Source organism: Schistocerca gregaria, chromosome 6 (assembly GCF_023897955.1).
Source record: "Schistocerca gregaria isolate iqSchGreg1 chromosome 6, iqSchGreg1.2, whole genome shotgun sequence".
Lineage (NCBI taxonomy): Eukaryota > Metazoa > Arthropoda > Insecta > Orthoptera > Acrididae > Schistocerca > Schistocerca gregaria.
In genome coordinates, this window is record NC_064925.1 from 550,743,255 (window position 1) to 550,815,343 (window position 72,089).

The following is a 72,089-nucleotide window of genomic DNA, read 5'->3' on the forward strand; positions in this document are numbered from 1 at the left end:
ACACCTGTTGGAGGGCGGGCATTCTCCGCACCATGCATACATGGGGCTTTCGCGGTCGCCTCCCTCTTTTTATTCGTTCCTTTTTAATGGATCGACAGTTCAGGGTATGTGTGGATTCTGTCCTGTCAGCCACCTTTCGCCAGGAAAATGGGGTGCCACAGGGCTCCGTTTTGAGCGTCGTTCTCTTCGCCACAGCGATCAATCCAATAATGGATTGCCTCCCAGATGATGTATCGGGCTCCCTTTTCGTGGACGATTTTACCATATATTGCAGCGCGCAGCGTACATGTTTCCTGGAGCGCTCTCTTCAGCGTTCTCTTGACCGTCTTTACTCCTGGAGTGTCGCCAGTGGCTTCCGTTTTTCTGCCGAGAAAACGGTCTGTATTAACTTCTGGCGCTACAAAGAGTTTCTCCCACCGTCCTTACGACTCGGCCCCGTTGCTCTCCCATTCGTGGAAACAACAAAATTTTTAGGTCTTACATTTGACAGGAAACTTAGTTGGTCTCCACATGTCATATTTGGCTGCCCGTTGTACCCGTTCTCTAAATGTCCTCCGTGTTCTCAGTGGCACGTCGTGGGGAGGGGATCGAACCGTCCTACTTCGCCTGTATCGGTCGATCGTCCGCTCCAAGCTGGATTATGGGTGCTTTGTATACTCCTCTGCACGGCCGTCCATCTTACGCCGCCTCAACTCCATACAACATCGGGGTTTACGGCTTGCGATCGGAGCGTTTTATACTAGTCCCGTCGAGAGTCTTCATGCTGAAGCCGGTGAATTGCCACTCACCTACCGGCGCGATATGCTGCTTTGTCGTTATGCCTGTCGGCTTCTGTCAATGCCAGACCACCCATCCTATCGTTCCTTTTTTGACGATTCTCTTGACCGTCAATATAGGTTGCATGTCTCTGCCCTGCTACCCCCTGGAGTTCGCTTTCGTCGTCTCCTTCAACACCTTGATTTTTCGCTCCCTGCAACCTTTAGAGTGGGCGAGAGCCACACGCCACCTTGGCTCCAGGCTCAGGTTCGCGTTCACCTTGACCTCCGCTCGCTCCCAAAGGAGGTTACCCCCGGTTCGGTATACCACTCCCGTTTTGTCGAAATTCGTTCGAAGTTCATTAATATGACCTTCATTTATACGGATGGCTCTAAGACCAATGACGGGGTCGGGTGTTCTTTTATTGTCGGTGCACAAAGTTTCAAATACCGGCTACATGGCCATTGTTCGGTCTTCACAGCTGAGCTCTTTGCCCTCTATCAGGCTCTTCTTTACGTCTGCCGCCACCGACATTCTGCTTATCTGCTCCGATTCTCTGAGCGCCATCCAGAGCCTCAGTGATCCGTATCCGGTTCACCCTTTCGTGCACCGGATCCAACGCTCTCTTCAGCAGCTGGTGGACGACGGGTCTCCAGTTAGCTTTATGTGGGTTCCTGGCCATGTCTGTATGCCTGGGAACGAAGCTGCAGATGCCGCGGCCAAAGCTGTGGTCCTCCAGCCTCGGACGGCTTCTTGTTGTGTCTCTTCATCAGATTGTAGCACGATCATTTGTCGGCGCATTTTATCGCTGTGGCATGCCGATTGGGCTGCACTTAGGGACAACAAGCTTCGGGCCTTGAAACCTCTTCCCGTAGCTTGGACGTCCTCCTCACGTCCTTCTCGGCGTGAGGAGTTCGTTTTGGCCCGGCTACGAATTGGACACTGCCAGTTCAGCCATCGCCATCTGCTGACGGCAGCGCCGGCGCCGTTCTGTCCATGTGGGCAATTGCTGACGGTCCGCCACATTTTAACGTCCTGTCCGGATTTTACTACGCTCCGGCTTGATCTTGGCCTGCCATGTACTCTGGATGCCATTTTAGCGGATGACCCAGGAGCTGCTGCTCGCGTTCTTCGTTTTATCAACTTGACACACCTGTCTAAGGACGTTTGATTATGCTGTAGTTTTTTAATCCTATGTCTGTTAATACGTCTTTTATAGTGTTGTCCCTTTTGAAACGTCCTCTTAGAAAAATTATACACGACTGGTCTATATGAAACGTCCCCTTTGAACAATTATACAAGACTGTGCTTAAACTGACACACAATATTTTTAGCGCAACGCAATCTGACTTTCAAAAATCCCTACGAAAGAATGGCCCTGACTAACATTAACCTATACGTTTCACAAATCACTTACCTCACAAAAATCTTCGTTACTCAAGCTACTGCAATACAGCGAGCGCCACTACTGCCAGCTCACTAGTCATATATAGCAGTTCATGAATCCAATTCTTACAAATTTCAAAACTCCGCCATCTCTCTACCCACGTCCACCACCACTGGCGGTTCATCTCCAACTGCGCAACGCTACGCGCTGTTAGCATCCAACTGCCGCTGCTCAACACTACAATGGCAGACAACAATGAAAACTAAACACAGACTGCGCACAGAACAGCCAGTGATTTTTCATACCGAGCGCTAAGAAAACCTAAACAGCCTACTTACATAGCCCCCATGCTCCCCACAAAAAAATTTACAAATTGTTTTGGGCAGTGGCCAATACAGATTTGAAAATTTTTTTCATAATTACAATAACAAAGAAATGAAATGCACACACTTATCGATACAATGTTGGTCAAAAGCTAAAATTTTCTCACAGTCCATAAAGACAGTCCTGATCGTTCATCACAGTAAAATTGCAGTGTTTTTTTTTTCAAAGTCTGAGCAATAAAAGAAATTGCACTTGGAAGTAGTGGATTTCTAAGCAGTCTTGAAGAAGTAGTGTTGTCCTTCCAATGAAAGACAGTGCTGACTCTTGACATGCAGACAGGTAATGGGCCACTGCAGAGTCAGTCGACATTGAAGACTATCGGTAGGTAGGTCATCACAGAGCAGACCCACTGTAGTCCTGGTAGAGATTACTATTGGTGGGCCACCAGAGGTGCAGACCCACTGCAGTCCTTGTAGAAATAATGGTATTGGTGGGTCATCAAAAGTGTAGACCCACTGTAGTCCTTGTAGAGATGGCCAGCAGCCATCTGTTTGACTGTGCAGGCGCACAATCACAATTGAAGAGTCTTGCGGATAATATAGCAGGTCCATAACCACCACTTGTGCACTCAGAAAAATTGTTTTTGAAATGTCCTTAGAACCAGCAATGCTGTTATCCAGTCCCTTACTGAGTTATTACCACACGTGCAAACACTATCAGTCCCTACTTCTCACATATTGTCCATATACTATGACCAAAGGAAAGGTGTGCAGTGAAATGTAACTTACAAGTTACTTAATTTGATGAACTGGTGTCAATTACAATTTTATAACATAAGAATACAATAACAAAGGTATAAAATACATTATTAAAGAACATAATAGTACAGATAACATTTGCAGTAATACAGGCTTTACAAAAGAATCGAAATAACATATACACCAGTGTTACAGGAATTATGACAGGAGCACATATACATAAAAAATCAGAATAAATTTCGAAACATCAACTTCACGAATGAGCATTAGAACAAAACAGAATAAATAATGTGTAAACATCTTTACAAAGTAAATAACATGTTATTAATGCAAATTATATTTGAGGATAACAGTATTCCTCATCATAGTGAATGTAGCTTAGTATTAGAAAAATTCTGCAACGTAAGTCTTATCAGATAAACATATAAAGACAGGAAGAACATAAATACACAAGGGTACACAAACACATAGTGGGATAACACAAGGAAAGGACAGGGTTTGTTTTACTGCAGTAACAAAACTTTCTTTACTTCTCGGAGATCTCCCTTCGTTCTTCATTATTTCCAAAAAGTCCTATCTATACCTGATTTCTGTACTTTTTTCGTATAACTTCTCAATGCATTTCTTCCAATCCATCGCAAATCATTCTCTTATATAGGCTACCCCCTCTTAAGCTAACTTAAATCTACTGAGCTCAGATGCTTAACTAAGAGACGACGCAATGCAGCAGCACAAAACAAATTAACACAAACAGCAATGACCCAAAAAAATGGAAATTGGTAAAGCAGTTGCAATATTACAACTAATATAAGGCGCTGTGCAGCAAACAAGAGAAACAAATCCGTAGTAAAACTGGCTTAACAGAGTAATACAAAGCGAAATTCAGCAGCACTATGCCTGGCACACAGTAGAAGCAAATGCAACAGCTTATAACTAAACATGACAAAGCTCAAGCAGAAAAAATATTACAGTAAAGACAACAATGCAGAAAAGGGAGATGTCGATTCACATCTTAATGTCTATATAATTAAAGTGGTGCCTACTTACACTTTCAGTTGCTGTTTTAACCTTGTGCCTCGCGGTACATTCCTAAATTAGTCAGGGCCCTAATGACCATTGTAGTTATGCGCCCTAAAACCACACAAAAAAACGGAGCACTGTTTTCGCAGAGGTACCTGGAACAGTGTGAAATGCATCCTGAATTTCCATCCTCTGTGCTGTTTACCGATGAAGAAACGTTCGGGCGTGATGGAGTCTTCAACATGCACAATTCGCATGTTTGGAGTGAGAGTAACTCACATGCCGCAGTTACTAGCGCTCATCAAGTGCGGTTCTTCGTTAATGTGTGGGTCGGTGTTGTTGGTCACTGTTTAATTGGGCCGTATCTGGTACCTAGTTGTTGTCTTTTGATCATAAAAAATGGAAAAGTGTTTGTTGGTTTAATTAATTTGCCGCCAGAGAAATCTTCCTCAACCGGTTTAAATACTCACAGGAAAAAATGACATTAGGGAAAAAGATTTGTTTTGATGCCCCCTACAACCTCCCAGAATTTGTCGGTTTTGAATACTTTCAACCCAGTATATTCATATTGCATACTGTAGACTCAGCAGTATTTGGCTTGTAATCTTGTAATGCGGCAACTACGTATCCCAGCCCTTAGACATCGAAACCAGCCAAAACTTTTAATGTTTCAACTCTGAGTCTGAAGGTACGTAGTTGAGGGCCACAGTTTTTTACTTGAAAACCCGTAGCTGGAAGGCGACGAATTCGCGCCTTAAGATCGGCGTGATGAAGAAGGTATCGGAATTCATCAGAGGAGCGGTCTAAGGCACTGCAGTCGTAGACTGTGCGACTGGCCCCGGTGGAGGTTCGAGTCCTCCCTCTGGCATGGGTGTGTGTGTTTGTGCTTAGGATAGTTTAGGTTAAGTAGTGAGTAAGCTTAGGGACTGATGACCTTAGCAGTTAAGTCCCATAAGATTTCACACACATTGTTTTTCTGAATTCATCAGACCATACAATGCTCTGCCATTGCGCCAACGTCCAGTGCCGACGGGCACATGCAAATTTCAGTCGTAGTTGCTGATGTCGTGGTGTTAACAGTGGCACGTGCATGGGTCGTCGGTTGCGGAGGTCCAAGGTTAGAAGTGTTCAGACAGTTGTTCTCTGCCCAGTGCTATAACCTGATGTTAGTTCCGCCACAGTTCGCCTCCTCTACTGTTTTACCAGTCTGCCCAACCTATGACGTCTGACTTCTGTAATGAGGGGTGGCCGCCCGACACCGCAACATCTGGAGGTAGTTTCACTTTGGTTTCGCCACCTGTTAGACTCTCCCCACAGCGCTCCTTGAACACCCGACAGTGGGGCAGTTTCCGAAATGCCGAACCTCTGGACTCTGGTCCATCACATCGCTTGGCCAAACTAAGCGCGCCTTCCCCATTCTACACAAGTACAGCATGCGCCCTGACATACATTCACCATGCGTGTGTTTGAATAGCAGTAACTGCTCTCCAGGTGACGCTGCTATCGCCTTTAGGGGTTTTATCGATAGTCGGTCGGTGGTCAAATGTTCTGACTGCTCAGTGTAAACTTAGGATGGACGACATGAGTCTCCTGAATGGATAAATAGTAGCAAGTTTAAGCATACTCTGTGAGAATAAAACCGATATATCAGCAGTTGAACAAAGCCTCAAGCAAATCGTGAATGATCTGCACTGCGAGGTGAGGTTCGTTATTTGAAAGCTTCACTTTTGCCAGAAATAGAGAAGTTGCCAGGAATGGAAGAGATACGTGTAGTGTTCTGTATGAACTCAGATCTAAGGGAAAGAACGATGAGTTTACACGTTTTATATTTTAAGTGTTATTGATTTATCCGAATGAGACGTAAATCGATTGACCTATTGTCCATGTGCAGACAAACACGTGACTACAATTTCAGAAATATTGGATGATTTATTCAAGACAAAGAGTTTCGCAAACTGGGCAAGTCAATAACGTGCTGGTCCACCGCTGTCCCTTATGCAAGCAGTTTTTTGGCTAGACATAGACGATAGCGTTGATAGATGTTCTCCTGAGGGATACCGTACCAAATTCTGTCCCGTTGGAGCGTTACATCGTCAACATCCAGAGCTGGTTGGAGGAGTCTTCCCACAATGCTGCAAACTTTCTCAGTTTGGGAGAGATCGGGCGACCTTTCTGGCCAAGGTACGGTTTGGCAAGCGCTAAGACAAGCAGTAGGAACTCCCGCCACGTGCGGGTGGGCAGTATCTTGCTGAAACGTAAGAGCAGCATGGCTTGCTACAAAGGTCATCTGAACGGGGGGCAGAATATCTTCGACGAACCGCTGTGCTGTAAGGATGGCACCGACGCCAGCCAAAGGGATTATGCTATGAAAAGAAATGACACCCAACATCATCACTCCTAGTTGTCGGGCCGCATGGCGCGTGACAGTCAGCTTGGTTTTCCATTGCTATCTGGGGCGTCTCGAGACACATCTTCGGTCTGGAATCCCATTCACTGCAGTAGAATTGTCTTAATCGATGAATTCCGCTTCGAATTGAGTCATGACGAGCAGCAGGGACGAAGCACTCCGATTGATAAACGAATGTTGCCTATCGGACAGTCCTGAATGTGGACGCAGTGAAATGTAATAAATGCACTAATTACTTCTGTGTGAATTGCATGTCTATGAGACTGGAATAAAGAACTTAGGCTGATCCTCTGCATGTCCATATAGTGGCTGAACAATATTTTAATGCAGTATAACATTCGATACATATTGTATAAAAGCTTTGTGAGACGTGGCAGATATGTTCTGAACTTAAAAATGATACTTCTGCCTTGGCCACAGTTCTTTACTTTCTATGATTTATCCTTACACTTTTTGGCGTTAAACCATTTTCAAAGGATCAAAATAAAAAAGATGTGGCACACATCAGAAAGAAGTACGTATTTAACAAGCAAAACATATGGAAACGCAAACATTGAGAATGTGTGAGTAACACCAAAGGACTGCAATAGGACCATAGCAGAACTTGCAACTACTCAAATCCTATTGATACAAAGTATTACGTCGAAGTCACTTACATGAAGGTTGGCTGGTTGGTTGATTTGGGGAAAGGAACCAAAAGAGAGGTCATCGAGCTCCCTGGATTGGCGCTGGAAGTCGGCCGTGCCCTTTCAAAGGAACCATTCCGGAATTTGCCTGAATCGATTTAGGGAAACCGCAGAAAACCTGAATATGGATGGCCGGACGCAGGTTTGAACCATTGTCCTTCCGAATGCTCGGTTTCATGAAGGATAAGTGCAAACTGGCTTACTTGCGGCCATGAAACTGTGAGGAAAACTACTTCGCTATATGGAATCCATGTACAAAAACTGCTTAGTCTTGCAATGAATACATGATTTTTACGTTTGCAAAAATAATAAGTGTATGTTTTACAACCACATAAGCTCTGTAATGTACAACGTACATTTGTCTTATGTATGTTTGTGTTTAGAGCGCTAAAGACATTAAATGAAGCAAAAATGCTGTTATAGGACTATTTTGTATGTAAATGACATCGCAGAGATGGCCTTGTGTTTTAATAAATACAGTGGTGTTCAAAATTAAAACAACAAACCGCTCTTTCCCTGTTCTGCATCTGATTCACGATATAATCATACAAATTGTCAATAGATGTCCGTAGGATTGTGTTCTGCACGTAAGTTGCCATTTTGGGCAACGTAAAACTACGCCGGCTGTGACTCAAGGGTCCACAGCTCGTGGTCGTGTGGTAGCGTTCTCGCTTCCCGCGCCCGGGTTCCCGGGTTCGATTCCCGGCGGGGTCAGGGGTTTTCTCTGCCTCGTGATGACTGGGTGTTGTGTGATGTCCTTAGGTCAGTTAGGTTTAAGTAGTTCTAAGTTCTAGGGGACTGATGACCATAGCTGTTAAGTCTCATAGTGCTCAGAGCCATTTTATGATTTCAGGGCATCTGTCAAACGAAGTAGTGTTTGCTGGATAGTTCCATATCCAAAGCTGCTGTGTATACATTCACAGACGGTGTAGTATGGCGCAGAGAAGACGTGTGCCAGACTCTCTAAGGTGGAGGGCCGTACGAATAATGGAAGCAGGACAGTCGAAAGCTCATGTGGCCCAACGGCTTAAGGGGGGAGGGGGTGGGGGGTAGGACGTTAAACGGGCCGACTTGGAGCAAGAGAGGCACCACAAGACATTTTAATTTTCACAGTTCATACTTTTACAAGTAAATTCAAAACTTTGTCAGCTTCACTAGGAAGGATTCATAATTCACACTCATAGCAGTGGAAGTTTGAAAACATGTGAAATTTCATCAATTTTTTCACTTACTAATGGCCACATTTGTTGCTATATGTACGCTTTTCTTCATAAGTAAGAGAGATTCTTCGATGAATTTTGCAAAGCATACACACCATACTTAAAGATGTATGAAACTCTAGAATTTTCCACGTCTATTAAAAACTGTGGTAAAAATTGAGGTAATTAACTATAAAATTTGTGTTTTTTCTAAACATGAAGTTTAAAATATAACAGCTCATTCGTTTTCTCATAAATTAAATCAGTTCTCGAGTTTCATGCACCTGTGAGTATGGTATGTATGCTGTGCAAAATTCATCGAAGAATCTCTTTAACTTATAAAGAAAAGTGTACCTATAGCAACATATGCAGCCATAAGTAAGTAAAAAAAATGATGAAATTTCACGTGTAAAAAAAATTATTTTGTTATGTTTTCGAACTTCCACTGAAACGACTTGAGTGTGAATCCTGAATTCTTCCTGGTCATGCTGTCAAAGTTTTATGACTTTATTTGTAAAAGTATAGACAATGGAAATTAAAATGTCCTGTGATGCCTCTCCTGCTCCAAGTCGGCCCGTTTGACGTCCTACCCCCCTTGACGTGAATCGTTCTGTTGTTTTTCGGGTGTGGTGACAGTTTACAGAGACTTAAACTGTATCACGAAGGAGAGGGCCGATCACGTGTGACTTCACAAAGAGAGGACCGTTATGTGGCTGTCAGAGCACGACGGTACCGCCTTGGTACTGCGCGGCAAATGGCATCTGTCCTCGCAGCACCCGCTGGACGTGTTGTCTGGAGGCAAACGGTGTACAGACGGCTTCAGCAGAGTGGCCTTTATTGTCAGAGACCTGCTGTATGTGTGAGTTGACACGTTTCCACAAAAGGTAACATCTAGAGTGGAGACGTCACCATGCCACCTTAACGATCGAACAATGGGCCAATGTTGTTTTCACAGGTGAGTATCAATTTGGTCTGGAGAGTGATTCTCGGTGGTTTCGCATCTGGAGGGAGCGTTGAACACGATTTCGAGACCAGAACATTGTGGAAAGAGACCAATACCGGGGACGATCAATAATAGTGTGGGCAGGCATTATGTTGGCCAATCGAACACCTCTTCCTGAAATTCTACAGGTGAATCGGAAAGGTTTAACTGCTGTCACGTACCGTGACTTTATCTTGGAATGCCATGTACGGTTGTTGCGAGGTGCTGTGCGTCCAGACTTCGTGTTGATGGATGATAATGCTCGACCTCACAGAGCACGACAGGTAGATGTTTTCTTGGAAACGGAAGATACTGCACGCATGGCGTGGCCTGCTCGATCTCCCAAGCTGAATCCTATAGAGCACGTGTAAGATGCACTAGAGAGACTTATTATATCAAGTCAGCATCCAGCAATCACTCTCCAAGACGTGCGAGCAGCTCCGCAGGAAGACTGGGAGTTAGAGCCTCAACGTGCTCCGTCGTTGTCAAAACTGTATTGCTCCCAGAGGTGGTCACACTCCGTAGTGAGCACATTAACCAGTTTCGGGAATGTATGTGCAAATCCGGTAAATTAGAAAAAAAGGAACAACATTTGCGTCTACTGTAACGCATGTTGCAGTTGTTTACTTTCTATGTTCATTGCATTGTTTCTAGTTTGCTATCAGGTGTTTATACAGTTTCGTGCCAAAATACACTACTGGCCATTAAAATTGCTATACACCAACCATGACGTGCTACAGACGCGAAATTTAACCAACAGGAAGAAGATGCTGTGATATGCAAATGATTAGCTTTTCAGAGAATTCACACAAGGTTGGCGCCGGTGGCGACACCTACAACGTGCTGACATGAGGAAAGTTTCCAAACGATTTCTCATAAACAAACAGCAGTTGACCGGCGTTGCCCGGTGAAATGTAGTTGTGATGCCTCGTGTAAGGAGGAGAAATGCGTACCACCTCGTTTCCGACTTTGATAAAGGTCGGACTGTAGCCTATCGCGATTGCGGTTTATCGTATCGCGACATTTCTGCTCCCGTTGGTCGAGATCCAATGACTGTTAGCAGAATATGGAATCGGTGGGTTCAGGAGGGTAATACGGAAACGCCGCGCTGGATCTTAACGGCATCGTATCACTAGCAGTCGATAAGACAGGCATCTTACCCGCATGGCTGTACCGGATCGTGCAGCCACGTCTCGATTCCTGAGTCAACAGATGGGGACGTATGCAACACAACAACCATCCTCACGAACAATTCGACGGCGTTTGCAGCAGCATGGACTATCCACTCGGAGACCATGGCTACGGTTACCCTTGACGCTGCATCAGACAGGAGCGCCTGCGATGGTGTACTCAACGGCGAACCTGGGTACACGAAAGGCATAATGTCATTTTTTCGGATGAATCCAGGTTCTGTTTACAGCATGATGATGATCGCCTCCGTGTTTGGCGACATAGTGGTGAAAGCACATTGCAAGCGTGTATTCGTCATCGCCATACTGGCGTATCACCCGGCTTGATGGTATGGGGTGCCATTGGTTACACGTCGCGGTCACCTCTTGTTCGCATTGACGGCACTTTGAACAGTGCGCATTACATTTCAGATGTTCAACGACCCGTGGCTCTACCCTTCATTCGATCCCTGCCAAACCCTACATTTCAGCAGGATAATGCACGACCGCATGTTGCAGGTCCTGTACTGGCCTTTCTGGATATAGATAATGTCGACTGCTGCCCTGGCCAGCACATTCTCCAGACCTCTCACCAACTGAAAACGTCTGGTCAATGGTGGGCGAGCAACTGGCTCGTCAAGTACACCAGTTACTATTCTTAATGAAATGTGGTATCGTGTTGAAGCTGCATGGGCAGCTGTACCTGTACACGCCATCCAAACTCTGTTTGACGCATTTCCCAGGCGTATCAAGGCCGTTATTACGGCCAGAGGTGGTTGTTCTGGGTACTGATTTCTCAGGATCTATGCAGCCAAATTGCGTGAAAATGTAATCACATGTCAGTTGTAGTACAAGATATTTGTCCAATGAAGAATAACCGTTTATCATCTGTATTTGTTCTTCGTTTAGGAATTTTAATGGCCAGGAGTGTAAACGCAACCTTGCAAAACTTCTATTTATTGCTTTAATGATGGACACTAGTGTACATGTTAAACTGTAAGTATGCGTTATACAATTAGTTAAGCACACTAGCATTCCTTCATATAAGGTGAAAATTATAAAAAAATTTAGTGTACAGTTGTTTTGTGTGCAAATTACATAAATAACAAAACTGTAAAACATAATGTTATAGAACTTTCTGTATCCAAACTACTTAAAAATATACAGAATATAAAGAAAGTGAAAATAGTTACACATAAAGCCGAAGGCAATCAATTTGAAATGTTTAAGGGGAGGCACTAATGGCCTTTTTAAATTGTCGCATTTTCTACCCGTATGTCTGCATATCGTTGTATGTTAGCGCCCTTTAGTACGCCGTCTGTGTACAAAAATATCCCTATAACAACATGTTTACTTCAGCTGTTATCTTCTTTATTTTAAATAAAAACATGAATAAGAAATTAAACGTGCGTTATATGTTAGGTGCTTAAATGGTTGCAAAGTGTACACTTGTTATTTTTGTAGATTCAAATATATGTATTCGTTGCAAGACTGTGCCACCTTTGTACGTCAGCACCACATAGCCATAGCTACAAGAAAGCCAGACTGTACTTGCGGTTTTATGAAAGTAGCTTCGAAGCAATACTTTGTAGCAAGAGGATTCTTTTAGGTGCAGATTTTACAGTGTTCATATTGTATTCCACTTATCTTACTCACATGTTTCAAAACGCCTTTTCTTCGTATTTTATTCTATTTTGAGGCCTACGTGTTTCTCATGTATGCCTCATCTTTTTCATTCAGATCCTTTAAAATGGCTTAATGCCGAAACGGTAAGGATAAATGAAAGTAAAAGAAGAATTGTGGTAGAGACAGAAATTTTATTATAATATTGAATTATAAGTACATTTGTAAAGAACGTGGTAACTCAGTTAAGTCAGTACGGATGTATAGGAACATTGTGTATAAAATATTGCGCTAAGCATTTAATACGATGATTTGCTTCGTAAATACTGAACGAGTAAGAAAATAAACAACAGGATGTTCGGTTGCGATACTTGCACAACACAATACATATACATAGAAACTTTTAAATACATTGAACACTCATCAGTGCTATGTAAAATATACTCATTTCCTGATCAGCGCGAGACATTTGAAGAACGTTTCGTCATACAGAGGAAATACTGCAAGAATAGAATGTAGTCCCATATCTAAACAATTTCTGAATCGACCTGAGTGCGATCGACCATAGAAATGCTTAATGAATAGGAAATTATGAGTCCAACGAACCATTGTTCAATTGTAAAACATTTCTTTGCACAGTAGTATGAAAAGGCGTTTGATGTATTTTTAATTGTTAACCAACCGAGAGACAAAGTCGGTGGCCGTATTTTCAGGCGCTCTCCGATTAGGAGGCAAAACACGGTCTCCCAAAGCCTGACGTACTGATATTGGTACTCCTCGTGCCTCACGTTCTACTGGGAGCTCTCCACAGGCATGTAATCATTGGGCCAAAGGGTCGTGTCCTGATCAGAGGCTTGCTAAGAGCACTTCATCTCCGCTGAGTGGTTGCAGCTTGGAGTCCCTGACTGGGGTCGCAGATTGTTGTCTCGAGCCTCCACCCTTGTGGTTATTGTGCTTTTCGATCCAAAGACTGGGTTACTGCAGCACTCCACGTTAGTCAAGCCTGTGAGGGTATTTTAGACTCTAATCTAATAGCAAACAATACATACTCTTGAAACTGCATAAGATTGTTAACACCTACTCTAAATTTCTAGGCCTCGTACTTCCCTCCATTACAACATTACGTTATATGAAGCGTGGCGTCTGTTCTAATGGATATGTTGGTTAACGCAGCTGTCCAGTAAGCACGAGATCCCGGGTTCCAATTCCAGTCCGGCACATATTTTCGTTCGTCGCCGCTGATTCCGAGTAAAGTCCCGATGCAGCTGACATCAAAGGTCCATTTCCTTTCTCCCCCCTCTTAATTCAGATTACATACAGAATTAAGTATTTCTCATTGCCTCAGAATGTGTCATACCACCCTATCACTTCTTTCAGTTATGCGCTTCTCTTTCGAATTCTATCTTTCCCTATCTACTCAACCTGTCCATTTAATTTCAGCATACATCTGTAACACCATATTTCAGAAACTTTTATTCTCGTCGTCTATGTACTGATTATCGTCCGTATTTCACTTCCATATAATGCTACGCTGCAGAAATGACATCCTAACATTTAAATTTGTATTAATTGTTAACAAATTTCTTTTTCCCAGAATCTATCTTCTTGTTTTTCTTATATTACTGCCTACGTAGCAAAACTCCTCTAATACCATTAAGATCCCATTACCTAATCTAATTCCTTCAGTACCTCAGGATTTAATTCGACTACACTCGGTTGTCAATATCTTAGTTTTGTTGATGTTTATCTTGTAACCTCTTTTCTAGACACTGTTCATTCTTTTCAACCGACCTTCACAGTACATTGACATTTCTGACGGAATTACGCCATCAGCAAACGTCAGAGTTCTTATTTCTTCTCCTTGTCTTTTAATTAATTTTCCAAAAATATCATTGGTTTTCATTTAAGGTATGCTTCACGTACACATTCAAAAACGAGGCGGATAGGTTACAACCCTATTTAGCTCCACTGTCAGTCACTGCCTCTCTTTCATATCCTTTGGCTCCTACTACGTAGGAAGGAACACGCCTAAAGGATTTAATGAAGTCCTTGCCACGCAGCAGTCTACACTGACGGAAAAAAAGCAACACCAAATATTAATTAATGTAGAGTAATGAAAATTCGGGAATACATTCATCTTGGCAACATCGCAAAATCACATGTTAATTTGAAGCACGAGATAAGCCATCGCAAATGTGAAACGCTGGTACATTAATAGCCGGTGTAATCGCCAGAATGCTGAATGCAAGCATACAAACGTTCATATGTTGTATTGTAAAAGTACCGTATGTCGGTTTGTAATTTGGAGCTGCATGCCTGTTGCACTTGTTCTATCAATACAGCGACGGTTAATGCTGGTTGTTGATGACGCTGAAGCTGTCTTCCGATGGTGCCCCACATGAGTTCGATTCGGGACAGATCTGGTGATACAGTAGACCAGGCGACGTATTGAACATTCTGTAGAGCACGTTGGTCTACAACACGGGATGTGTGGGAAAGTTTGAAAACAACCCTGGAATGCTGTTTATGAATGGCTGCGTAACAGGTCGAATCACCTGACTTACGTACAAATTTGCGGTCAGGGTACGCGGGATAACCATGAGTGCTCCAGTGTGTCTAGCACGCAGACAAGTTAGTTACATGCCGTCAACTGTGCTCCTAATCAACACACGGCCATCATTAGCACCGAGGCAGAGCAAGCTGAACCGTGAATTTACTTTGAAAACCTTTTCTTCAAAAATTTACTTTATTTACTGGCGATTCATGAAGAACATTGACACATTTAACGACACTAGGTGAGCGTGGAAGTAGTTGCCAGGAAGTAACTGATGGAAAATTACCTTTAGCAAATGTGAATTTATTCCTAAAAGCTTTTTCAAAACAAAGTTAAAATTATAAGCAGACAAACACACTCGAAATATCGAGTTATACTTTGATTTAGAGGCAAAGAACAATGTTAAAAGTAGGAGCCTTCGGGCTGAGAAGCTTGCTTGCTCCCTTTCAACACGGCCATAGTCATGACCCCTCACAACAACCTCTGAATGAGTACACTGGTGCAAATCTGCAACACACCAGATTACCTTAAACAAAAAAATTTCAACCACTCATACAAACATGTAAACTATGCACCCCATAATAGGAATGGAAATGGTACAACCCTCAAATTATTTGCCACCGAAAATGCAATTTGAGTTTCTTTTTACTTTTTTAAAGAACTCTTACGGTGGAAGGGTGGCAAGTTTATAATCGAAAATGACTATTTAAATAAAACCCATAAAATGCAGACTTACATAAAATGTACGACATGCTCTACATTACACATATACGACCTCGCAAGATGATAAGCAACATAGAACATATTTCAAGAATTCGGCCTTTAAGCAATAAATTCGTTAACACTGAATCCGACAAACATGACAGAGTCAGCTATTAACGTATGGCAGACCAACTGACAGACAGACACTAACTGCCTAACAAATGCGGACGAGAGAAAGACGAGCAAGCTGGCGACGAGAGACTGACCAAGAAAACAAGTAGAATTTAACGAGTAAATGAAACAGCCTATCACAAATCACTTAACTTCTAAAAACTGCGATGTCTGGCGAAGACTTGGCGCAGCACCCCCGAAAACGCTCTCCCGAACCGTCCGCTGCCAGCCGCTTCAACGGACGCAGACCTCCAGCCTCACGGCGTCGCAGCTCGCCCCGGGCAGACCGATGTCGTAGGTTTGCTCCTGTTGCTCTCGTCACGGCCGCGAAGCCACTATCCCTCGCTTTGCGGCGTGGCCCATTGAACTGGCGTGGCGACCTCACATGCGGCGACGCTCAAGTCGGACAAGTCATCTTGTGTCCCAGTGCGCGACCGACCAACCGATCGATCCAACCGCCAATGCCCATTGCCTAAGCAAACTCGAGCAGACTGGCGACCTGACACATACTAGCAGTCCGGACGACAAACAGACACTGACTGCCGCACAAATGCGAACGAGAGAGAGAGAGAGAGAGAGAGAGAGAGACAGACAGACAGACAGACAGACCAGCAACCGGAGACGAGTGACTGACCCAGACTCACTCCGCCTGACCAACTGACTAGACTCGCCGAGGCTGACAAACTGCCTCCGACTGACAGACTCACATAGCCGAGCCCATAGCGCCCGTTAAATGCATGTCAACCTTTGCGCTTTCCCACCAGAGGGAGACACCATGTAAGTAGGCTGTTTAGGTTCTTGTACTGGTAACGCCGCCGCTACGTAGCGCTCTGTATGAAAATCACTGGCTGTGCCGTGTGCAGTCTGTGGCTGGTTTGCATTGTCGTCTGCCATTGTAGTGTTGGGCAGCGGCAGCTGGATGCTAACAGCGCGTAGCGTTGCGCAGGTGGAGGTGAGCCGCCAGCAGTTGTGGACGTGGGGAGAGAGATGACGGAGTTTTGAAATTTGTTTTAAGAATGGATGTCATGAACTGATATATATATATATTATGACTATTAAGGTAAATACATTGTTTGTTCTCTATTAACATCTTTCATTTGCTAACTGTGCCTATCAGTAGTTAGTGCCTTCTGTAGTTTGAATCTTTTATTTAGCTGGCAGTAGTGGCGCTAGCTGTATTGCAGTAGTTCGAGTAACGAAGATTTTTGTGAGGTAAGTGATATGTGAAACGTATAGGTTAATGTTAGTCAGGTCCATTCTTTTGTAGGGATTATTGAAAGTCAGATTGCTTTGCGCTAAAAATATTGTGTCAGTTTAAGCACAGTCTTGTATAAGTTTTTCTAAGGGGACGTTTCATATGTCGACCCTTAGCCGAGGATACCTCACTGGAATCTTCTGATATTTTTTTTCTTGTAGTTTGTGTAATTAGTGTAGCTTTTGTTTATTGCTAGCGCGTAATTGTAGAGAGAATCTCCTTTGTAGCTGTAGTCTTTCATTGTCGTACAGTAAAACAGTTGTGGCATGCATGTAGAGTTGCACCAGGTATTTTGCAGCTGCGCTTGCAATTAACTAGATATTATTTGCTATGTTAATGTGTTCTCTTATTTTTGCTCTTCAAATTGTGTTTTTCTGTGTTGTCGTGTGAAATATTGTGACAATAATGGCGTGTGAAAAAAGTAATACTAGGCTCCAAAGTAAACTGAGAAATGACATTGAAGACGAAAGCAATGCGTTAGCGCCACCATGTAATGAATTAACTAATGTTCAAAGTAGTAATTTGGTAATAGTGCATAGGGAAATGGAGCGGGCTGCAAATAATGGTGTAGGCAGTGAAACAATTAGTGAACAGGGAAGCATTATCGATCGATCGATCGGTCGGCAACAGTTCGCGTCAAGAATCCGAAATGACAGGACACAATCTAGGAAATTCTGTACATTCAGGTTTTGCGTCCTCACCGTTTTCTCAAATAAGTCAAGACACATTTTTTGCTTGTCAGAATGTGAATGTTGCCGGTGCAAATGCACTGCCGAAAAAGCATAGAGGAACAGATTCCAGACACTAATACATTATTATTGGAATTAATGCAACAAATGAAACAAAATCAGAGACAAACACAGCAACAGTTAGACACAATGGAACGAAATCAGAGACAAACACAGCAAAATCTTCAAAAGTTAGACAACACTTGAACAAAATCAGAAACAAATGGGACAAAATCTTCAAAAGTTAGACACAATGGAACAATATCTTCGGAAATTAGACACCACACTTGAACAAACACGTGAAGATTTAACTAATGAGTTACATAACATTAAATCGAAATGTCAAAAAGTCTGTAACGACGTAAAAACACAAATTTGTGAGCATTTTCAACTATTTTTTTCTCTGCATGAAAATACATTACAGAATCACGAAGCAGCCATAAAAGAACTGCAAACTATTGTTCATGAAAATCATGAGACCTTGCAAGCTAAAACTGACTCAGTTGCATCTACCGATTCGGTTACGCAACTTGCAAGAACTCAGGAAAACTTAAAGGACACAGTAGATACGATTTCAACACAAATGGACACTCTGAAACTTGGTTCAGAAAAACACACAGAGGAAATAATTTCACTATCAGCTAAAGTAGCCGAACTTTCAGATCAGTTCACTAACTTATCTACAAAGGTAGATGATGATCTGAATGTCACAAAGCCTGTAGCCTTCACTGACACTGAAGAGTATGAACAAATTAGAAAATTCAAACAGAATCAAAATCAAATCAACACACAGTACAAAAGAGAAATGCGGGAAGTACAAGATCAGTTGGCTGAAGTAATACAAGAATTACATATTTCAGAGGACACTCGCGCCCCAGTATGGGAAGAGGGACATAGAAATACAGAACAACCACAAAATAAAAGCACAGGACATTTCGGAAATCATGAAAGAAATTGGCAAGGTGCACCGAATTTTGAGATGGAACCGCCGACACGACGTAACAATGACGGATATCCTACCCACCGCCACGATGATTTTGACTATAAGCTGTTCATTACTACACGTACATTCAAAAGATTTAAGAATTCTGGCAACGACATTCATCCACAAGCGTGGCTTCATCAATTCTCTCATTGTTTTCCTCCCAACTGGTCATTAGAGCACAGATTAGAATTTATGTGTGGCTACTTGGAGAATGAACGAGCTGTAAGTATGCGATCGGTCATTCACGATTGTCACAGTGAAGGAGAATTTTATCATGCCTTCATCTCAGCATATTGGTCTCATGCTACACAAGACCGAGTAAAACATAGCATCATTATGATGAAACATTTCGAACAATCTGAATTTTCCAGGCTTCTGAAATATTTTGAAGACATGTTACATAAGAATCAGTATCTTTCAAAACCCATACAGCCCCTCAGAACTCATCCGTATTTTCTTAATCGAATTGCCTGAACATTTACGACATATTATTTTGGCAGGACGTTGCAAAGAGGACATTGAAGCTTTTCAGGGACTGTTATAAGAATTGGAAATTGACACTGACAATCGCAGAACGCGAAAACAGGAGCACAACAATTACAGGTCACATCTGTCACAATTTCGCGATGACAGAAATAATACACGACATGGCTATTCGTACAACGTAAATCGTGACCAAAACGGACACCAACCGTATGACAACCGTTGGCAGAGTAGTAATAATTACAGGGAAAGATCACCTCTCCGCGGTAGTGACTATCACAGAGACAATCAGAGAAACAGACAATATGGGAACCAAAATAATCATTATCAAGGGAGACAGAATAACTTTAGACGCAACTGTCCAGCGCGCAGTTACGATTCAGGGAGAAATTCACCACCATGTGACCGACAAGAAAGAAACTATGGAATCTACCGACATGACGACAGACGATATGATCGTAACGACAACATGAATTGCATCATAACTGGCGGGATTCAAACAGGGCAGGGCCTTCTCGGCAAGGTGAATCTGTAGAAGTTAGATCTCCTAATCCCAATAACGACGCGCGCCAACAAAGAGACAGACAATGACTCACACCGCAGGCAGCCACGTGCGCCGGCTGGCTCAGAGAAAAATAACATAGGCGCTAACCTTGAGAAAAACTCCAGTATTCTTTACCGACGTTTACCGCATGAAAATTGCGTTCAAGTTGAAACTCTGAGTACTACGAAGAGTGAAGGATTGCACCATATTTCACATGTAAAACCGTTTATTGAAAGATAATCTGCTTTTTAACTTTGTCTTTGCCATAAAATTTTTCACTTCACGCTACTAGTACAATTTGTCAGACTTAGAATCTGTTAACATGCAACCATGTTTGAAGTTAAATATCCAGTCAAGAACCAAGAGAACTTATTTAAACAGAAATTACGAATGCATTGTTATATTGAACAGACGTCACAGTGTTTTTGTGTGTGTACATTCTTGCTTGTTAGTTGCACGATTACGTAACGACTATAAGGCTTACAAACTTAGAACATATATTGCTAACGAGATTTTAATGCAACATTTTGGTTTACTTGTAAAGACATTCCTTATTTCAAGTAGTTTTTGTGACATTAAAGATGACTTAGTATTTGGTTTATTTGACAGCTACACGATTTTATCACGACGCTACTAATGAGTGACAATTTACAATGTTGCTTTTGCGGTGTTTCTGTTTTATATCTGCACAGTTTTTCTGAATTCTTCTGAAAAGGAAAACATGTTCTAGTAGTGACTTTTGTGGTATAGGTACAATGAGACGGCCTTTTCCGTAGCACAACAATACGTTACAGCACAGTACTTTCTTCATCACGGCAATAAGCGTAATAACCAAGATATCTATACGCAAAGGATTTCACTTTTGTTTATCATGAGGTAAGTACATTGACCTCTGCAGAACTTAGCTTTCGGAGGACGATAACTACGACACTTCCACAGAATTATCTTACAGGAAGACGCACATTTAGCGCTACAGGACAAACATTTGAGTGATTAATTTTGTACTTGAACCATTTATTTTTCAAGATTTTTGAATTACAAAGAAAGTTTTTCGTGATACATTTCACTCCATTCCTGTAATCTGTAACACCTGATGGTATAATTACATTAATCCTCGGGGGGGTACACGCTTAATTTGTGTACCATGTGTTTGGCAAGCACAAGGAGCCCTAGCTAATATGGTATTTGCTTATACAACTTTACACATTGGTACCATATTTCTCTAACACAGAATTACACAGCTATCTGATCATTTAACTTGAGAGAGACAAATATTTATTTTACTACATCAGTGACAGATTTTTACACCGTTGGATAACTTGTCACTTACGAAATTGTATTTTGTCTGTACTTTGTGAACTGTTCATATTTTTTCGGAACCATTGTGATATTATGAGAGCTTTGAATGATGTATTTGGTATGGGATCATGATTTTTAAAGTACGTTTGAGGCAGATGACACTTTTGACATGAGCAGAGAAATTTTTTTTAGGTTTTGAAATTATTGCATAAAGCTATGACGTTTTTGAGATTTGACTGAGGTGTTATGATGTTATTATTACGACGACGATGTGAATTATGCTGCTGAGGTATGTTTAAGCTGATGCTACATGAGTTATTTGGTTATGCTACATGTCTGTTATGATGAAATATTGAAGAAGTGTCGACGAATATGTCTATGTGTAATAAGGTAAGGAATAATGAGTAGTGGTTAGGGACTCTGATTTGTGAAAAAGGATGTTGGGAACCGAGAATCGCACTTTAAGAGTTATGAAATGTGTGTATATGTGTGAATGTTTCACTATGTTGGCGAACATTTTTTGGACACTATTATATCAATAATATTTCGTTTCTACAGATTTGTAACGCAAATTCTTGACCTGTGAAATTTTTTTATATGAGACTGCCACTGTAGCGGAAACTGCTGTCGTAAATATTTCAGTAAGAAAGGTAAGTGACCTTGACATAATGCGTTTTGGGCGCCCAGCTGAGAGGTAGTCGTCTGACAAAAGAATAGCCATTAGGTGGAGAAAAAAAAGGCCATTATCCTCGCTATTGACATTCCTTTGTAGAAAGCATCGTAAATACGACACCCTCAAACTTGAAAACATGATTACACTGTGGAGCTCTTAATTGATGATATTTACTGAAATGAAATCATGAGCAACGTTTCATGTCTATTGTCTTGCTAGTTGGAAGATCTTTTACTGCATTATGAAATGCCTTATGGCTAGCGAATGACGTTTCACGCTTGTTTTGCCTATTTTTTTAATATCTAGTTTCTAGCTGCACTGCAGCATTGGTTAAAATAAAATTTAATAGATGTAGTAATATAGTTATTTTATGCCTACGGATCCAGTAAAAAAAATATGATCCACTTCCAAGAAAACGAGGGAACATAAATAGACATTTCCCTTCATAGGAACTGCATAAATATTTTTTTTTACAATTTGGTAACTTGTCTGCTAGCGTATGTTCTAGTGATGCATCACTCTACTGTTAAGATGTGACATAGGTATTAAACATTTTTACTGTAATATTTTTTCTGCTTCAGCTTTGTCATGTTTAGGTAAAAGTTATTGCATTTGCTGCTGCTGTTACCAGGCATAATGTTACTGAATTTGACTTTGTATTACTCTGTTAAGCCAGTTTTACTACAGATTTATTTCTTCTTGTTTGCTGCATATTGCCTTATATTAGTTGTAATATTGCTGCTTTTTTTGGCCAATTTGCATTTTTTGTCATTGCTGTTTGTGTTAATTGTTTTGTGCTGCAGCATTGCGTCGTCCCTTAGTTTAGCATCTGAGCTCAGTAGGTTTAAGTTAGCTTAAGAGGGGGGTAGACTATATAAGAAACTAACTATGATGAATTGGAAGGAAAGCATTGAAAGCTATAAGAAAATGGTTTGGCCAAAAAAGTAGTGTACAGTGGAGAAAAACTAATTTTGAATGAGGATGTGAACAGAATACAGAAAGCATGCTTGGATAGGATTTTTTTGGTGGAAACAAATGTTGAAATAAGACGAAATATCTATGGAATGAAGTTTTGGGTTGGGCTATAGTACCAAATGTTACCCTGAAAACAAACCCTGTCCTTTCCTTTTGTGTTATCCCACTATGTGTTTGTGTACCCTTGTGTATTTGTTTTCTTCCTGTCTCTGTGTACTGTTTCATAGAATTTTTTCTCTTCTAATACTAAGCTACATTCACTATGATGAGGAATACTGTTATCCTCAAATATAATTTGCATTAATAACATGTTATTTACTTCGTAAATATGTTTACACATTATTTATTCTGTTTTGTTCTAATGCTCATGTGCGAAGTTGAGGTTTCAAAAGTTATTCTGATCTTTTATGTATGTACTTATGTCATAATTTTTGTTACACTGATGTATTTATTATTTCGATTCTTTTGTAAAGCCTGTATTACTGCAAATGTTATTTGTACTATTATGTTCTTTAATGATATATTTTGTACCTTTGTTATTGTATTCTCATGTTATAAAATTGTAATTGACACCAGTTCATCAAATTAAGTAACCTGTAAATTACATTTCACTGCACACGTTTCTGTTGGTCATAGTATATGGACAATATGTGAGAAGTAGGGACTGATAGTGTTTGCACATGTGTTAATAATTCAGCAAGGGACTGGACAACAGCATTGCTGGTTCTAAGGACAATTCCAAAAACTTTGTGTGTGCACATGTGGTGGTTTATGGACTTGCTACATTCTCCGCAAGACTCTTCGATGGTGATTGTGCAACTGCACAGTCGCAACAGATGGCTGCTGGCTATCTCTACAAGGACTGAAGTGGGTCTACACCTTTGATGACTCACCAATACCATTATTTCAGCAAGGACTGCAGTGGGTCTGCACGTCAGGTGGTCCACCAATACCATAATCTCTACCAGGACTACAATGGCTCTACTCTGTGTTGACCTACCTACCAATAATCTTCAAAACTTCGACTGACTCTGCTGTGGGTTTGCTCTGTTGTGACCCATTACCTGTCTGCATGTCAAGAGTCAGCACTGTCTTTCCGTTGGAAGGACAACACTACTTCTTCAAGACTGCATGGAAATCCAGTACTCCCGTGAGCATTTTCTGTTACTACTCAGACTTTGAAAAAAACACTGCAATTTTACTTTCATGAATGATCAGGACTGTCTTTATGGACTGTGAGAAAATTTTAGCTATCGACCAAAATTGTATCGATAAGTGTGTGCATTTCATTTCTTTGTTATTGTAATTATAAAGAAATTTTGAAATCTGTATTGGCCACTGCCCAAAGCAATTTGTAAATTTTTTTGTGGGGAGCATGGGGGCTGTGTAAGTAGGCTGTTTAGGTTCTTGTATTGGTAACGCCGCCGCCACATAGCGCTCTGTATGAAAATCACTGGCTGTGCCGTGTGCAGTCTGTGGCTGGTTTGCATTGTTGTCTGCCGTTGTAGTGTTGGGCAGCGGCAGCTGGATGCTAACAGCGCGTAACGTTGCGCAGTTGGAGTTGAGCCGCCTGCAGTGGTGGACGTGGGGAGAGAGATGGGGGAGTTTTGAAATTTGTTTTAAGAATGGATGTCATGAACTGATATATATATTATGACTATTAAGGTAAATGCATTGTTCAACCAAAGCTGCGATTGCCACAGCGGCGCCACCGCCAGAAACGGAAGGCAACTGCTTCACACAACGGCGCGCTCTTCAAAACAGCAATTTTTTACCACGGCTCACAATCTTTCGTCAGAAAACACAACAGATCTTCAACTTGCCCTCCAATGAGCTCTCGCTTGAAACAACTGAAGTCGCAAATGGCTAGAGTGGGGACTAGCTCGAAGATGTCCTTGAAACCACCGATTTGTAACAGTTCGTTGTGTCACTGTGGTGCCAACTACCGCTCAGACTGGTGCTGCACATGCAGTGCGATGCGCCAGAGTCGTAAGTCGAGCACGTGGCCGTCCAGAGTCTGGTCTTCTTGCGACCGTACATTCTCGTAACCACCACTGCCCGTAATAATATAGAGTTGCTACATTCCTGCCAAGTCTTCCTGCAATATCGGTGCAGGAAGATCCATCCCCATTGCACGACATCGTTCATACTCACTGATGTGCTGATAACAGCGTCTAGGTCTCCTTAAAGGCATTTTTGAGTAACGTGAACTCTCCACGTCCAATCTCGAAGGTAATGCTCACAACCGTTACAGCGCATATTTAAAGCAAACCTGATTAGCATCCTCGTAGTGGTACTACTAGCGTCTGGCGCGAAATTTGAATAGACGTCTTTCAGATGGAGAAACGCTCCTACCAGCTTTTGTTTATTCCGCATTACTTCGCATTGGTGTTGTGATTTTTTTTTTCCTTCAGTGGATATGCCAAGCATTTCATAAAATATGTAACAGCTGTTAGCAATCGCCCTCACTAAATGTTCATATCCAAAGGAGTCAACAAGAAGATTTAGTGACAGAATTTGGAAGCACATGGCATGCAACGGTTTGCCAGCCATTTGGGAGAGAGAGTCGCTGTTTGTAGGCTGCCTGGCAGGGTGGAATGCACGATGCGGAGTCGCAGTCTTGCTGGCAACAAAAAGAACCGTTGCTCCCCCCCCCCCTTCCTCCCCTCCCCCATGAAATGGGGTAAGGCATGTACTGTTGTCCGACGAGTCACGATTTTGCCTGTTTCTCAAACTCTGGAGGCCATCGAGTAGCGGAGTGGACCCGTGGCCCAATATGGAATTTAACGTGAGATCGATGGTGGGTGAACTTGAGGTCAGATAAGTCTTTGTGATGTTTCCACGAGTTTTCTTATACCATAAATTGGGGCTATTTATTCACGTTACACTGAACGCGGGCCAGGGTGTTTATTTCAGCATTCTCGGTGACCAACTGTTGCCCTTTCTCCTACATTTTGATAAGTATGCCGTGGATAGTGTCATCTGCCGATATGACAACAACCACGTTCACAGTGCAGAACATCATGCACATCATCACACGTCGACTGGAATACTAAACCACCCGATCTTAATGTCACGAACATGTGTGGGGCTGTTTGTTACAGGGGTTCAAAAATGGTTCAAATGGCTCTGAGCACTATGGGACTTAATTTCTGAGGTTATCAGTCCCCTACAACTTAGAACTACTTAAACCTAACTAACCTAAGGACATCATACACATCCATGCCCGAGGCAGGATTCGAATCTACGACCCTAGCGATCGCGGGGTTCCAGACTGTAGCCCCTAGAACCGCTCGGCCACTCCGGCCGGCGTCACAGGGGTCATCAACGTATTCGCAATATGACAGTGAATTCAGGCTGATACAGCTTACCTGATACCGTAAAAGATCCCAAACAGAGGAAAAGTCGAGTACGAATTAGTAAACAGTCAATGAGATAAGCTAGCCGGAGTGGCCATGCGGTTCTGGAACAGCGCGACCGCTACGGTCGCAGATTCGAATCCAGCGTCGGGCATGGATGTGTGTGTGTGATGTCCTTAGATTAGTTAGGTCTAAGTAGTTCTGAGTTCTAGGGGACTGATGACCTAAGAAGTTAAGTCCCATAGTGCTCAGAGCCATTTGAACCCTTTTTTCAATGAGATAGCAGATCCAAGCCCCTCTAGTAATGAACAACACACCGGTTTATCTATAATTACACCATCATTTTTATTTAGAGTTCCTTCAAAATTCAGTGTCGATTTAAACCGTTAGCAAAATGTCCAACACAAAAGAAACTGCATGATAATGAGATAGAACTTTACAGATCCCAGCCGCATAGGGCCATTGCATTAGACGCAATGTGCGACAAGTTAAAATTTGTGCGCTGCTAGTACTCGAACCCAAGTGCTCCGCTTCTCTAGAATGCCTGCCTTAACAGCTACAGCCATCCGAGCACACCTTCCATCCATCTCAAATTCCCACGTACCGCACGCTAAAGACGCAGTGTCGTCCATCCATTATACCCAGTTTCCTCACAGCTGTTCAGCCGAGCTCCGCAAGGGTTCGGGCCAGTGAGTGCTTCCGCAAAGAAGCAAGGTGCTCATATGTGTATATTTATGTAGATGCGGTGCCTCTTCTTTCAGACGGGTCCGAAAGAAAGGACACCATTCGTATGATTCAGTAGCTGCACATATAGAATTTGTATATTTATGTAGATGCGGTGCCTCTTCTTTCAGACGGGTCCGAAAGAAAGGACACCATTCGTATGATTCAGTAGCTGCACATATAGAATTAAATATAAGTATAAAGATCTCAGCTACTTTGGGCATCTCATTAGATGCAACAGGGACATGTGAAAATTTGTGCTGGACTGGTCTGGAATGTGGACGGTCCGCTTCTCTAGAATCATTTCCTTAAATGCCTAGGCTTTTCAAGCGCACTTCACATGCAGCCCAGTTTTCCACATGCCACACACTACAGATGTAATGTCCTCCGTCCATTATCCTCTATTTTCTCGCAGCTGAGTTCCACAAATTTCTGTATCATTCTATGTTTACAGCTGCCAAGTCGTACAAATAGTGTCTCTTCCTTCCGACACATCCGAAAGAAGAGACATCACACACATATACAAGGTATGACATTAAAGTAATGAGACTGATGTGAAAAAAATATTTTTTACCGTTTTAGTCAAGTTTAGTGTTGTCTCCTTCAAAGTAGTTCCCTTCCGATTGCACAAAATTTTTCCAGCGCTCCTGCCATTGACGGTAACGTTTCTGGAACTCATCTTCTGTAATATCCTCCAAGACCCTCGCCACAGCTTTTTGGACATCTCGTGTTGTTTGAAAATGGTGTCCCTTGACGCCGTTTTGACGCTTGAAATAGAAAAAAGTTGCACAGAGCGATATCTGGTGAATAAGGTGGCTGTGGTAGTACCGAAATTTGTTTTGAGTTTAAAAATTGCTGTACTGACAGAGCAGTATGGGATGGCAAATTATTGTGATGCAGAATCCAATTATCAGCGATGTTGGCACAGACACGAAGAACTCTTATACGAAGTCTTTCTAAAATTTCTTTGTAGTAAGTTTGTTTGTCCAGGAGGCATCCACTCTTTACGAACAATTCCCTTGGAAACGAAGAAGCACACATGCGTGCATGGCCGTCCATTGCAGTCTTCATCTTCAACATTGGTTCTGCCTTCACTAAAGATTTTATGCCAACGAAAAACTTGAGCTCTTGACATAACCTCCTCTCCAAAAGCCTTCTGAAGCCTACTGTAATTTGACGTCGTGTTTTCACCCAATTTAACGCAAACAGAAATGGCATAAAGTTGCGCAATATTATGTGGTTCCATTTCCGTAACAAGAGAGACAAACACTTGTTAACTTATTACAGCACAATTCACGACTGAGCAGTTGCATCGATGTTCCGTTTGGACTAGAAGCAGCTTATAGACCAAACAAAGATGTTGTGCCTACGCAAGCCTGCAGGGCTGCCACATCTTGCAAAGAAAATCAATCTCATTACTTTATTGTCGCACCTCGTACTGATAATAATGAATACTAACGTATTGAGGAACTAACATCTAGAAAGAGATTTCCTCTGCCTTCTTTTCGAGAGGAGTTGATAATTTACTGAAAACGGAGGCAACCGTTGAAAACTACTCAAGTTCTTCTTCCTCACTGAGGCGTAAGGATATAGTGGGAACCTCCTTCCTGACGCTTGGAGCTGAGCCAGAACAGGAGACTTCTGTAGACAAAAAGACTCGGTCAGCTCCTGTGACTCAGCAGGGAGGCTTTAACCCCCGCCCTTTCACGAAGTTGTTAACGGCTCTCTATTTTGAAACCAGAAACTTACAGTAGCGTGGCCCACAACAAGCCACAAAAATTAGCACACCATGGAGTAACGGAAATTAGCCGCAGTGGGGTTCTTAACGCCCCATTGTGTGTAGGTGAGAAGATAAGATAATGCTACTGCGAGACACAGCGAGTAGTTTGGCCTGACAGCTAACCGATCTCACCGACACAGTTACGACAGCAGACCACTCCTCAGGAGCCAGAGTTGATTAACTATGTTACACAATGGAATTTAATGAAACGCAAAAATTGCTACACCAAGAAGAAATTCAGATGATAATCGGGTATTCATTGGACAAATATATTATACTAGAACTGCCATGTGATTACATTACAGACGCTCCTGTCTGTGATGCAACGTCAAGGGTAACCGCAGCCATGGTCTCCGAGCTGATAGTCCATGCTGCTGCAAACGTCGTCGAACTGTTCGTGCAGATGGTTGTCTTGTAAATGACCCACTCTCTTGACTCAGCGGTCGAGACGTGGCTGCACAATCTCTGACAGACATGACGATGATGCCTGTCATCTCGACTGCTAGTGATACGAGGCCGCTGGGATCCAGCACTGGGTTCCTTATAACCCTCCAGAACCCACTGATTCCATATTCCACTAACAGTCATTGGATCTCGACTAACGCGAGCAGTAATGTCGCGATACAGTAAACCGAAATCGCGATAGGCTACAATCCGACCTTTATCAACGTCGGAAACGTGATGGTACGCATTTCTCCTCCTTATACAAGGCATCACAACAACGTTTCACCATGCAACGCCAGTCAACTGCTGTTTGTGTATGAGAAATCGGTTGGAAACTTTCCTCATGTCAGCGCGTTGTAGTTGTTGCCACCGGTGCCAGCCTTGTGTGAATGCTCTGAAAAGCTAATCATTTGCATATCACAGCATCTTCTTCCTTTGGGTTTAAATTTCGCGTCTGTGCACGTCATCTTCGTGGTGTAGCAATTGTAATGGCCAGTAGTGTATGAGGGCCTGCGCAGCGAAGCCTGTCTGGGTCTCACTGAACTTGGGATTCACTGACCATGAATGTAAAATCACTGAGTAAAGTGTGTTTATAATTAGTCCACAACTGAAATATTAACTCTTGCACGGATTTAATCTCAAATAATACGTATTTGGTCACATCAATGACAGTAACTAGTTGTTGGTAATCTTCTGAGATGGTCGGGGGTGACAATTTGGTAACAGTGGGTTACTATCGTTATTAGTGGATCGCGAAGATATATGAGTGATAAACAGTGATTGCAAGCCTTGGGAATGACAGCAAAGCACGACTAGCATCGTCATATGGGACATCATTGGACGACAAGCATCAGGAAATCAACTGCCACTAAGTTAACAAGTCATTCTGTCTATCAATCGCCTTCATGCTGAAGGTGCCGTGTATTCTTACCCTAAGCAGCGGTGGTCGGTGGCGAAACATAGTGGCGTAACTAGGTGTCCTCCATCTCTGCCAGTCGAACGCGCACTGCTCTGAGTCCATCCATCTTCGAATCTCCTGAAACCATGTTACTCCAGTTTCAAACTCCTCGTGTCCAAATCCGAATGTGCTGAAACGGACTCTGCCATGCCTGGCGACAGTTTTTCGAGTGCCCACAAACCCCAGCCAGTCACTGCCCAACGGCAAAATTTTGTAACCTCTTTCATCTAACCTCCAGCGGCTGCGTAAGAAGTCCTCTCCCTATGCACTTCTTCACCACCCTCCTCACTCCGAAAAGCGAAACTCAGGACCTACGTCACAGGCCGTCTACCAGTGATTGATCGTGTTTTTTCCACTTCGTGAGAAAGCAAAAAATGGAGAAAAAGTAATAATTTCTCAGCGTCAGCTTACCGGGCCATTAGCCACTCAATGAATTCAAAGTTGATGGTGGTTTTTATATGCTTTCGAAAGATATTATCTGTGGCTGGAGCCTTTACTACACTCAGAATGACTTTTATGAATGCTTCGCTATCGGGCAAGTTTTTCTCATCAACCTGACGGCCCGTTATATGACCCGCAGGTTAGACTGGGGCGAACAGTAGGGATTGCGCTTTTAATTCCGCGCCTGCGTCCTGCTATATCGTCGTTGGCCATGGTGATCTACAACACGGCAGCGGCGGCGTTACTGTTCATGATCCTTCATGAAACCCCGTTCTTTTGCTTTCCTTTGGCTGCGGGCTCTCTGCCCAGCATGTGAAAACAAGCCGCCGCCCTAAGTCACGAGGGAAAAGCCCCCTTGCCAGCCGCTTGCTCTCCCTTTTGCTCTCTCGCCCTTTACGGCACTGCATCCGCCTCTAAGCGTCATTGTGTGTCATGCATGAAATCCCATCAGAACAGGAAAGCACAGAGTTATTATTGCCCCTCCAATCACTGTCTTATCCCTCCTGCAATTGTTCGTGTAATTGTCGTTAACATATCAATCCAGTTCATTTACACTTACATGGATGAGTTGTAGCTAGCCGGAATGGTTAGACACTTCTCAGTTGGATAACTATTAAGTTATTGGATTCCAGTGTTGTTTTAATATTTAAATATGTTGCTCAGATAATTTTATACATAAATGTCTGTATCTGTTTGTTTCATGATTTGAAGAAGGGTGCAGATATGTGCTGACAGCAGTAGCTTTTTGGCTGCTTCCTGAGATATTAATCTGCCCAATACCACACACTAACCAACGACCAGCGCAAAGAAGAAAGTGGTATCCACAACTGTTGCCGACCTCTGGCCTCAGTTGAGTTAGATAGGAAAAAAACTGTATTACACTGAAGCGCCAAAGAAATTGATATAGGCATGCTTATTCAAATACACAGATATGTAAACAGGCAGAATGCGGCGCTCTGGTCAACAACGCCTATGTACGACAAGAAGTGTCTGGCGCAGTTGTTAGATCGGCTACTGCCGCTACAATGGCAGGTTATCAAAATTTAAGTGAGTTTGAACGTAGTGTTATAGTCGGCGCAAGAGCGATGGGACTCAGCATCTCCGAGATAGCGATGAACTGGGGATTTACTCGTACGACCATTTCACGGGTGAACCAAGAATATCAGGAATCCGACAAAACATCAAGTCTCCTCCGACATCGCTGCTCCCGGAAAAAGATCCTGCAGGAACAGGAGAATCGTTCAGCGTGACAGAAGTGCAACCTTTCTGCAAATTTCAAAGCTGGGCCATCAACAAGTGTCAGCATACGAACCATTCAACGAAACATCATCGATATGGGCTTTCGTTGCCGAAAGTCCACTCGTGTTCCCTTGATGACTGCACGACACAAAGCTTTACGTCTCCCTTCGGCCTATCAACACCGCCATTCGACTGTTGATAACTGGATACATGATGCCTGGTCGGATGAATCTCATTTCAAATTGTGATTGACGTGTGCGGGTATGGAGACAACCTCACGAATCCATGGAACCTGCATGTCAGCAGGGGACTATTCAAGCTGGTGGAGGCTCTGTAATGGTGTGGGGTGTTTGCAGTTGGAGTGATATGGGACCCCTGATACGTCTAGATACGACTCTGACAAGTGACACATACGTAAGCATCCTGTCTGATTACCTGCATCCATCCATGTCCATTGTGCAGTCCGACATTCTTGTGCAATTATTTTATTACGGAATAAGGGGAGTAGCTCACAATTGGTTCACCTCTTACTTTGGCAACAGGCAGCAAAAGGTCATTATTCACAATCTTGATAACGGCTGTGATGTGGGGTCTGAGTGGGGTACTGTCAAGTGGGAGGTGTCCGAGGGATCAGTGTTGTGGCCGCTCCTGTTCCTTATTTATATAAATTATTTGCTCTCTAGTATTAAGGGTAACTCTAAAATATATCTGTTTGCTGATGACACTAGCTTGGTAGTAAAGGATGTTGTGTGCAACATTGACTCGGTTTCAAGTAGTGCAGAACATGACCTCATTTCATGGCTTGTAGATAATAAACTAACGTTAAATCACAGTAAGACTCAGTTTTTACAGTTTCTAACACACACTTCAACAAAACCTGACGTTTTAATCTCACAGAACGGGAATATGATTAGTGAAACTGAACACTTCAAATTTCTAGGTGTTCAGATAGATAGTAAGCTGTCGTGGAAAGCCCGCGTTCAGGATCTTGTTCAGAGACTTAATACTGCCATTTTCACTATTCGAACGGTATCAAAAGTGAGTGATACTTCGACACGTAAATTAGTCTACTTTGCTTATTTTCATTCACTTATGTCGTATGTTATTACGTTTTGGTGTAACTCTTCCCATTCCTGAAGGATATTTTTGGCTCAGAAACGGGCGGTTCCGGCAATAAGTGGTGTGAGTTCACGAATCTCTTGTCGACCTCTGTTCACGAGTCTGGGTATTTTGTCATTGGCCTCTCAATATGTATATTCCTCATTGTCGTTTCTTGTTACCAATATTAGTTTATTTCCAAGAATAAGCAGCTTTCACTCGGTTAATACTCGGCAGAAATCAAACCTCTATTTGAATCGGACTTCCTTAACTCTTGTGCAAAAAGGTGTGCAGTATACTGCTGCATCCATTTTCAATAAACTGCCACTCGAATTCAAAAATCTTACCAGTAATCAACACGCTTTTAAATCAAAACTGAATAGTTTCCTCATGGGTCACTTATTCTATTCTGTCGAGGAGTTCCTTGAAAAATTATGCTGATTCGTATTGTATTGCTGATAGCTTTTACTTAAACTTATGGTCTGACTTTTTTCAGGTTCATGAACATTTATTTTTATTTGTTATTACTTTAATGTTGTAAGTTCATGTACTGACTGTTCCATGGCCTTGGAGATTTGCTCCTCAATTTGGTCCTACGGAACTTGACGTGTAAATAAATAAATTATTGAGCATATCTGAGATGTCTTGCAACGTGCTGTTCAGAAGGGATCTCTACCCCATCGTATTGTTACGGATTTATGGACAGCCCTGCAGGATTTATGGTGTCAATCCCTCCAGTACTACTTTAGACATTTGTCGAGTCCACGCCACGCCGTGTTCCGTCACCTCTGACTGCTCTCGGGGGCCGTACACGATATTAGGCAGGTGTACCAGATTCTTTGGCTCTTCAGTGTAGAAAAATTAGAGTATATCGTTGTGTTAATTGACAAAATATAATGATATTGTGTCTCGGTATACTGATAGAGAGCGGTTCTAGGCGCTTCAGTACGGATCCGGGTTGTTGCTACGCTCGCAGGTTCGAATCCTGCCTCGGGCATGGATGCGTGTGATGTCCTTAGGTTAGTTAGGTTTAAGTAGTTCTAAGTCTATGGGACTGATGACCTCAGATGTTAAGTCACATAGTGCTTAGAGCCATTTGAACCATTTTTATACTGGCAAACGTCCCACTGTGAAGATCTGTTGTGTGATTATTATATCGCAATGAATAGCAAAAAAAAGTGTTAATTACTTTGTTCGACTTCTCATTTAAGAAGTATCGTTTTCCCGTTTTAACTAATGCCTGCTGTGGATATTTGATGATAGTTCGAGATTGTGATTTACGAAAATCTGACAGTTGCTCCACAGATGATTTACGGTGCTGAGATAGGATTTATCATTGAAAATTTTCAAATGGTTCAAATGGCTCTGAGCACTATGGGACTTAACTTCTGAGGTCATCAGTCCCCTAGAACTTAGAACTACTTAAAAGTAACTAACCTAAAGACAGCACACATGTCCATGCCCGAGGCTGGATTCGAACATGCGACCGTAGCGGTCGCGCGTTTCCAGACTGTAGCGCCTATAACCGCTCGGCCACTCTGGCCGGCTTGAAAATTTTCTCTAAAGCTAACACTGTCATATGGACAGCTGGAAGTGTTTTTGCTCACGATTGAAACTCTCGGCTTCGAATGTGCTAAATTCTTATCAGAAAACTACAAAAACTTAGTTGTGACTTACACCCTGGGTAACAAAAGTCCTAATATGACCAAGGAAGATTAAACCAAACGTTTAGTTGAGTCAAACGCTGATTAACTGGTAATGGAACATCTGCTATACATATACAACGGAACCAGGGTTTGTAACGCCACAATATCCTTCCCATTGAGTTCGAGCTTGTGCAGCTGCATCCTCTTCAGTGTCAGGGTCAAATCTTACTAGAGGCATTTATCGTCTTGCCATTAGTAGCAGTTAATCTGTTCATCGCCTTGAACAGAACACAGCAATGTCACCAGTGTATGCTAGCAGTTCCGTTCGCTCGGCGGCCGCAAATCTACAATGCAAGCCGTGTAGTAAGATCCACTTCTGTCACCTTGATCTGAACTCTTGGTTCAGTACACTTTTTCCAGCTAGAACATTGTTCTGTGTATCCTGCAGTGGATTCCATACACGTGTTCGGTGTCGTTTATCATAGCATAACGTCGATGACTATATGTTACTTAATTTCTATTTCACTGGTAGTTTTATTACTGCTTGCTTCTATCTTCTTACAGTCGTGAAATCCACGCACCTTTCCCAGTATCCAAATACATCGTGGACCCCTGCAAGTAGAAATGTTGTCGCCGCCTTAAACAGAAAATGGACAGAAACTCAAATGTAAATAAACACGAAAATGGAATAAAAGATTTTACCTGCCAGTTGTAACTGATTTATATTAATGGAGCAAATTGCAAATTTGTGCTGGACTGGGATTCGTTCTCCTTAGTAGGTAGCTGCACTAACCATTACGCCATCTGGACAGTGGTCACCACAACTGCATCGACTGTCCTAGCATTCTTCTCGTCAGACACACATTCTCATCTTACACACTACTGATGTATTGCCACTGCTCATTAGCGTCATTACTCACAGCTTCTCGTCGATTTCCGTAAAAGTAGATTTAGAGCAAGGTTTGCATCTGCACTGAAAGAATCATTGGCCTTCATTAGATACATGTGATGTCTGTTCTTTCGGGCATGTTCCAGAGAACAGACATCACACACACACACATACAAGGTGTTACAAAAAGGTACGGCCAAACTTTCAGAAAACATTCCTCACACACAAATAAAGAAAAGATGTTATGTGGACATGTGTGCGGAAACGCTTAATTTCCATGTTAGAGCTCATTTTACTTTCGTCAGTATGTACTGTACTTCCTCGATTCACCGCCAGTTGGCCCAATTGAAGGAAGGTAATGTTGACTTCGGTGCTTGTGTTGACATGCGACTCATTGCTCTACAGTACTAGCATCAAGCACATCAGTACGTAGCATCAACAGGTTAGTGTTCATCACGAACGTGGTTTTGCAGTCAGTCCAATGCGGAGTTGGCAGATGCCCATTTCATGTATGGATTAGCACGGGGCAATAGCCGTGGCGCTGTACGTTTGTATCGAGACAGATTTCCAGAACGAAGGTGTTCCGACAGGAAGACGTTCGAAGCAATTGATCGGCGTCTTAGGGAGCACGGAACATTCCAGCCTATGACTCGCGACTGGGGAAGACCTAGAACGACGAAGACACCTGCAATGGACGAGCCAATTCTTCGTGCAGTTGACGATAACCCTAATGTCAGCGTCAGAGAAGTTGCTGCTGTACAAGGTAACGTTGACCACGTCACTGTATGGAGAGTTCTACGGGAGAACCAGTTGTTTCCGTACCATGTACAGCGTGTGCAGGCACTATCAGCAGCTGATTGGCCTCCACGGGTACACTTCTGTGAATGGTTCATCCAACAATGTGTCAATCCTCATTTTAGTTCAAATGTTCTCTTTACGAATGAGGCTTCATTCCAACGTGATCAAATTATAAATTTTCACAGTCAACATGTGTGGGCTGACGAGAATCCGCACGCAATTGTGCAATCACGTCATCAATACAGATTTTCTGTGAACGTTTGGGCAGGCATTGTTGGTCATGTCTTGACTGGGCGCCTTGTTCTTCCACCTACGCTCAATGGAGCACGTTATCATGATTTCATACGGGATACTCTACCAGTGCTGCTACAACATGTGCCTTTACAAGTACGACACAACGTGTGGTTCATGCACGATGGAGCTCCTGCACATTTCAGTCGAAGTGTTCGTACGCCTCTCAACAACAGATTCGGTAACCGATGGACTGGTAGAGGAGGACCAATTCCATGGCCTCCACGCTCTCCTGACCTTAACCCTCTTGACTTTTATTTATGGGGGTCTTTGAAAGCTCTTGTTTACGCAACCCCAGTATCAAATGTAGAGGCTCTTCGTGCTCGTATCGTGGACGGCTGTGATACAATACGCCACTCTCCAGAGCTGCATCAGCGCATCAGGGATTCCATGCGACGGAGGGTGGATGCATGTATCCTCGCTAACGGAGGACATTTTGAACATTTCCTGTAACAAAGTGTTTGAAGTCACGCTGGTACGTTCTGTTGCTGTGTATTTCCATTCCATGATAAATGTGATTTGAAGAGAAGTAATAAAATGAGCTCTAACATGGAAAGTAAGCGTTCCCGGACACATGTCCACATAACCACATAACATATTTTCTTTCTTCGTGTGTGAGGAATGTTTCCTGAAAGTTTGGCCGTGTCTTTTTGTAACACCATATATATATATATATATATATATATATATATATATATATATATATATATATATATATCGTCAGGTATGCCTGCTAACGTTTATCGCGCCAACGAACTATCGCAAGCTCATTTTATTTTCACCGTCACCGCCTTGAAATTGCAAGAACTGTGGAAGACAGTGGGGTGGAATAATCACAGGACCACAGGATGACTAATTTCGTGAGCCATGTGCTTATTTTATGTTTGTTACTGTTTATGGTGACTAAACGAACATAAGTTTAGTTATGAGTCAATCAGAACTGGACTCAACTAAATATTTGATTTAATTTTTCGTGGCCATCTTAGGACTTCTGTTACCCAGATTGTAAGTCACAACTATTTTTCTTTTAATTTTATGATAATCAGGTAGCAGATCCGAACGTCGAGGGACTGTTTCCTGAGCAAAAGCACTTTCAGCCGTCCATATGGGTTTGTTAACTTTATCGAAAATTGTCAGTGATAAATCCTATCTCTGGAATGGTCAGTACCGTAAATTATCTTTGGCAGAACTGTTAGATATTCGTAAATGACAATCTCAAACTATCGTCAGATATCCACAGCAAGCGTGAATTAAAACAGAAAAACGATTTTTGAAAATTTTTTGCAAAATAAATAATTACTGTATGCTTCTTAAATGAGAAGTCGAACAAACTAATTCTTACTTCTTATGGTATTTATTCCGGCATAGTAGTCACAAAACAGATCATGACAGTAGAGCTTCCGTCAACATACTGATACACAGTTCCACCCATTTATTCGAAATAGATTTAGTCCGCAGCTCGTGGTCGTGCGGTAGCGTTCTCGCTTCCCACACCCGGGTTCCCGGGTTCGATTCCCGGCGGGGTCAGGGATTTTCTCTGCCTCGTGATGACTGGTTGTTGTATGATGCCCTTAGGTTAGTTAGGTTTAAGTAGTTCTAAGTTCTAGACGACTGATGACCATAGCTGTTGAGTCCCATAGTGCTCAGAGCCATTTGAACCAACTTAGATTTAGTTTCGTTGAGGGTCAACTAGCAGCCTATTCACTAATTGTCAATCCTCTACAGGTCTCATTGGATATTGCTACAGTTTTCTGGTGTGTTGCATATTTGAAGTTATAAATACGACACCAGCTTCTACAAACAGCCTCACAGTGCTTCCAACGTTATCCACATGAACGCCTATTTATATCGTGGACAGCAATATTCATATAAGACTTTCTTAGGTTACTCCTAAAATTACCTTTTCATCTGAATAATACAGCCTTGAATCCAGATCCTCATTAAGCTCACGTTTCACTAAGCCCTTCGGATTTTAATGGCATCCTTTTCTTATAAATTGCGGAGTAATTCCTCCAACCTGAGGTCTAACTTCAAATTTTTGTATATTCCGACTCGAGTGAGCCACCACTATTAGGGTGCAAAATAATAATTCCCTAGATACATTCATTTAACAGCATAAAAGTCGTGTATTGGCCTCTAGAATACGTATCTGGCTATAGCAATGTTCCATTGCTCTCAGTGTTGCTAAATTCCAAAGAATACTAAATAATAAAACTAAGAATAACTATACAGTTCCATGCAGAGCTTAATTACAAAACTAGACGTGCTACAATTACTCATATGTATAGAAATGAATGCCTGTATATGTGTATGTATGTTCCACATCTCATCCTAAACCACTGGACCAATTTCATCCAAATTTGGTAAAAGTGCTGCTTACTGTCTGGGGATAAGAAACAACTAGCTCCAATGGGTGGGGTGAGGGGAGGGGGGAGTGAAAAGGAGTGGTAAACCCTAACATCTATGCTGACCTGCATGATAAATGTGTTTTGGGGGTTGTATTGGTATGCATTCGAGGAGCTGTACATACGTATGAGCATGGCTGAGCAGAGAGTGGGAGAGGAGGAGTGGATAGTGAGAGTGAAGAGGATGAGATGGACAGACAAATAGGGGAGGTGGTTATGGGCAGAGAGAAGAGGAATGAACTGGACAGAGAAAGGGGGGAGAAGGAGATGGCTAGAGGAAAGGGGAGATGGGCAGAGAGGGCAGAGAAGATGAACAGAGAGAGGTATTGGTGGAGATGATTAGAAAGAGGAGGAGAAGAAGATATAAGTGGCAGGAGGAGATGGTTAGAGAGAGGAATAGGAGAAGAAGAGTTGGATAGAGGGGGGAGGAGGGGATACAGAGGTGGTAGCAGTATATGGACAGAGACGTGGGAGAAGGAGAAGATGGGTATAAGGAAGTACCAGGAGTAGAAGAGTAGATTTAGGAGGAGGAAGATAGCTGAGATATATGATGAGGAGGTTCTACGCAGAATTGGAGAGGAAAGGAATATGTGGAAAACACTGATAAGGAGAAGGGACAGGATGATAGGACATGTGCTAAGACATGAGGGAGTGACTTCCATGGTACTAGAGGGAGCTGTAGAGGGCAAAAACTGTAGAGTAAGACAGAGATTGGAATACGTCAAGCAAATAATTGAGGACGTAGGTTGCAAGTGCTACTCTGACATGAAGAGGTTAGCACAGGAAAGGAATTCGTGGCGGGCCGCATCAAACCAGCCAGTAGACCGACGACCAAAAAAAAAGATGAGGAAAAAATGGATAAAGATAGGTGGAGAGGAGAAAAACTGCGAAAGGGGGAGGAGGTAATACAGAAAGGGTTGGGGAGCAGACAGTCAGAGAGAAGTGGAGTTACAGAAGGCTGGTGAAAGATGGAAAGGAGAGTGGGCAGATGCATAAAGAAGAGGCGGAAGTAGGGGATCGACAGAGATAGGGAGCAGTAGGAAATAAATAGAGAGATGGGAGCAGAGGGAGTGGGGAGGAGGGAATGGATGGAGGGGAAGACGATACGGAAGAAAATTACAGGAACTATGCCTCATAATGTCGATTCTCTTACTGTTTCCTGAAAACTAGTGAAAGATAGCTCCAATAGATAGTGTACGCATATGGTGGTCACTCCAGAATGGATATAAAACAAAAAACACCGAATACATTTACAATTTTTTCTTCTTGACAAGGTAGCAGCGAAATGTGATCTCCATGATGTTTAGCTGTTCCTCCGCACCTTCACTGCACGGTCATCTGCCTTCCGCATACTGAATTCCCCAAAACTAGAAGCCTGATTGCAACCAGGAAATTCTTAATTGACGACAGGTAACAAATTTTTTCCAAAAACTACACTACTGGCCATTAAAATTGCTACACCATGAAGATGACGTGCTATAGACGCGAAATTTAACCAACAGGAAGAAGATGTTGTGATATGCAAATGATTAGCTTTTCAGAGCATTCACACAAGGCTGGCGCCGGTGGTAACACCTGCAACGTGCTGACATGAGGAAAGTTTCCAAAGGATTTCTCATACTCAGACGGCAGTTGACCGACGTTGCCTAATGTAACGTTGTTGTGATGCCTTGTGTAAGGAGGAGAAATGCGTACCATCACATTTCCGACTTTGATAAAGGTGGGATTGTAGCCTATCGCTGTTGCGGTTTATCGTATCACGACACTGCTGCTCGCGTTGGTCAAGATCCAATGACTGTTAGCAGAATATGGAATCTGTCGATTCAGGAGGGTAATACGGAACTCCGTGCTGGATCCCAACGGAATCATATCACTAGCAGTCGAGATGACAATCATCTTATCTGCATGGCTGTAACGGATCGTGCAGCCGCATCTGAGTCAACAGATGGGGACGTTTGCTCGTTAACAACCATCTGCACGAACAGTTCGACGACGTTTGCAGCAGCATGGACTATCAGCTCGGAGACCATGGCTGCGGTTACCTTTGACGCTGCATCACACACAGGAGCGCATGCGATGGTGTACGCAACGACGAACCAGGGTGCACGAATGGCAAAACGTCATTTTTCGGATGAATCCAGGTTCTGTTTACAGCATCATGATGGTCGCATCCGTGTTTGGCGACATCGCGGTGAACGCACATTGGAAGCGTGTATTAGTCATCGCCCTAATGGCGTATCACCCGGTGTGATGGTATGGGGTACCCTTGGTTACACGTCTCTGTCAGCTCTTGTTCGCATTGACGGCACTTTGAACACCTACATTTCAGCAGGATAATGCACGACCGCTTTTTGCAGGTCCTGTACGGGCCTTTCTGGATACAGAAAATGTTCGACTGCTGCCCTGACTAGCACATTCTCCAGATCTCACACCAACTGAAAACGTCAGGTCAATGGTGGCCGAGCGACTGGCTCGTCACAATACGCCAGTCACTACTCTTGATGATCTGTGGTATCGTGTCGAAGCTGCATGGGCAGTTGTACCCGTACACGCCATCCAATCTCTGTGTGACTCATTGGCAAGGCGTATCAAGGCCGTTATTACGGCCAGAGGTTGTTGTTCTCGGTACTGATTTCTCAGGATCTATGCAGCCAAACTGCGTGAAAATGTAATCACATGTCAGTTCTAGTATAATATATTTGTCCAATGAATACCCGTTTAGCCGAGCTGGATTAGCCGTGCGGTCAGGCGCTGCAGTCATGGACTGTGCGGGTGGTCCCGGCGGAGGTTCGAGTCCTCCCTCGGGCATACCTTTCACCACTTACGTTACTGCTTGAGTATTTTCATAGATTTGCTAGTCTCTAGTCTTGCTTTACAGTCACGTGCTCCGTTTTCTGCGGCGCTTCCGTGGTTTGTAACTTCGCACACCATGGTCTACATACCTTTCAAGAAGTTGTCTGAAATTCCATGATGGACTCTACAGATCTGCTCTCATGGCTTAAACAGCAACCTAGCTTGTGAGGCTGGGAGGTGAGCGAGACCTAAATCATTACTACGCGGATAATAAACGCCCGTTGTGTAGTAAGCCGCCCAGCTGAGTGTGGTATTTAGGTTTTTTCCCGACTCTACTTTTGGCCAATGGTGGGTTGACTGCCAATTCTGCTTCAAAAAATACGATGCATGAACAGTTAGAATACGATAAGATACAGATGAAAGTGACTCACAGATAGATGACATACACGATTCACTCCCTCCCTCCTCCCCCTCTCCCCCGGCCATCAGATTATCAAATTAACTAATGACTCCTGCCACAAAGTTAAAATTACGGCTGGTTAAACGTTAGTAAACAGAGAGATATTTTCTATCGAAGCTAGGGCATTTGTGTAGCTACAAAAGTAGCAATATGTCTCCGTATCCTAAAACTCCTAACCTATCTTGCTTCTTTTATTATGTTACTGCTTCTAATCGGTCTGCAATCGGAGTCTTAAGAATTATGATCGTCTATGGAGAAATACTGGACAGATTTTTTGCTTAATTATGCTCTTATAATTAGGTCTCGTAGACACAACTCAGTTCACATTAAAAAAGCTCGTATTTATATGTTGAAAGACAAGAATAATTTCTTCCTATCTTCGTTTCCGCTGGGAAGTAAACAGAGCAGAATTTGTTCCGATCACATTCACATATCACTTTCAACGGGTGAACAAATTGCCTCATATTTCCGGTGTAGGTCAAAAAACTTTTTAAATCATATCTGAGCGCGCCATTAAAGTTGTCCATTCTGCCTCCATCCGAACAATTTAAGCTACAGGTAACAAAGTATTTGTGGAATTCACGGGCGTTTTTTTTTTTTATATTAAGCTAAACTTCGAAACTGCCAGGCGAAAATCCCGTCTCAAAAAACAATTATTAAAACCAGACGTAAATCAAATATGGTCGGAAAGAACTGACTGTTAACAACATAATTACCGAAACATTTCCAGCAACTTCCCAGAATTCGCAAATACAGGAATGCAATAACCCTGATATTATAACAGGGGCTGAGATTTAACTCAAACGCGAAGCAGAAAGCAGAGAAGTTTTCAACAACAGATGGAATGCGTGTTGGAAATATGGCTTAAACTCGCTGCAGGAACAAGGGACTTTATAAATAAGCAATAAGTTTCGATTTAGCGAGATACGAAATTAATCCTGCTGTTAATCCATATAGGGGACGGTTACTAGCTGCGGTGTACGTAAACTGATAATCGTATGCTTCTAAAAGACGCAGAAGCTGATCGGCTACATGCCAACTCAAGGGAGAGTCCAAAAAATTTTCATCCTGTCACTCCTAGCGCATATTTCAAGTACAGGCGATTGTGTTATTTAACCATTTAGGTGACAAAACGTTCTACCCAATATAGCAAAGAAACACATATCAATATGTACTCTGGGAATATTAATTCATGAAAGTGCTCAGTTTATTATGTATTTATAAGTCGACCATGACTTGTTGTTGTTGTTGTTGTTGTTGTTATGGTCTTCAGTCCGAAGACTCTATCCCGTGCTAGCATTTTCATCTCCTAATAACTACTGAAGCTTACATCCTCGTGAATCTGCTCACTCTATTCATCTCTTGGTCTCCTTCCATTATTTTTACCCCCTCCCCCACCCACACGCACACATATACACATACTTCTCTCCCACACTAAATTGGTGACCTCTTGATGTCTCAGAATGTGTCCTATCAAGCGATTTTTGTCAAGTTCTGCCACAAATTTCTTTTCTTCCCAATTCTGCTCAGTACCTCCTCATTGGATGCATTCTTCTGTAGCACCACATTTCAAAAGCGTGTATTCTCTTCTTGTCTAAGGTGGTTGTCTTCCATATTTCACTTATATATACGCGTTCACTCCCTACAAATACCTTCAGAAAGGACTTCCTAACAGTTGAATCTATATTCGATGTTTACAAATTTCTCTTCTTCAGAAACGCATTTCTTGCCATTGCCAACCTACGTTTCATATCCTCTCTATTTCAATCATCGTTAGTTGTTTTTCTCCTTAAATTACAAAACTCATCTTCTACTTTAAGTGTACCAAGTGATACCGGATAGTATACACACAAAGACAAAAAAAAAAAAAAAACACGCACGACGAAGCATTTTGGAATGAGACGGAAATCGATATATGTGACGTACATGTGCAGACAAACTAATCAGACAAACAAATGATTACAATTTCAGAAATGTTGGCTGATTTATCCAAGAGAAAGAGTTTCAAAACTTGAGAAAGTCAATAACGCGTTGGTGCACCTCTCTTCCTTATGCAAGCAGTTTCTCGGCTTGGCATTCATTAACAGAGTTGTTGAATGTGCTCCTGAGGGAAATCGTGCCAAATCGTGTCCAAACGGCGCGACCTATGGTCAAAATCCCGAGATGATTGGAGAGATTTAGCCATAATACTCCAAACGTTCTCAGTTGAGGAGAGATCCGACAACTTTACTGGCCAAGGTGTGGTTTGGCAGGCACGAAGACAAGCAGTAGAAACTTTTCTTAGCAGGACCTCTTAGGTTGTTATCTGCGGCACTCTTACAGCGCAATGATAAGTCGACGATATTCTGAACCCCATTTGGTGGCCCTTCATGGAAAGTCATTTCGGGCCTATATTTCAGCAAGATAATGCCCGCCCGCACACGGCGAGAGTTTCTACTGCTTCTCTTTGCGATAGCGAAACCCTACCACGGCAGCAAGGTCGCCGAATTGCTCTCCAATTGAGAACGTTGGGAGCATTGTAGGTATGGCCCTCTAACCATCTCGTGATTTTGAAGATTTAACGCGATAATGTGGCACGATATCTCTCAGGATCAAATCCAGGGACTCTGTCAGTCAATGTGAAGCAGAATATCTGCTTGCTTAACGGTCATAGGTGGACCAACGCATTTTTGACTTGCCCACTTTGTGAAAATCTTTCTCTTGAATAAACTATCCAGTGTTTCTGAAACTGTAATCATTTATTTGTCTGTACATGCACATTACATTTGAATAATTCCTGTGTGGTGCGATCATTTTTTTTCTTAGAGTGTATTAATACCAGTGAATCAGGAATACTAAATTGTACATGATTGTTATTCTGATAAGTTTTAAAAAATCTGCAGGAAATTATCAGTGCCAACTTCAAGTAGGAGGAGGAAACCTTCCAGAGGTTCAAAATGGTTCTGAGCACTATGGGACTTAACATCTGATGTAATCAGTCCCCTAGAACTTAAAACTACTTAAACCTAACTAACCTAAGGACATCACAAACATCCATGCCCGAGGCAGGATACGAACCTGAGACCGTAGCGGTCGCGGGGTTCCAGACTGAAGCGCCTAGAACCCCTCGGCCACTTCGGCCGGTGGTGCATCTGAAGTTTTAGATGAGATTATCTCCAAAACTATACATCGGGTAAAAACAATGGGTAAAGCAAGGGCGAAACGCTGAAAGTAGGATACAGTACATTTTGTACAAGAACAGCTTAATTTGGCGCAACGAAAGAACTGGTGTACATTTTGTATCGATTTGATGCGTCCTTCTCGGATCATTCTAAATAAATCCAAGTTCTTTCCCAATTTTAATTTTTCTCGATTTCACTGCCATCTGTCAATTGTTTAAAAAATGTTTCAGACGAAACTTGATTACTTTTTTGTGGATAATCCGAATTTTCAATAAAAATGGGGGTTTCCATTTAAGATTTAAAAGTTGCCCCCCATCCCACCCATTATATATATATATATATATATAATGATAATTATTGAACTATATGGAAAAAAACTTACATTAATTACAAACTACGACATGTACACATTTTATTAAACATGCAAACGTTACTACAGATATTGGGATCTAGGTTATGACATGTTCGATATGCCTGCTTGGCGATGATGTGACGCTGAAGAATACCGAAATTCTGCATGACACACTGAAGTGTTAGAAGAATATGCTGTCGATGAATGATTGTTTTCAGCTCAGAAATTGTTTTGGGGTTATTTCTGCACACCTTGTGTTTAATAACGCTCCACAAAAAGGAGTCCCATGTCTTCAGATCCGGAGAAAATATGGCCCAATCGAAGCCCTTATCAGCGGTCTCTGGTCACCCCAGAGCCGGAACGCGGTCTCCAAAGTGCCGCTCCAGGATAACAAACTCTCTCCTACTTTGATGAGGTCAAGCGTCGGCTTGCATGAACCACAACATGTCGAAATCAGGGGCACTTTGGATAATGGGGATGAACTCGCCTTCCAAAACCTTCACGTGCCGTTCGGTACTCACCGTGCCAGCAAGGAATATCGCACCGATTATTCCCTGACTGGACACCGCACACCACAGTGACCCGTTGAGCGTGAAGCGACTTCCCGATTGCGAAATGCTGTTTCTCAGTCCCCCAAATGCGCCCATTTTGCTCATTGATGAACCATCCAAATGAAATGGGCTTCGTCGCTAAACCAAACCATGTAGTGCGTTCTAATCCACATCCACACTTTTACGAAATTCCTTCACCAGGGAAGACGAATGGAATATTCCAGAATTTGAAACACGAACATCTGCTAGCATGAGTTTCTTAGAAGTAGATACCTTAGGGGTTGCGAAGCAACTCAAATCGCTTGATACGGGTAAGTCTTCAGGTCCAGATTGTATACCGATTAGGTTCCTTTCAGATTACGCTGATACTATAGCTCCCTACTTAGCACTCATATACAACCGCTCGCTCACCGATAGATCTGTACCTACAGATTGGAAAATTGCGCAGGTCGCACCAGTGTTCAAGAAGGGTAGTAGGAGTAATCCATTTAACTACAGACCTATATCATTGACGTCGGTTTCCAGTAGGGTTTTGGATCATATACTGTATTCAAACATTATGAATCACCTCGAAGGGAACGATCTATTGACACGTAATCAGCATGGCTTCAAAAAACATCGCTCTTATGCAACGCAGCTAGCTCTATATTCGCACGAAGTAATGGCCGCTATCGACAGGGGATCTCAAGTTGATTCCGTATTTCTAGATTTCCGGAAAGCTTTTGACACCGTTCTTCACAAGCGACTTCTAATCAAGCTGCGGAGCTATGGGGTATCGTCTCAGTTGTGCGACTGGATTCGTGATTTCCTGTCAGGAAGGTCGCAGTTCGTAGTAATAGACGGCAAATCATCGAATAAAACTGAAGTGATATCAGGTGTTCCCCAGGGAAGCGTCCTAGGACCTCTACTGTTCCTGATCTATATAAATGACCTGGATGACAATCTGAGCAGTTCTCTTAGACTGTTCGCAGATGATGCTGTAATTTACCGTCTAGTAAGGTCATCCGAAGACCAGTATCAGCTGCAAAGCGATTTAGAAAAGATTGCTGTATGGTGTGTCAGGTGGCAGTTGACGCTAAATAACGAAAAGTGTGAGATGATCCGCATGAGTTCCAAAAGAAATCCGTTGGAATTCGATTACTCGATAAATAGTACAATTCTCAAGGCTGTCAATTCAACTAAGTACCTGGGTGTTAAAATTACGAACAACTTCAGTTGGAAGGACCACATAGATAATATTGTCGGGAAGGCGAGCCAAAGGTTGCGTTTCATTGGCAGGACACTTAGAAGATGCAACAAGTCCACTAAAGAGACAGCTTACACTACACTTGTTCGTCCTCTGTTAGAATATTGCTGCGCGGTGTGGGATCCTTACCAGGTGGGATTGACGGAGGACATCGAGAGGGTGCAAAGAAGGGCAGCTCGTTTTGTATTATCGCGTTATAGGGGAGAGAGTGTGGCAGATATGATACACGAGTTGGGATGGAAGTCATTACAGCATAGACGTTTTTCGTCGCGGCGAGACCTTTTTACGAAATTTCAGTCACCAACTTTCTCTTCCGAATGCGAAAATATTTTGTTGAGCCCAACCTACATAGGTAGGAATGATCATCAAAATAAAATAAGAGAAATCAGAGCTCGAACAGAAAGGTTTAGGTGTTCGTTTTTCCCGCTCGCTGTTCGGGAGTGGAATAGTAGAGAGATGGTATGATAGTGGTTCGATGAACCCTCTGCCAAGCACTTAAATGTGAATTGCAGAGTAGTCATGTAGATGTAGATGTAGATGACCCGCGGCCAGCCGCACACTTCGATAATCATGACATTGACAGTTAACGTCGTCCATCTTCTTTCCAGTAGTACATTTATAGAAGGAAGGTGACATTTTCACTCACAGGCAGTAGTATTTATTGGGACCTCTTGTTTGTCATGTTACTTTCGGCTCATATAGGCATTTTCAAGTCTTTACCTGAACTTGTTAGTAACAGTTAATAAATTCACTATGTTCGCTTTAGAGGAACGCCAAAGTTTTAAGCCTGGAAGCAGTATAGACGTGTATACTTACATATTCTAGTGTCAAAGTGGGAAAAAACAGTCCTGTATGGTACACAAACTATGTGAAATAACTGCCAAAGATACGTGACGACAGCTCAAGAGATGTAAACAAATGTTTAGACAGATGATAAGTGAATCGTGTTTGGCTTTAAAAGGAGAATACGTGAAGCCACTGACAACTATCGCAGCAGAATATTGCAAGAAGACCTCACACACAAAGAAAATCTCATCATATGTGCGGCTTTTAGTGGCACGAAAGTTAATGGCTAGATGTTCATGAATGACACAGGAACCGAAACTCAGGGAAACAAAGCAAAATCGAAATGCTGAGCTCTGTTTCCAAGTGTTCATTTGCAAAAGAATATGCAGGAGTTCAGCTCCAATTTAAATTTCGCACCACTACAACGGTAGGTAATAAGAAAATTGGTGTCAGTAGTTTGAAAACATCTGAAATCGATGAAATTTAACAAGGCCTCGGGGTTTTACAGTGTCCTCATCATATACTGTACCGATATGAATGGTCAATATACAGAATGCCACAGGGACGATCATTCTAAGGAAAAATTCTAGTATCCAAGTACTCTAAAATGCATAATTTAGGTGCTATGAGCACTTTGGCTGTCGTCACGTTTCTTTGGCGGTCAAGTCTTTACTTGAACTTGTCAATAACAGCTAATAAATTTACTATGTTTGTGTACGGTGCTCTAGGGCGTAGATTAAAATGCTTACGAGGACTGCAGACATTTATCTGCAAGAAAACAAAGAATGAAGTTCGTAACTTAGTTATTCAAGGTTGTAGCTGAAACCTTATGACTACACCGATGAAATATTGCTTATTAGAGCCCGTCACCGTGTAGCCGATAAAGGTACCATCTAAACCGTCCTTGAGTGGATACTGGCGACGAACACCATGAGGAGAAGCTTCCTGTGATTAAACGTCATAGTCACACTGCGGTCATGACGGAGTGGTCAGGAAAAAGTACAGTAAGGCAAGCACCCCTGGAATTTAAAAAAGAACTACTCAAAGCGAACAGGATGTAATACCTGTTACATTGAACATGGAGCCGTGGTGCATGATAGGATATAGCATCTATCAAAGTTTATATTCATCGAAAGTCCCTGTGGCTAGGATCGTTTGCACTGGACGGGAAAAGGGCGTCGCCAATTCTTGTTTGTCAGGAGAGTGAAGGAAAAGTTGCAAATAATTATAGAGCAAAAATGCAAACCGTCCATCTCTTGCAAGATCCTAGATCTGTGCTATAAATTTATGGCGTTCTTTCAAAGATTCAGCACTGGTTTTGGGAAACGACTTTAGGGGCTGAAAATTAAAAAAATAATATCGACGTTAGTTGAGAGATTGGCATCAAATAAATTAATAAGTGATAAACTGATCCCCTATGATATACACAGCAGGTCAGAACTCTCTTGCAAAAGGAAAGAAATAAGTCTGCCAAGTTTTTAAAAAATTCAAGATGTCCAGGTTTGCCTGTGTTTTACTGAGAGTCGAAACAGAGCGAATTTCAAGGTCAATCGATCTAATAGTTTCCACAATGTGGAAATCCAGCAGAAAATCCAAAGACTTTCTGGTCTTATGAAAAGTACACTTTCAGGTAAAACGCAATAACTTGACTACGCAGTCGTAATGTTTACCGATGACAGTGCCGCTAAAGCAGAGTTACTAAATATGGTTTTCCGAAATTCCTTCACCAAAAATGCCGAATTAAATATTCCTCAATTCGAATCAAGAATAGCTGCCAATATGAGTAATTTACAATTAGGTGTCCTCGGCGTACCAAAGTAGCTTAAAATCACTTAACAAAAGCCAGGCCTCTAGTCCAGATTGCATAACAGTTAGGTTCTTTTCAGATGAGATGCTGATACAATAGCTCCATACCTAGTAATTATATACAACCACTCACTCGACGTAAGATTTGAATCAGGTCTCTTTCATCTTTATTAATTGGTTTCAGCATCTTATGAGATTTAGTTTGTTCCCACAAACATCATGCTCATTTCACTCAGAAAGTGTTTCTAGTTTTGTTGTTTTAATTTCTCTTTGTCTCTTTTGACCACTGCTGTGTGTCGCTCACACTCTATTGTAGATATTTCATGTAGGCCTGCTTATAACATATTGTGATTGCCTGCTAGTTCTTGGTTCCAGATTCGGAGTGTTCTTTTGCTTCCATATTTCATCCTTTTCTCTAAAGCTTCGCCCATAGGTATGTATATTATTCATACTATTCCTTTCCACTCTTCATTAGTGTTCTGTTTTTCTTGCACATGTTTTAAGGTTTCATCTAAACGTTTTCTGTATAACCATCTAATGCCTGGATCTTGTAGTAAATGTACGAGGGTTGAATGAAAAGTAATGCCTCCACCTTCGTTAACTGGGTTTGGATGGGAATATTTTAATAAATCAAACGCAGAAATAATCCTTAGAATGTGATCTTTAATTACCAATATTCACTTTTTCACATAATCACCAGCCAATTGGACGCATTTCTGCCAACGACGAACAAGCTTTCTGAATCCGTCACGGAATAAGTCGACACTCTGTTCCCGCAACCACAGTCTCACAGTTCTCTCAACGTCTTCACCAGAAGCATAATCATGTCCCCGCAGATCGTCTTTCATTATTGGGAACAGATGGAAGTCAAAAGATGTAAATCTGGACTGTATGGAGGATGACGTACAGTGGTGAGATTCAGTACCTTAAGTTCTGCTGTGGTGGCACGTGAAGAGTGTGGTTTGGCATTGTCATGCTGCAGGAAAACATTTCCCTTTTCCTTTCGGACCCTTGTTAGCCGTCGTTTCAGAGTTCGCAGCGTTGTCTTGTAACGCTCTGAATTTATTCTTGTTCCACGCTCAAGGAAATCAACATGGCTAACACCATCTGCTCTGTCCCAGAACACTGTGGCCATGATTTTTCCAGCTGAGGGCTGCGTCTTTATTTTTCTAGGGCAAGTTTTTGTGTCGATATTCCATAGACTGAGGTTTCGTCTCCGGGTCGTAATGGTGTGCCACGCTTCGTCTCCTGTCAGAACTGAATGGAGAAAGGCGTCACCTTCATTCTCGTAACGCGGCAGGAGTTCCTGACAAATTTCAAGCCTGTGCGCTTTCATTTCAAGAGTCAGCATCCGGGGTACCCATCGTGCACAGATCTTCCGATAGCCAAGCAAAGCAATAATGTGACTCACACTTTCTTGTGAAATGCCGATTGTGCTTGCAGTTTCTCTCTGAGTGATACGACGATCGTCCTGAATCAATCCGTCAACATTTTGTTTGTGAAACTCGGTGGTTGCTGTCACAGGGTTTCCAACTCTTATTATTATATAACCTTTAAATTTACTGGTCCAACGGCGCTCAGTACTCACATCAACACATTCACCATAAATTGCTTCCATTCACTGAGAAATCTCCTTTGGGATGACTCCTTGTGCTGTCAAGAATTCAATGACTGCACGTTGCTTAAATCGCATTGACCGACCGTCTGCGCAGGGTTCCATACTTAACAGTGTAACAATACAACCGCTCAAAGCTAAGGCTTCCCTCCAACTGGAGATCTAGAGAAGAGGCTACGGAATAAGCCAGTACCTGCCGCATATCAATGCTGCCAACTGTTGAAGAGTTACGAAGCTTGAGGCATCAATCAACTCTCGTATTCTGTTGAATTCTCGTATTTGTTCTTTGATTGTGCATTTTTTTGTTTTGATATTAACAGACAATGATCAGTACTAACGTCATATCCTCTGTAGACACTGGTGTCTTCTATTACTGGGATGGCTTTCTTATTTGCAACATCATAATCTATTATAGATCTAGTCCCCCTTGTACACCACGTAGATTTATGAATACCTCTATGGTTTTTGGTATGTTTTCCATGTGTCCCTGAAGCATTATTTGAAGTCCCCTAGAGCTTAGAACTAATTAAACCTAACTAACCTAAGGACATCACACACATCCATGCTCGAGGCAGGATTCGAACCTGCGACCGTAGCAGCAGTGCGGTTCCGGACTGAAGGGCGTAGAACCGCTCGGCCACTCGGGCCGGCCATAGGACTGCATATAGCACTGTTTTCAGACGTAATCTATAGCGATCTACACATTGCGCTGCTCAAAATCTTCATATCTATAATAATTAATTAATTATGGGCGATAAATGTTAATAATAATTTGCAAACAATGAAAACTATTGCAAGTTAAGTGTATAGTATAACGTAACTAGTTTAATATACGTGTGATGCCACCCAAAATATTATATAGTGCCTTTCTTTACGTCATGACTTTTTTATTGAATTTTGTAAACAATTTACCATCAAACTTCGTTTATTGCTTTTTACGAGCTTAATTATTTATGAATCTTAACATGTGACTGTGGCACTCGATCCGCTATGACGAGACGTTTTTAATGAGCGCTCGCTCATCTCTGTAAGTTGTTATTTACTTTTTTATAAATTTTTCAGTATTCGTCTTTTTAAACAACTTTCATGTTACTATAACTTTTGCGTCTCGTGACTTGAAATAAAGATCAATCTTTCAGAAGGTGCATATTGCTGACCACAATCCACTTCCGCATCGCTCTTCACCCTAAGTTACACAGTCTTCGCGTAATGCGCAAAAAACCAAACAATGCCCCAAGCTGTGGGCCACGTGGCCGACAGGCGGCGGAGACCATCCCACCGACACTTTGCAAATCTCGCTCTCCACAAAGCAATCCTTGCATACTAGACCTATTCCTCTAGTAACGGAGGTTTGTGCCGTCACACCCTCAACCTGGCATCTTTGTGTGTGGGCAAAGTTAAGCCGAATGTTCAATAAGTAAAAGCGGGAGTAAAACGTTTCATTCTGATACATGATTTTGTGGTTTTTTTATCAGAATTAATCAATTTTTTTGTGTTCGTGGTGTATAATGTGGAATTTCTAATTTAGTTACCGATTTCAAGTATGCAAATGTGTATAAACTTTGGCAAAGTAGCTATTCAGGGTAAATTTTCATATTTTCGCAGATTTCTTTTTACTGTGGTGTTGTTCAACGAACCGCAGCGCGTAATTGTAACGAACGTTGAACTTCGGTATTGTCAGAGATAAAGCTGAATGATCTGCTACGTTAAGTGCTTAGCTGAGCTCAGTGTCACGTGGAATAATTGTCAGTAAATTTTGTTTGGGCTAAGAGGTAGTTCTCTCCGTGGAGCGATGACTTGTACATTTCACACTAAGTGTGATAGACGCGGTTCACTGTAGTTAGTGGTCATCAAAGTGCTACTTGGCTATTGCGTAATTCGTATCAGGAAGTGGATGCGCAATGAAAGTGATTTTGAATATTTTATGTGTTTTTAGATAGAATTTCTTTATGATTGGGTTTGGTAAAATGTGCTTGGCTACGCGTGTTCTGGTTAACGTAATGGGGAGAATAAAAGCTTATATCTTGCCAAGATAAGTGGAAATAGGAACCATACTTCATACAAAGTGATACATTTTTGTGAGTTTCTGATTTTTTTTCATAAATCACGGTTTTGCTTAGTGGTTGTATTTGCAGTCAGCATTACGACAGAAATACATATGCTGAATATATTTCATTTTTTTTTATTAAAGTTGGGGTTAAGTTATGAGTGACACATGTCGTGGGTTGTGTGGTACATCCTTCTTTCCAACGATGTTTCGTTATAAGATCAGTGGTAAAATTCTTAAGCGCGTCACATGGTTTAAAGATGTATTGGTGAAGAAGAAGCAAAATGAAATGAGAGAAACACGTGCAATCAATTTTAGGAAAACCAGCTCAGTTCTGGTAATGCAGAAAACACATCAAGTTAAGTACCAAAAAGTTATTTCTTTTACTTCTAGCAAAGTTTTTAATATGCAAGGTGTCTCAAAACATTCATACAACCTCACACGACTGTATCTCCATCCTAGATGAATGATGATAGAAACGTGGGGGCGATTTCTAACTTCCAAATAGGACTACAGAGTATATTCCTGGCAACATGTAGGTGGACCCAGGTTGTTTCCAGTACGCTGTAGAAGTTTCACTGGGAAGCTATTATGCATTCTTCAGTCTCTATCAATAGTCGGCAGTTCAAACGTACCGCGAATGATGGTACCCCTTAGGGAAATGGCAGCAACGTACAGGAAAGAACACCAGGTACACTCAATGTGTAAACCTGGGGCCTCATTCAGCATGTCGAAGAGGCTATTCCAGCAGCCATTGAGGGAACAGGGTGAAACCAGCTGCAGATGGTGGCGAATCCATTCTTGGCTTATTCCAGCGACTAGCAGAGAAGGTTAAGAAGGGCAGCCTTGCATGTGCAGTTCCAACGCAGCTCACAATTGGCAGCGTTGTCCACAGAACTGATCGTGGCCCTTTGGTTCTGAGTTGAGTACAAGGACTGAAAAAGAGACTTCGAAAGGTCTGTGACAGGCTACGCTACGACTTCCTGGATTTTCGCCATAGGACTGACAACTGCATGGTCCTCCAACACATCATCAGAGACTACTAAGCATGTATCTGGCTGTGTGTGGGGCGCACAAAAGGGTTTTGTAGACTAGGCGACTGTCCTTCCAATCCACGTAACGATGGCTGTAGGTGTTGTTGTTATTGTGGTCTTCAGTCCAGAGACTGGTTTGATGCAGCTTTCCATGCTACTCTATCCTGTGCAAGGCTTTTCGTCTCCCAGTACCTACTACAACCTACATCCTTCTGAATTTGCTTAGTGTATTCATCTCAAGGTCTCCCTCTGCAATTTTTACCCTCCACGCTAGCTTCCAATACTAAATTGGTGGTCCCTTGATGCCTCCGAACATGTCCTACCATCCAGTCCCTTCTTCAAGTCAAGTTGTGCCACAAGTTCCTCTTCTCTCCAATTCTATTCAATACCTCTTCATTAGTTATGTGATCTACCCATCGAATCTTCAGCATTCTTCTGTAGCACCACATTTCGAAAGCTTCTATTCTCTTCTTGTCCAAACTATTTATCGTCCATGTTTCACTTCCATACGTGGCTACACACCATACAAATACTTTCAGAAACGCCTTCCTGACACTTAAATCTATACTCGATGTTAACAAATTTCTCTTCATCAGAAATTCTTTCCTTGCCATTGCCAGTCTCCATCTTATATCCTCTCTACTTCGACCATCATCAGTTATTTGCTCCCCAAATAGCAATACTCATTTACTACTTTAAGCGTCTCATTTACTAATCTAATTCCCGCAGCATCACCCGATTTAATTCGACTATATTCCATTATTCTCCTTTTGCTTTTGTTGATGTTCATCTTACACTCTACTTTCAAGACCCTTTCCGTTCCGTTCAGATGCTCTTCCAGGTCCTATGCTGTCTCTGACAGAGTTACAATGTCATCAGTGAACCTCAACGTTTTTATATCTTCTCCATGGATTTTAATTCCTACTCCGAATTTTTCTTTTGTTTCCTTCACTGCTTGCTCAATATACAGATTGAATAACATCGGAGAGAGGCTACAACCCTGTCTCACCCCCTTCCCAACCACAGCTTCCCTTTCATGTCCCTCGACTCTTATAACTGCCATCTGGTTTCTGTACATATTTTAAATAGCCTTTCGCTCCATGTATTTTACCACTGCCACCTTCAGAATTTGAGAGAGAATATTCCAGTCAACATTGTCGAAAGCTTTCTCTTAGTCTACAAATGCTAGAAACGTACGTTTGCCTTTCCTTAATCGATTTTCTATGATACGTCGTCCATGTTTCATGTAGGTAACGCAGACGTGTCAGTGTAAGATCGAGAGAAATGCCTCCCACAGGTGAGGCTATTAAAATCTTATGGGTACACTGCCGAAACATTCGTAACAAAGTGCCAGAGTTTGAAGCGCCCTTAAAAAGCAGTGAAGCTCACATAATACTAGGTACAGAAAGCTAGTTAAAACCCGAAATGGATAACAGTGAGATTTTTGGGGAAAATTTAAGTTTGTATTGAATCAATAGGCAAATGGAAAACGGAGATGGTGTATTTATCGCAGTAGACAAAAAACTCAAATTCACTGAGATACAAATTGAAGTTGCTTGTGATATTGTTTGGACAAGACTCAGTATCAGGAATGGGCATAAAATGATAAATGGATCCTTCTATCGCCCACCAGATTCATCTCCTAATGTAACTGAAAACTTCGGAGAAAACCTCAATTTACTTGTGCGTTAAATTACCCGATCATACTGTAATCATTGGTGGAGACTTTAATCATCCAATTAACTGGGAAAATTACAATTTTGTTAATGGTGGGCGTGATAAGACATCCTGTAAAACATTAGTAAATGCCTTCTCTGAAAACTCCCTACAACAGATAGTAGAGAACCCCACTCATGACGGAAATACCGTATATAGAATCCAATGGAAACAAATAGGTCTGACATCGAAACTCTCATCACTGACCAGGAGGCGGTTGTGACAACAATGATTACTAAAGTACGAAGGACAACTAAATCAACAGAAAGACATATAAGTTCCATAAACTGGATAAAACATCAGTAATATCCTTTCTCAGTGAGGTACTTGAAATTTTCAGTACAGGTCAGGAGTATGTAGAGGAACTTCGGTTCAAGTTTAAAAAAATAGTTGACCACATAATTGACAGATATGTACCTAGCAGAAAAGTTCAAAATGTGAGGGTTCCTCTGTGGTATACAGAGACTGTAAAGAAACTGCTAAAGAAACAGAGATAACTGCATAACAGGTGAAAAACAAATCGTAGGGCTGCAGATAGAGAGATGCTGAATGAAACGCGTTTGGATGTCAAGAGAGGAATGCGTGATGCCTTCAATGACTACCGCAGCAGAATATTGTCAAATGGCACTTCACAAAATACAAAGAATTTCTGGTCGTATGCAAAGGCTGATAGTGACACCAAAGTTAGTGTCCAATTGTAACGGTATCACCCACCACCTTAAATGGCTATTAATGCTAACGTTATACCTCTGCGAGGAATTTTGAAAAGTTGACCATGAGATAACCTAATGGAAACAGAACAGTCAAACTGGGATTCGTTTCCGAAACACTCCAGCACAGTATAAACAATAGTAAACGGTGTGTCTGGATCAGACGTTCTCCCAACACAAAAGCAAGTTGTTACATTACATATTAAAACTGGTCGCCAGTCTAATTAGGCATTCTTGTATCAAGCAAAATGATAAATCAGAAGACAGTGCTAAAGCTAACCTAACCTTCCTTGACACCACACACACACACACAAACACACACACACACACACACACACACACACACACACACACACACTAAACTCTTTCCTTATGTCTGTTCATACTACAACACAGTAACCTAACCTTGCAGATAAATGTGCTACTAACAAACAAATGGCCGATGAGATAGTGAACAGTAACATATGTCTCTCAACAATACGCATTTTAAATGAAGTAGATGCAACAGTTCATAAAACCAATTACCGACACACATGAAACTAGTAGCAATACGGAACAGGGTAAAGCTTGAAATGATTCTGAATTTAAGCCAGGTGGTCTGCTGATGATCATAATCCATAACTTCATTGCTTAGTACAGGGTCTCTATGCCTGTGCGTTATCAAACTTGCATTAGAATAGATAAAACAGTAAATGGTTCTTTCTTAAACTTGGTTTGAAGCAACTAAACAGAATGCAAATCTAACTACACTGGCTCTGAAGGAGCCTCTGAATTGCTTCCTTAACTAAATAGCCTAGTACATGAGGACCCTTAAACTTTCATGGTTTGAAGAACCATGCTCATTAACAAAACTACACAAGTATGTATGAGAAATGCTAAGTATTCTTATCATTAATTATTAATTAAATAAACCACAACAAACCATAACTCTTTAAATAATAAATGTGCTTTCACAAGCAGTCTTTTGAGTACTCAAAAGTATAATTGGCTGTGAAAACGACAACACAAAATTAAATTCAAGTTCAACCACTTTTTCATAATAAATGAGGACAATCGGAATTAAATTCACTAGGATAGGATTCCTATCCATGTCTGTGATTTGGGATAATCACGGATGTAAGATAGTGTGTTTGGCAACACCACGACTATTATTAAAATCAACCAAATTTCACAAATACCAGGTCCGTTTACAGAGTACCAAATATAAACAATTTAGTGGAAGGCTGGTGGCAGTGATGGCGCAGTTTGCAGTGGCAATTAACCTGGCGGCGGTGCAGTCATAGCAGTACTGTTGACCTCGCTCTGTTACATATTTTCTTGGCGTCGATATTATATTTCTATTGGGCCAAAAACCATGCCATCATAATGGCATCAGCAAACTCAAAGCCGGCCGCTGTTCTAGGCGCTTCAGTCTGGACCCGCGAGACCGTTACGGTCGCAGGTTCGAATCCTGCATCGGACATGGATGTGTACGATGTCCTTAGGTTAGTTCGGTTTAAGTAGTTCCAAGTTCCAAGTGACTGATGACCTCAGATGTTAAGTCCCACAGTGCTCAGAGCCATATTAAGCAAACGCAACATCCGAGGCCCATAAATACTGCCCTTGAGCTCTTGTGACCTCAAAACTCCACGAATATGAGCCAGAATTATTCGCTAATGCTAGCGAGATGTTAACCACAGCACTGCTCAGCCCAGACTCCTCACCCGTCACAAAGGACGCGTTGCCGCTTGAACGCCAACCACATCTTTTCCATCCTGCCAGGCTCCCTCCTCAGCTGCGGGGCTTCCCCACATCTCTTACATTCTCTAACTATGGACCAAGTCATTTACAGTACATCATATAACAATAATTTCGGTAATTATTTAAATTCACAAACACATTTTAAACAGCATCGTTCAAAAGTTTCATATAACTGAAACATCCACTCCTGGAAATGGAAAAAAGAACACATTGACACCGGTGTGTCAGACCCACCATACTTGCTCCGGACACTGCGAGAGGGCTGTACAAGCAATGATTACACGGACGGCACAGCGGACACACCAGGAACCGCGGTGTTGGCCGTCGAATGGCGCTAGCTGCGCAGCATTTGTGCACCGCCGCCGTCAGTGTCAGCCAGTTTGCCGTGGCATACGGAGCTCCATCGCAGTCTTTAACACTGGTAGCATGTCGCGACAGCGTGGACGTGAACCGTATGTGCAGTTGACGGACTTTGAGCGAGGGCGTATAGTGGGCGTGCGGGAGGCCGGGTGGACGTACCGCCGAATTGCTCAACACGTGGGGCGTGAGGTCTCCACAGTACATCGATGTTGTCGCCAGTGGTCGGCGGAAGGTGCACGTGCCCGTCGACCTGGGACCGGACCGCAGCGACGCACGGATGCACGCCAAGACCGTAGGATCCTACGCAGTGCCGTAGGGGACCGCACCGCCACTTCCCAGCAAATTAGGGACACTGTTGCTCCTGGGGTATCGGCGAGGACCATTCGCAACCGTCTCCATGAAGCTGGGCTACGGTCCCGCACACCGTTAGGCCGTCTTCCACTCACGCCCCAACATCGTGCAGCCCGCCTCCAGTGGTGTCGCGACAGGCGTGAATGGAGGGACGAATGGAGATGTGTCGTCTTCAGCGATGAGAGTCGCTTCTGCCTTGGTGCCAATGATGGTCGTATGCGTGTTTGGCGCCGTGCAGGTGAGCTCCACAATCAGGACTGCATACGACCGAGGCACACAGGGCCAACACCCGGCATCATGGTGTGGGTAGCGATTTCCTACACTGGCCGTACACCTCTGGTGATCGTCGAGGGGACACTGAATAGTGCACGGTACATCCAAACCGTCATCGAACCCATCGTTCTACCATTCCTAGACCGGCAAGGGAACTTGCTGTTCCAACAGGACAATGCACGTCCGCATGTATCCCGTGCCACCCAACGTGCTCTAGAAGGTGTAAGTCAACTACCCTGGCCAGCAAGATCTCCGGATCTTTCCCCCATTGAGCATGTTTGGGACTGGATGAAGCGTCGTCTCACGCGGTCTGCACGTCCAGCACGAACGCTGGTCCAACTGAGGCGCCAGGTGGAAATGGCATGGCAAGCCGTTCCACAGGACTACATCCAGCATCTCTACGATCGTCTCCATGGGAGAATAGCAGCCTGCATTGCTGCGAAAAGTGGATATACACTGTACTAGTGCCGACATTGTGCATGCTCTGTTGCCTGTGTCTATGTGCCTGTGGTTCTGTCAGTGTGATCATGTGATGTATCTGACCCCAGGAATGTGTCAATAAAGTTTCCCCTTCCTGGGACAATGAATTCACGGTGTTCTTATTTCAATTTCCAGGAGTGTATATTCACAGTTAAAGAATCTCCATTATTGGTACAAGATTTTATACAATATCACTACAAAATGACACAGAATTATCGATACAGTCATAAAATAGGTCAATAATAGGTATTACACAGTCCGTAGCGAATGAGACAGGAACTGAAATTGAGGGTAGCAAAGGAAAAGCTGAAGTGCTGAACTCTGTTTTCAAATCTTCCTTTACAAAGGGAAACGCAGGAGAACTGCCACAATTGAATCCTTGTAACAGGAAAAAGGTGAATGAAATAAGCATTAGTGTCAGAGGTGTTGAGAAACAGCTGAAATCGCTAAAACTGAACGAAGCTCCCGACCCTCACAGAATTCCTGTCAGATTCTGTACTGAATTTGCGGCTGAGTTAGCCCCTCTTCCAACTATAATCCATCGTAGATTCCTAGAACAAAAAACTGTGCCCAGTTCTTGGAAAAAGGCACAAGTCACATCCGTCTACAAACAGGGTAGTAGAAATGACCCACAAAACTACCGTCCAGTACCCTTGACATCGACTTGTTGTAGAGTCTTAGCACCTATTCTGAGCTCAAACATAATGAGGTATCTTGAATAGAATGACCTCCTAGATGCAAACCAGCATGGTTTTTGAAATCATCGGTCAGGTAAAATCCAACTCTCAATTTTTTCACACGACATACTGAAAACTTTGGATCAACGTATTCCGATACATGCAGTGTTTCTTGATTTCCGAAAAGCATTTGATTCAGTACCGCACCTACGCTTATAGTCAAAAGTACGATCATATGGGGTATCAAGTGAAATTTGTGACTGGATTGATGACTTTTTGGTAAGGAGGACACAACATGTCATCTTGGGTGGAAAGTCATGGTCAGATGTAGAACCAGGGAAGTGTACTGGGACTCCTGCTGTTCATGTCGTATGTTACTGACCTCGCAGACAATATTAACAGTAAAATCAGGATTTTTGCATATGATGCACTTATCTGTATGAAGTACTGTCCGAGAGAAGCTGCATAAATATTGGACCAGGTCTTGATAAGATTTCAACATGGTGCTGAGATTGGCAACTTAGTCTATGTGTTCAGAAATGTAAAATTGTGCACTTCACAAAACGAAAAACCGTAGCATCCTATGACTATAATATCAATGACCCACCATTGGACTCGACCAACTCGTGCAAATACATATAACGCTTTATAGGGATATGAAATGGAATGATCACATAGGTCCAATCGTGCTTGAAGCTGGTGGTAGACTTCAGTTTAATATTGGGGAAGTGCAATCAGTCTACTGAAGAGATCGCTTATATATCACTCGTGCCACCTTCCTTAGAATATTGCTCAAGTGTGTGGCACCCTTACCAGACAGGGCTAAGAGGGGACCGAGCGAGTTGGGGCAGTGGTTAGCACAATGGACTCGGATTCGGGAGAACGACGGTTCAATCCCGCGTCCGGCCATCCTGATTTAGGTTTTCCGTGATTTCCCTAAATCGATCCAGGAAAGTGGCGGGATGGTCCTTTGAAAGGGCACGGCTACTTCCTTCCCCGTCCTTCCCTACTCCGATGAGAACGATGACCTCGCTGTGTGGTCTCCACCCCAAACAACCAACCCAACCATACTAACAGGAGATATTGAACGTATACAGAGAAGGGCGGCACGAATGGTTACAGGTTTGTTTAATCAATGGGAGAGTGTCACAGAGATGCTCAAGGAACTGAAATGGCAGAATCTTGAAGACAGACGTAAACTATACCGATGAAGTCTGTTAACTAAGTTTCAAGAACTGGCTTCAAGTCACGACTTTAGGGATATACTACAACTCGCTACGTATCGCTCACACAGGGTCCATGAGGATAAAATTAGAATAATTACTGAATGTACAGAGACATTCAAACAATCATTTTTCCCACGCTTCATACGTGAATGGAATAGGAAGAAACCCTAATAAATGGGGCGTATCCTCTGCCATGTGTGTCACGATGGTCTGCATATTATAGATGTAGATGTAGACAGAACCTTTTCTCTTCACGCAGTTTTTGAAGAGCTGAAGAAATATATTGGTGGCTGTCGATTTGCTTCGAACGAAGAGGTGCAACACCAGGGTGAAACCATGGTTCTGTAGGCAACACAAACAATTTTCCCTGAAGGCAATGACCGTTCTCACAATGGGCTAAATTTATTAACAATTATGGCTATTATTTTTGAAATACGAGGATAAGTGAATTATTACCCGCAAAGTAGTTATAAAGTTTTATTTTAATTAAATAGGAAACTTACAAGAACATTATTTTTCGACATAGTCTCGTTGCGTTTCAACGCACTTGTTCCATCGTTGTACAAGCTTCCTGATGCCCTCATAAAAGGTTCTCGGTTGAGCTGCGACCCAGGAATGCACTGCTTCTTTCACTGCTTAATCAGAGGGAAATCGACGGCCCCTTAATGCCTGCTTGAGTGGATCGAACAACAGGATGATCCACTACTTCAAATTTAACTTTCTGGAGCGTCTCAACAGCGCGGGCAGCAGTTTGTGGACGGGCATTGTCGTGCAACAACACAAGACCTTTTCACAGCAATCCGCGTTTGCTTCGGATTGCAAACTTTAGCCTGGCAGTAATCATCTCACTGTAACGTACACTATTTATTGTTGTGCTCCTTTCTCCATAATGTTCCAGTACTGGGCCTTGTGCGTCCCGAAACACCGTAAGCATCAGTTTTCCTGCGTACGGTTGGGTCTTGAACTTTTTCTTGCGCGGCGAATTTGGATGTGTCCATTCCATACTCTGCCGTTTACTCTCCGGCTCTATGTTTCGTCACCAGTAATGATCCTGTGCGTGTCAGGATGTGGCTGAGGTGGAAGTGGGGTCTAAAAAAGAACAAGTGCTAATTTTTCAACTCCGGTCGGCAAACTGCCTCCCGTTTATTGAGAAAACGTTTACTGATTGACCTAGCCGGGGCACATTATGTGAATTTAGCGGCCCTAAGGCGCAAACAAATTGAGCCGGGGCTCGAAAAGTGCACGGAGGCAACCGGCCAATGCGTCTGATCTCGTCGGGGGCCTGTCAGTCAAAAGAGGGCGATCCACACGCCTCGTTCGCGCAGCTCGGCGCTGTGGGCGCTCACATGTGATCTCCTGGACCTTTCCGATTGGCTGCTGTAGGAGCTCTGCCTAGGCAAGCGACGCTTTCCTAAGCGTCACCCCGTCAACAGAAGGGTTGTTTGTTCATCGAGCACGTGAACAAGCCGCTGGATAGCGGCACATACTGGAAAAATCTGATGTGTCGCCAACCCAGGGCCCGTGAACGGCTTTCTGAAGATCCATTGCCACCCATAGCTGATGCATTTAGGAAAAAATTCCCTTTTCTTTTACTGAAAATAAAGGACTCCCGTACTCAATTTGTGAGCACCTGTACAAACCTATCTAAGAAGTTGCCCCCTTCGTTACCATAGCGATCCACATGTTTTTTGTAGATGTCCAAGCGCGTTTGTTTATGCGACTTTGTGTGTTATTTTGGGACCCATCTTGCACAAACTTCATGAAACCCAAGTCTGTCGTGGATGATTTAGTAGGCACAACCATGGCTAATTTGCAGACTATGTGCCACTTCGTCAACAGTTAATCGTCTGTCTAAGAGAATCATTTTACGTGAACGCTCAGTGGATTCTTCATTCGTGGCGGAAAACGGTCGTCCGGCTCCTTCATAGTGCGTAACGCTTGTGAGACCATTTCGGAATTTTTCAATCCATTCGTAGACACTCCGTTGTGGAAAAACACTGTTCCCGTACAGCACCGAAAGTCTTCGATGAATTTCGGCCCCTGATACGCCTTCCGACCACAAAAAACGGATCACTGAACGTTGCTCTTCTTTGGTGCAAATAGAGAGAGGAGCAGCTACGATTAACAGCACGGCAGCGATAACAACTTGAAAATCGCTAAAATATATAACAAAAAATATACAAAGCATGCGTCATCAACATATGAGAGTAATCCCAAAAGTAAGGTCTCCTATTTTTTATATGTACATAGTCCTGTTTACTTCTACAGTGGTTTACATCAGTTTACAGCTTGAACATTTAGCTATTTTTCCACATAATCACCATTTCTGTCGATGCATTTTTGTAGACGCTGTGGCAGTTTGTGTCTGCCCATGTCACACCAGCTCGCTGCCATGCTGTTCGGAAAGTTGTGAACTGGCGTGATTGTTGCTTGGTCTCAGGTGTCAAGTGGTATGCCCAGGTTTCGTCATCCGTGACAACTGAGTCCAGAAAGTTGTCATGTTCGGCTCCAAGGAGTAGAAGTTATGCGCGGGAAGCGTCAACTCGTTGCCGCATGTGGTCCTCAGTCAGCATGAATGGCACCCATATTGCGCACACCTTCCGGTAGTTCAATGTTTCCGTTAAAAATCTGTGAGCGGTGCTTCGGGAAACCTCAGGAACCAACATGCAGAGATCATCCAGGCTGATTCGCCGATCTTCACGCATGCTTTGCTCAACCTTCAACACTGTCGCCTCAAAAACCGACGGTCTCCCGATCCTTTGTTCGTCGAGAATTTCAGTCCGACCAACGGCAAACTCTCTACACCACTTACGAACAATTTTGACATCCATTCACGACTAACCACACACTTGAGTTAATTTTCGATGGATTTCAATCGGCGCAGTCCCCTTTGCGTTCAAAAACCGAATAATTGCGCGCAATTCCCACTTGGCGGTAACATCCAACGGGAGCTCCATTCTCAACGGCTGCCAAGCCAAGACTGAGCGCCTCATGGCGTCGTGCGCATGTTTACACACAGCATGTAAAGCACTTTTCATAACAGCGTGACCAACTGTCACACAAACAGACTTCCGTAGTTATAAAAAATAGGAGACCTCACTTTTGGGATTACCGTAGTAAAACGACAGTACTACCAAAATTTTATATAACCAAATTGCGGATAATAAGTGACTTACCCTCGTAATATACAGTTTACTTACTGTTTCCCATGTGTCTCTTTTAATTTGACTGTCCCTTACAGTCTTAGTAGAGTCTGAAAAGTACGTTAATTATACACTAAAATTTTCTGTGACGCGTTGGATAAATACGTACTGAAGATAAACGTTAATAAGACGAAAATAGCCGCGGTAGATAAAACAGACAGACAAATAAGAGTAAACATGAAAGTCGGAAATAAAATGCGAATGAAAAAAAGAATTGCAACGACTAAACAAGCATTCAGAAATTAGAGCAAATTTTAACAAAGAACCACCTTCACATAAAAACGCGAAGAAATTCATCACACGACTTGTTTGGAACATTAAGGTTGGACTCTGAGGGAAACAAGATAAGAAATAATGCAAGCAGCAGAGTATATGGAGAAGGGCCACAGAGTCAACCTGAAATGAAAGGGCCGGCCAGAGTGGCCGAGCGGTTCTAGGCGCTACAAACCGGAACCGCGCGACCGCTACGGTCGCAGGTTCGAATCCTGCCTCGCCCGTGGATGTGTGTGATGTGTTTACGTCAGTTAGGCTTAAGTAGATCTAAGTTCTAGGGGACTGATGACCTCAGAAGTTAAGTCCCATAGTGCTCAGAGTGATTTGAACCACTTTTTTTTAATGAGAGGCTATCAAATGATCAAATATTAAAAGACCTTAAAGGGAAAAGGACATTGGGTAATATGATACAAAGAAGAAAATCTAAGTCCATTGGATACCTAATTCGATTCAACAGCTTCATAAACAATCTTGGAAAGAAAAAATCTGGGAAAAAAGTCAAGAAGCGGGTCCAGAACACCCATGTTACGAACTGTTACCAGAAGAATGAACTGCAGCAACTACAGCCAGATGGTAGAGATGGCGAGAGGCAGAGAAAAGGGCAACAGTGACAAGGCGTTGCCTATAGTGTCTAATGATGATGAAAATAAATATGGTGGGTAGGAGCTACTAATTCACATCTGATTTTTTAAAAAAAGAAAAAAGTACTGTATCTTGTTAATGGTCAACGTATTTATATATTAAAGTATAATAAGAATGTGAACTTATTCGTTGGACATCATTACGATTAATCATACTAATGATCTGTGGAGCATAAAACTAACTAACCACCTCCACTCGACACACATTTGTCTGTTATCGACTGAGCTAGCGAGCGATGCAGCTAGCTAAAATAGAATGCTCTGTACTACCAACCTTACGAACCGGAGGGCAAAGTAAAATTTTACTCGCGACGTGTAAGATAAAGTTCACCTCAAATTTCTTTCTCCGTTCGTGTATAAGATATAGTCCTATGAAACTGGATGAATGTTTCTGAAGCAGCTTGTACCTGCGATGGCAGCAGCTTCAGAACGGCCTGCCACGCCGTGTTTCATGTGCTGAAGAACCAATTTGTCCAAGGGGCCCGCCTAGGTGGCCACTACTCTGCCTCTCCGACTCTCGCCCCACTCCAAGCCACTGCCGGAGTTCCGGCAATGCGGGCGTCGCCAGAGGTCACACACAAGCCGGGGTCGCGGGCTGAGGTCCCTGCGGTCACATCAAGGGACGAGGCGGCCAGCGCCGTCCTTTGTCCCTTCCAGAGGTCCTGCGGTCCACAGGTGGAAGCGTGGCTGCGGTCTCTGGGCTAGCAGGGGGCTACAACGCGCTTTCCCCATACCAAGGGCACACAGGGCTCAAGTTACAGTATCATAGCTACTCATCTTCCGCGAGTCCTGTTCAGTACGACTTCGGTGATTTTTGTTCTGTGGGCATAAGGCCGTCGTCCGAGGCGTTAGTTGTCTGTCTAACATTTCGTCTTCCAATGCTAAACTATAAAGGCGGAGAAAGCAGCCTCTGATGACATCTCCAGAATTGAAAGACGAAACGCTAAGGAGAAATACATGGCTTACCATAGCTTACCAAGGCTAGAGGACAAATGTAAGGATGTAGAGGCATAAATCAATAGGGGTAAGATAGATACTGCCTACAGGAAAATTAAAGAGACCTTTGGAGAAAAGAGAACCACTTGTATGAAAATCAAGAGCTCAGATGGAAACCCAGTTCTAAGCAAAGAGGGGAAAGCAAAAGGTGGAAGGAGTATATAATCTATACAAGGGCGATGTAATTGAGGACAGTATTATGGAAATGGAACAGGATGTAGATAAATCTGAAGTGGGAGATACGATACTGCGTGAAGACTTTGACAGAGCACTGAAAGACCGGAGTCGAAACAAGGCCCCAGGAGTAGACAACATTCCATTAGAACTACTGATAGCCTTGGGGGAGCCAGTCCTGCCAAAACTCTACCATGTGGTGAGCAAAATGTATGAGACTGGCGAAATACCCTCAGACTTCAAGAAGAATATAATAATTTCAGTCCCAAAGAAAGCAGGTGTTCACAGATGTGAAAATTACCGAACTATCAGTTCAATAAGTCACAGCTGCAAAATACTAACGCGAATTCTTTACAGACGAATAGAAAAACCAGTAGAAGCTGACCTCGCAGAAGATCAGTTTGGATTCCGTAGAAATGTTGGAACACGTGAGGCAATACTGACCTTACGACTTATCTTAGAAGACAAATTAAGGAAAGGCAACCCTACGTTTCTAGCATTTGTAGACTTAGAGAAAGCTTTTGACAATATTCACTGGAATACTCTGTTTAAAATTCTGAAGGTGGCAGGGGTAAAATACAGGAAGCGAAAGGATATTTACAATTTGTGCAGAAACCAGAGGGCAGTTATAAGAGTCGAGGGGCATGAAAGGGACGCAGTGGTTGGGAAGGGAGTGAGACAGGGTTGTAGACTATCCCAATTTAATTCATTCTGTATACTGAGCAAGCAGTAAAGGAAACAAAAGAAAAATTCGGAGTAGGTATTAAAATCCTTGGATAAGGACTAAAATCAGGGAGGCTCACCGATGACATTGTAATTCTGTCAGAGACATAAAAGGACCTGGTAGAGCAGCTGAACGAAATGGACAGTGTCTTGAAAGGAGGATATAAGATGAATATCAACAAAATAATGGAATGTAGTCGAATTAAGTCGGGCGATGCTGCCGGAATTAGATTAGGACATGAGACACTTAAAGTAGTTAAGGAGATTTGCTATTTGGGAAGCAAAATAACTGATGATGGTCGAAGTAGAGAGGATGTAAAGTGTAGACTGGCAAGGGAAAGGAAAGCGTTTCTGAAGAAGAGAAATTTGTTAACGTCGAGTATAGATTTAACTGTCAGGAAGTCGTTTCTGAAACTATTTGCATGGAAGTGAAACATGGACGATAAATAGTCTGAACAAGAAGATAATAGAAGCTTTCGAAATGTGGTGCTACAGAAGAATGCTGAAGATTAGATGGATAGATCACATAACTAATGAGGTATTGAACAGAATTGGGGAGAAGAGAAGTTTGTGGCACAACTTGACCAGAAGAAGGGATCGGTTGGTAGGACATGTTCTGAGGCATCAAGGGATCATCAATTTAGTATTGGAGGGCAGCATGCAGGGTAGAAATCATAGAGGTAGACCAAGAGATGAATACACTGAACAGATTCAGAATGATGTAGGTTGTAGTAGGTACTGGGAGATGAAGAAGCTTGCACAGGATACAGTAGCATGGAGAGATGCATCAAACCAGTCTCTGGACTGAAGACCACAAGTATCACCAACATAATGTCTATAACACAATCTGCTATTAGGAAGGGCGTTCAATAAGTTATGCAACACATGTTTTTTCTTGGCCAATTTAGATTTTAAAAATGCAGATTTGTTGAGGAATAGCGTGGAATACTCGTATTCCCGCACCAGAACCTATAGGTTGATGGAGTTCCAGGTGGAGGAGCTATACGTAGCATTCAAAATGGTGTCTATAACTGAGGTGCGTTTCAACGGGAGCGCTATCACTGAGTTTCTTTTGACGGAAAACGAGAAATCGTGTTCATTCATAAGCTATTGCAGAATGTCTACTGATACATGGCAGTGAACAAAAGTATTGAAGTCGTTGGATTATACGTCATCATGGAAACAAGGTCACGCACACCTGTTCAATGCCGGCTAGGGTGGCCGAGTGGTTCTAGGAGCTTCAGTCTGGAATCGCGCGACCGCTACGGTCGCAGGTTCGAATCCTGCCTTGGGCATGGATGTGTGTGTTTTCCTTAGGTTAGTTGGTTTTATGTGGTTCTCAGAAGTTAAGTCCCATAGTGCTCAGAGCCATTTTTTAACCTGTTCAATTTCCCGTTCCCCGGCCGTCCGCACACAACTGTGACTCCTACAACGTTGGAACGTGCGGACACACTCATTCGAGGTGACCGACGGATCAGCCAGTACTTCGCAGCTCAACTGGACCTCTCTGTTGACAGCGCTGACACACTCGTCCGTCTGTCGTGGTTCTCAGAGGTGTCCGACGCTGGGTTCCCCGCTGCCTCACAGACGACTATAAAGAGCAACGAAGGACCATCTGTGCCGAACTGCTTGCGCATTACGGAGACTGATCGCGACAATTGTTTGTCCAGTGTCGTCACAGGCGGTGAAACATGGCTTCATCACTTCAAACTGGAAACTTAAAGTCAATCTATTTAGTGATATAGGACACCTCCCCACCGCAGAAGTTCAAAGCCGCAGCCTCTGCGGGTAAAATCATGGCAACGGCTTTCTACGACTCTGAAGGGGTTATTGTGTTTGATGTCCTCCATCATAGCGCTGGAATCAACTGTGAAGTGTATTGTGCTACCCTCAGGAAACTGAAGAAAGGAAATAAAGGTTTCACCCATTATGGATGAGGAAATTGCTGGAACCAGTCGCCTTTTGTTTTGTTCTTCAATTCTTTTACTATCCCTTTACCTGTTTGAAACCGTCTTCACATGGCAGATATTTATTGATCTGTTTGCAGCAGTGTAGGTGTCGTGTAGCTGTGACAATATGTCTGGATATGGCGAGAATTATTCTCATTGTGAGATAAATTTTGTTGCTTTACTTGCAGTTATTAGTGTAAACTGGTTGGATGCCTGTTTACACAGTATTCTAGAAAACATAATGAATGTTTTAAAGTTGGCGTTAAATGTACTGCACTTTTTACACTTAGACACAGGAAACATGTTCCATGTGCTTCACAAAAAGTAAATAAACCAAAGAATATACCTACAGTTATGTCAAAGACCTTGTGTTAGGGCAGAGAGTCTCTTTCTTCATCTCTTGTAATACCCACTGGTGTCAGTAAGTATGTGTCTATTTCACTATTGTAAAATAATACGTAGTAATATGGCAAAATTGACATGTTCTATTTAAAAAATCGCTTGACAATGAGTTTGGAAGATAATACAAGTACAATTTTATTACTGCAATTTCGATTGACATTTCATTTGTCTTTCACTGAAAAAATACGGCAACCAGCCACTTTTTAATGCGATTTTTATTTACGCCAACATGCATTTCGGGTTTGCACCCATTTTCAGCTGGCAAATTACATGGATCTTCAGTTACTACAGTAGTACAATCTCGACAGCAGTTTGGATGCTGCAGCAGGCATTCTCCTTTCCTTGTTTTTTCCTGGCTTTTCTTCTTTTTTGCAACAACACAAACACTTTTTATCGCGTATTTTGCACAGGCGCACTGCGTTATCCGCCATGTTGTCGACTGACAGTTTTTGTAAACAAAAACTGTTTGTGTTGTTGCAAAAAAGAAGAAAAGCCAGGAAAAAACAAGGAAAGGAGAATGCCTGCTGCAGCATCCAAACTGCTGTCGAGATTGTACTACTGTAGTAACTGAAGATCCATGTAATTTGCCAGCTGAAGATGGGTGCAAAACCAAAATGCATATTGGCGTAAATAAAAATCGCATTAAAAAGTGGCTGGTTGCCGTATTTTTTCAGTGAAATATCATTATCCACGGCCACGGAGCTCAACAGTCCAAATAAAATGGACAAATTGTCATTTGTTTTTTGTTTAACTAACATTGATCAACACTTATATAATTAACAATAAACATAACAGCATTACTTTCTGTAAATAATGAACTGTTAAGCTGCGTGGTATGTGGTAAGAGGAGATTTTGTGTGTGTGTGTGTGTGTGTGTGTGTGTGTGTGTGTGTGTGTCTGTGTGTGATAAACCAGGTTTATCAGTTCTGTGTGGTGTTCCTAAAGGAACAGTCAGGGGTTGGAGGAAGAAAATAAAAGAATAAACTTAGAACTTTTGTGAACACAACTGAAGTGATGTGGGAATGAGTAGAAAAGTCATGAACTAGGAAAGCGCAGTGAACTTCACGAATGCCTTAATAGGTGATCAAATTCCTGTCGGGTCTTCAGCCGGATCAAACTGTCAACTGCACATAATATTTCCGTGGTCCACCTGTCACCCACCATCAGGTGAGAAACAATATGCCGCTCCCGCGGATAACTGATTAAAACCGTGAACGACGCAACATTTACACCCAGCAAAAATACGAAGGCGCATGCGTAAGGTGGTTTTTACTAAAGAGAAGTGAAGATGTGCTACGTTCCGCGCCAATTACTAAATCCAAAGCTGAAAAATTTCATATTGATTTACAAGCCAACAAAGATTTTATATCTTCCGATGGGTGGTTTTCAAGATGGAAATGCCATGGAATTTACCATACGACCACTGAAGGAGAAGCAAGGTCTTGAGATAGTGCATCTGCTTCAGAGATACCTGAAATTCACAGAAAGTAATGGTAGGTGAAATTTAAACGGTCATCAAGTGTATACTTGCGATGAAACGGCGCTTTATTATCGAATACTAGATAAAACATTTTTTTAATCCGGAAATAAGAG